Genomic DNA, 66,181 nt, shown 5'->3' on the forward strand with positions numbered 1-66,181 from the left:
TAGTGGAGAGGCTATCTTGGAAAAGTCCTCCACGAATTTTCTGTAATATCTAGCTAGACCAAGGAAGCTTCTGATCTCCCTGACGTTCTTGGGTCTATGCCAATCGTTGACTTCTTCTATCTTGGTAGGATCCACTTGGATACCTTCCTTAGAAATGATGTGGCCCAAAAACGCCATTTGATTTAACCAGAACTCGCACTTTGAGAATTTAGCATAAAGCTGTTTCTGCTGTAGGGTCTGCAGTACTATTCTTAAGTGCGTGTCATGCTCCTCTGGGGTCCTTGAGTAGACTAGAATGTCGTCGATGAATACGATGACAAATTTGTCAAGGTATTCTCTGAACACTCTGTTCATTAAGTCCATGAAGATTGCTGGTGCATTAGTCACACCAAAAGGCATGACTACAAACTCGTAGTGTCCGTATCTGGTCCTGAAAGTCGTTCTGGGTATATCCCTATCTTTCACTTTCAGCTGATGGTGCCCAGAGCGCAGGTCTATCTTTGAGAATACTATTGCCCCTCTCAACTAATCAAATAAGTCGTCGATCCGGGGAAGGGGGTACTTGTTCTTGATTGTCACTTGATTCAGAGCTCTATAATCTATGCACATCCGCATAGATCGATCCTTCTTCTTGACAAACAACACAGGAGCTCCCCAAGGTGAGTTACTAGGGCGGATGAAGCCTTTGTCAAGTAGCTACTAAAGTTGCTCTTGCAACTCTTTCAGCTCTGCTGGAGACATGCGATACGGAGCTTTTGAAATTGGACCGGTACCAGGAACCAATTCAATCTCAAACTCGACTTCTCTGTTGGGAGGCAGTCTAGGTAGCTCTTCTGGATACTCGCATACTACCCGAACATCCTCCTGCTTTAGTCCTTTCTGTTCTTCTGCATTTACTATGTATGCAAGAAAACCAGCACACCCTTTAGCTAACATCTGGTGAGCTGCTAGAGAAGAGAGAAGTTTCTGGGTCTTCTTCCTTGGCACTCCCGTGAATTCAAAAGGTGGTTCACCCTCTGGACTGAAGATTATTTTCCTTCTGCGGCAGTCTACTGAAGCACTATATTTGCTGAGGAAATCCATACCCAAAATGATATCGAAATCTTGCATGGCGAGGACTACCAGGCTAACATATAGTTCTCGGTCTGTAATTCTGACCGGTACAGCTCGAAGCCACTGATTGGACTCCATGACTTCCCCAGAAGGTAGGTTCGCCAAGAACTTGGAGTTCATACTCTCTGTAGGCACCTGTAATTTACCGGCAAAGGGTACTGATACGAAAGAATGGGTCGCCCTAGTATCAAATAGTACAGTAGCTAAATGCTGAAAAATAACTACTTGACCTGTTACAACCGTGGAGGCACTAGCAGCTTCCTCTTTGGTGAGGGAGAATACTCTGGCACTATCAAAGGCTGGAACTGGTGGAGCTTCCAACCTTCCCTGACTGATATAGGGTCCCTCTAGTGTTGCTTCCATGTGATATAACTGTGCAGGCTTGCCTCCATATTGCACTGGCTGTGGATGAGGTGCTTTGAGCTTGTTAGGACATTCTTTAGCCATGTGTCCTTCCTGACCATAGGAATAACATCCAGTCTTACCCAAAAGACAGGCTCCTGGATGTATTCTCCCACATTTGGGACAGGGAGGGAACTTGGTCTGCTTGTTTGTTGGTCCTCCCTTCTGGTTACTTCTTGAGTTCCACTGCTTTCTTTTACTACCCTTGCCTTTCCAGTTCTGTTTACTTGACTGGGATTTCTGGCTCCCCACTGTCTTGTCCTTTATCTTCACTGGCTTGTGCTGCGCTCATTGTGCTTTGATGCCGTTCAGGTAGTGCTCAACAATTAATGCCCTACTGATCAACTCTTCACCAGTCTGAGGCTGGTGAGCTCCACTGCTCACATTCAGTGCTATCTGTGGTCTCAGCATTCTAAGCATCAGTCTGACTTGCTCCTTCTCTGTACTTACCAGCCCTGGGTAGAGACGAGCTAGTCTATTGAACTTCTTGGCTGCTTCTTCCACTAACAGGTCACCTTGTTTGAACTCAATAAATTCCTCATAGTGCTTGTTGGTGATCTGTAGGTGGAAGAACTCTTCATAAAACTCTGACTAAAAATCAGCCCAGCTCATCTGATTGGCTGCCCTCTTGGTCTTTATCCTCTCCCACCACATACGAGCATCTCTTGACAGGCAGAAAGAAGCGCACTTGACCTTCTCGACTTCTGGCTAGTCAAGAAGCTCCATTGTACTCTCCAGTGTTTTGAACCAAGCCTGGGCATCCCAGGGCTCAGTCGTGCCTGAGAAGCTCTCTGGTTTCAATTTCAGCCACTGTATGAGGTAAGCTTCTTATCTCTGAGGTACTGTGATGACTCTCTGGGCAGCTGGTGGAACCTCAGTTACCACTGGAATCTCCGCAGTGACAGCTGGGGGAGGGGGAGGAATTGATTGCTGATTTGCCATCAGATTGGCAATTACTTGCTGCTGCTCCGCTACTTGTTTCTGGAGTTGAGAAACAACTTCAGAGAGATCGGGCTCAGTTGAGCCTGGGCCTTCGTTCTCTTGATCCTGGTCCTCAGTACGAGCGGTACGGGGACGCCCTCTTCTTGCCATCTAATTATGCAAGGAAAAAGGCTAGATATCTTCTCTATCCTTTCTAAACAAACATATGTATGAATAAAGAAAACTAAACTTCTATCTTACTAAAGCGCATATATATAAGCAATTACTCTCTACTGTAAATAATAAAGAAAGCATAAAAGGAAAAACTTAAATACTTTCTTACTTGAAGACGGCAAGGCTGAAGCTGATGTGTGTGTGATGCTGGAGAATGGGAACTGCTCTGATACCAACTGTAACGACCACCCTTCTTATCTATACTACTACTTTCTAAGGGCGACCGTTACTTATCTATTACTCTACTTACTAGTGTTACTTATGCTATTATTAGCAGCACTTAAATTTATCACGGCCCCAGAGAAGTTCCGACCGAAAAATTTTGACAGAGTCTCCCTTGTACCGGTGAAAATAATCATCAATACATGCAAAATAAACCATCAGCCACATGCGGATGATATATATATTTCACAACCACGCAGTAATAAGACACAACAACTTAAAAAAACTATTCTAGCAATAGAAAATGAATAAAGCTCCAACAGTGGGAAACAACCAAACTAACAATGCAGAATAGACTCAATTACCAACATAAGAAAAAGGAAACAACTCTTTAACAATTTCAACTTCTCTAATAACATTAAAGAAGGACTCTAAACAACTTCTTAGCCAAGTCCCGAGGCTTCCATTATTCAACATCACACACCATCCATCACGCATCCTCCTTGTCGCCTTCCTCTTTATACTTTAGCTTTTTCTTTATCTGCAGTAGGAGGAAAATAAATCTATAAGAGAAACGCTTAGTAAGTACTAAACTATCTCACAAAAACTCGAAGTGCATAAGATACAAAGGATGCTAAAACTGAAATGCTAAAAAGAAAAACTACACATGCTCATCTATAGCAAAGCACTAAAATAATCTGCATACTCATGTTATACAAGAATAAATCTGCATGCTGGAAATAAAGCTAATCATGCTCAATAAACTCATAATGAAAGCAAATAAAAACCAATACTGTATGCTTAGAATTATAAAAGCTAAACTTTGCTAGTTCTAACCATAGGTGATACTTGTTTCATTTACTTATAGCCTTATACTTGAGATTAATATTTAACTTTCTTTTTCTCTTTCTTGAGCCCAGGCTTAGTACCAAATGCACGCTCTCTAATAGAGATTGAGGTAGCGAGCCTCTAGTCCTATGAGGGTAAAGACCTAAGTCTTACCGGGGCCAAGACCTCGGAATTGGTCACCTGGATTTGTTTAACGACAACCTCGGAAGTCGAGTACTAACCTCTTACTTTAATTTACTTGTTATCTTTTCTAACTAGACCTTGGTCTTCTTCTTACTTGTAGCTACTCATAATCCTCAAAAGGTTTAATAGGGCACATAATCATTCCACTAAAATACATGGCTATTCATCTTATTAAAATAGCAAAGACAACTAACTATATGCTTTAGATTAAAGAGCTATTAAAAGTTAACTAACACATATATGCATATGTATCAAAACAAGAAACTAGAAACTGAATTAAAAATCAATACTGCTCATGCTATTCTAATACTGCAAGTGAAAAAGAATTAAGAACTAATACTACTCGTGAATTTCTCATGCTTGTAAACAGCAAGGAAGAGGAAACAACAAAGGAAGATTATAAAGCTACTAATTTCTCATGCTTGTAAACAGCAAAACAAAGGAAACTGTTCATGCTCATCTAATGGCAAGGGAAATCTACTCGTGCTCAACTAATAGCAATGTAAATTGTACATGCTCAAATAATAACAATGAAAGCTACTGGTACTCAACTAATAGTAATGAGGACTGTGCATGCCCAATTAAATAGCAAATAAGAGCTACTGGTGCTTAACTAATAGCAATGAGAGCTGTACTGGAATGCTAAGTTCAAACTCAATAGTTCTAAAATTGCATGGGGGCAGATGTAAACTAGCTTGGGAAACAAACAGTATAATAGCATCACTACCAACTTATAGAAAGCAGTAATTGAACTAGTTTATGTTAGCCTTGAGAACTTAATACTAACATAGTTTATTCCTCACACTTATACTGATTTGTTAAGTTTATTCATGTCAACTAGTCTGACAATCTAGTTTACAAGTATTAAACTAGATTTATTCCTTGATGTTTATTTATAGGTGATGTTTTATTAATTAGATGTGCTTGATCAGTAGTAAGGTTCACGGTGAAAGGAGAAACTTGCTGTACAGTGAAGAAACAATTCTAGGGTTCATGTGTGCTTCGGAAGCAAAGAGAGGAACCAAAGAAATTCGGAGCTATCATACTGCAGGTGAGTAGCAACTTACCTAGCGTTCTTGGACTTACAACCGAGAAGGTGACGACTTAGGGTTCGAAGGAACTTGAACTTCCCGGCCTCTTCCTCGTTCCTACGAGTTCTCCTCGACGAGAGGATCAAAATCAGCAAGGTTCGCCGGAAGGAAGCCTTCGTCGGCCGTCGGAGGGAGGAAACCTAGCTCCGTCGCCTTTTTCGCCCGAGAGCAGAAAATCGCCGCGCCGCGCGTGCGTGAGAGGAGAAGAGGTTAGGGTTCGGGTAAAAATAAAATCCCAAACGCTATTAACTCATCCTTTAATACCTAGGTTCTATTTCTGTTCTCCACTATAACTTAAATATATTTCATTTACTATCTTTCACAAAACGTTTGCGGAACAGTTGGCTAGCTGGGTTCGGGTAAGGTTTGGTTTGGGTCTGAGGTCTTCGGTTCGAACCTTGGCTTGGACATTTTTTTTGTCGAAAATACCAAACGACCTCCAAAAATTGCGTAAAAATACTCTAAAAATCTCTAAAATATTTCTAAAGCATTTCCAAATATTTTTAAGAACTTTTGGAACTTAAAACAAGGAAATTTGGATCATTACAATCCCCCATACCTTATAACTATTTTGCCCTGATATATATGACTTAAATAATGTGTACGTAAAATTTTATGATTTTTGGAAAATCGTAGAGTTATTTAGGCATTTTTGAAATTTGGCCTAAAGCTTATTTCAAAAAAATCAGAAGCCCAATCGATCAGCCGATCGATTGAGGAAGTTCAATTGATCAGCTGATTGATTGAACTGGGTTTTTCGTGAACAGAAGCTCGCAGAATTAATCAGTTGATCGATTGAATAGCTTTGATCGATTGAGTTCTAACCTCAATCGATTAGAAAAGCTGATTTTGACTGTAAATGTTTGATTTCATTCATTTAAGCTACATTTAGTCATGTTAACCATCCTTAACCCTATTAAACTCATTTATGAACATTTAAGGGTAATTTTCATGATGAAAACAAGAAAGAACTGATTAAAGTAGACTAAGTTAAAGTTTTAGGATGAGATTTAATTTCAAAATTGAGTTTTGAACCTCATGTAGGATCGAAAAGAATGCTAGAGGGGGGGGGGCATGAATAGCGATCATCGAAAATTTGATTTAAAACAGATACGCATCGGAAGATTAAGAAGCAATGCTAACATGACCAAGTTTTTACTTGGTTCGGAACCTTCGATGACTCCTACTCCAAGGCCCGCACTCATCCAGTGCTTTCGTTGGGCAATCCACTAATAGTTCAAAATGGTTACAAATTTCAAGTATAAAAACTATAAAACAGTGTTACTGACAACGAAAAAAGAAAGATCTTGATCGCCTGTTGTTGGAGGAGCTTCACTACGTCATAGGAGATTTTTTAGAGCACCAAGCAGAAGAGAAAGTCGTTGCAGTTCTCCTCCTGAAGCTCTGAGTTGAAGGCCTTGAAATAGGTAAATTCCGAGCACTTGGAACCCCTCCGGGCGCCTAGACCATGTGGCTCGGCCAATCGACGCACTCCTCATAAGCTTGTGGATCAATTTTAGGGTCCGGGCGCCTGGACTGAATCCGGGCACCCGGACCGCCTGGACACCCACGACCCTACCCAGGCGAGCCTGGTCTGAGCACCCAGACCAATTCTGGGCGCCCAAACCATCTCCGGGCGGCCGAACTCCTTTTCTTCAACCTTTCCACCTGTAAGAAAAGGGTTAGTCCAGACAATCAAAAAACATATTTTACCATGCAAAACAGAGTTAGCACAACATAATAGATTATGAGTAGTAATTAGATCACATCTCCTCAAGACCAAGATCTAGTCAAGGTCTCAGCTTAGGTTTTTCAAATGGACCTAAGCTGGACCGACGCCTACAGTTCCCTCAACGGGGAACACGCCCTCACTAGATCTCTCCTCCAGTTGCTTACCTTTACTTACCACTTGCAGTCACTCAACTTACCTCTAACCCACCAGGTCTTCCTGTCAGTTGTCAAGTCCGCAGACCCAACTGGACTTCAGCCAATTTTCAGGTCCCGCATGCCCAACAAGACTTCCCGCCAGATATCGGGCCCCGCGGACCTATCTGGACTTCGCACTAGCTATCAGACCCCGCAGACCTAGCTGAATTTCCCACCAACTATCGGACCCCGTGGACCTAGTTGGATTTCAACCTAGTGTCAGGTCCTTCAGACCAATCAACTCCTACCCATTTGGTAGAAGCGTTAGACAAACAACTCATCTAACTTTAACCTATTTGTCATATATCAAAACTAGATTGTTAGTGCAATCTGTACCAATAGTCTTCTAAAAATATTTTTCAAAATATTTTACTGAAGTTTTTCAAAGTAATTTTGTCAAGAATTTTTAAATAAATAAATTACATTTTTCTTCAAAAATCAAAAGTACTTTGAAAAATATAACTATGTAAGGCAAATTTCTAAAATACTTCCAAGAAATGAGAAATTTTTTAAAGCAAGAGAGATGTTTTAAAGGAAAAAAACATAGAGAGATCATTTTTAACTTATATAAATAATCCCTCCCCCCTTAATCGGTTAATATAGTGAGATCAATCATGATGTAATAAGCAATAGCAAGTCAAATCGCTAAAGAGAAATGGAATACTAGTAACTGAAATGAAAGTAAAGTCACATCAAGTTAACATATTTTCAAAATAATCCTTTCTCCTCCTTAAGTTAACACTCTCCCATAAATTGTACTAGGGTTTGGACATATTAAGTTAAACACATTTTCAAGGCTCTTGCTCTCCCTTAACTTAGCACCTTCTAGTTATCTTTGTTAACAACAAAGATTTCTATCTTAGTGCCTAGGGAATTTATTATTCGTAATACAAATGTTCATCAAATATATTATTTACACCTTATTATGATTATTCACTTAAGTTTGATTAAAAAATAACCTTAGATCTAGGTGTATTAAGTTAAAATTAAGTTTTAGGTTAAATGAAATAATTTGTTATTAATTCAATAATAGTTAATCATCATCAATGGTTTATTTATTAACTCAATTCAATAATTTGATATTTATTTGATTAAAATAATTAATATTTAACTGATTGAGTTAATTGACTAATGAATGAAAATATTAGTTTTAATTTTAAATTTTGATTAGGTTTAACGTAAACAAATTATTGATTAAATTAAGTTAGGATTAACTAAGTTGTAAGCTTAAATTAATTCAGAGTTAAATTTGTTAAAGTTAGTAAATAAGTTAGGGTTCAATTTGAGTCAATCTTTAATTAATATAAATTATGATTTAATTAAAGTAAAAAAATTATGATTTTTTTTATTAACATTGAAATTAAAGTTGACTAAGTTAAATAAAGGTTAAGCATTAATTAACTTGTAAATTCAAGTTTGATTTAAAGTGCATTAGAGTAAAGTTAATGTTTTAATTTGATTAAATTAGGATACTAATCAAGTTAAGTTAAATCTTAAATAAAGTTAGACTAAATAATTAAATTTTAATTATTTACTTAATAATTTCTTAATTGAATTTAAAGTTTAAGTTAATTGAAATTTGATCGTTTGTTAATTAAGATTTAAGTTTTAAGTTAAGTATTTTTTTAAAAGGATTTTTTTAAAAGAAAATTAAAGGATTTTTTTAAAATAAAATTAAAGGATTTTTTTAAGGGTATTTAAAGGATTTTTTAGAATAATTTTTTAAAGGATTTTTAACAGTATTTTTAGAAGAATTTTTAAAAATATTTAAAAAAATATTTTTAAAAGAATTTTTAAAAATATTTTAAAAAATATTTTTAAAAGAATTTTTAAAACGATTTTTAAAAGTATAAGAAAAAATAAATTTTTAAAAGAACTTTTAAAAGATTAAGAGGATTTTTAAAAGAATTTTTAAAATAATTTTTTAAAAGGATTTTTAAAATATTTTTTTAAAGGATTTTTAAAATAATTTTTTAAAAGGATTTTTAAATAATTTTTAAAAGATTTTTACAATAATAATTTTTTAAAGATTTTTTTTATAATAATTTATATGTGATACATTAGTTAAAATATGTTTAATTCAATTTTGATTTTGGTGTTTAATTAAATTACTATTAGTATTTAATTTAATTTTAATTGTAATTTAATTTAATTGAAATTTAAATTAATTTAAATTTAATTTAATTGAAATTGAAATTGAAATTAATTTTAATTTAATTTAATTTTAAATCGTTAATCATCTCACCTGATCTATGTTTTTAATCAGGGAATCCTATAGTTTTGTGAGATGAGTTAAGTTTAATTTCAGAGTAGGGTTTAACTTTATATTAGATTCAAGTTTAGTTTTGGGTTCAATAAGTAGTCATTCTTTAGATAAACTTCTGGACTATGGTGAGTCACCTGGACATCATTAGAGTAACCATTCCTTCGAGGTTTTCCAAATAGTCCTATCCACTAAACTTAGTACAAAACTTTGGTCTAACTAGTTAGGATTTGTAAAGGGTAGCTTTAGTTAGTTTCACTAAGCTAAATACACCAGGTCGAAGTCATATCTTCCTAGACATGCATAGACAAAGTTTCCATAACCTACTATCATCCAAAACTTCACTAGTACTATTGATCAAGTTAACTTTTGTCCCTTGTTGACTAATCCTAATTACCCAGTCGGGTAAACTATTATGTTGAAGGTGCAGTTAATTTGAAGTCTCCCCCTGAATTATTGACCTTTTAGTTTTATATGGATTTGGTTTGGTTCTTCTTGCTTGGTTAGACAAGTTTTAGGAACCCTTTCTTTAAATTTAATTTAATTAAGTTTTAGTTAAGGTTTAATTAATTATAGTTTAGGTTGAATTTTCATTTTTTATTTTGAATTAATTAAATTGGTTACATTGTCATTCTTTAAAGGAGTGTACTTAATATTTAAATTTTCTTTCAATTTTAATTTTATTAAGTTACTTGAATTATCTTTCTTTAAGAGACCATTTTTAATACTGAAATTTTTATTAATTATTAATTTTGAATTTGCTATATTATCTTTGTTTAAGATGTTATCTTTGATATTTAATTTAGAGTTTGTTAAATTTAGTTTTGATTGATTTTATCCTTATATTTTCTTTATCTTTTAAGTTTATATTATTAGTTAAATTATTAGATTAGTTTTATCTATATTCTTATCTTTAAGATTTAATTTTTTATTAATTAAATTACTTTGGTTTTGGATAGAATTTTCTAGATTGGTATTATCTAGATTATTAAATAATTTATTAAGGTATTTATTGATTTTATCTAAATCTATTTTCTCATTTTTAGTTTTAAATTTGAATTTATTTTAATGTTTAAATTAATTATTTCTGAATTTTTATTTAAGTCAATTAATTTATTTAAATTGATTTGGTCAATGTTCTGTTTAACCAAGTCAAGGTTAATGTCGATTTGATCAAAGTCTTGATTGACTTGATCAGACTCTAGATTATTTTGTAGTTCTGAATTTGAATTATGTAAATATAGATTATCATGGACCATATTTAGGATAATTTTATATTTATCTAAATTATCATGCAGATTATTTAAACTATTACTGACAGAGGTATTTTGGTAAATCATACTAACCTTAAACACATCCTCTAATTCAGTAGGCTTCTCCGTGGGATTTGATTCGAGTCTAGATTCACTTTTGATTTGCTCCTCTACCTTCACTGGCTCCTTATGAAGTTTGGTCAGGCGGGTCCAAAACTCGCAGACATATTTGACCTTTCCTATCCTGCTTGTAATTTTGTTAGGTAATAAGTCTGAAATTAATTTTATTACCTTTTGGTTTACTTCTGTGTTTTGGGTTGATCGCCTCAGTGCCATGCCACCATCAAAGTCGTTCATAAGGATGAAATTTCCATCTGCATCCTCCACATATTGAATTCATGTCTCTTGTACATCTCATATGGTGGTGGTTCGTGGATGCTCCGTCTTTCTTGATGAGACATTGGTATACTGCAAAAAACATAGACGAGAAGCAATTTCTAAGACTTTGTCTTGGAGTAAGTAGTGTGGGAGATAAAAAAAAAAAATAAAGGTGTTTCACTAATTTTGAAAAAAATAATAAAATAATAAAAAATATTATGACAAATTTTATCAAAAGGGTTATTTTACCAATTATAACTAATGGTGAAAAAATGATAGTGAATTTTTTTTAAAAAAATGGAGGGAAAAAATGAAAGGCGAAAAATAATTTTTAATCAAACATAATAGATTATGAGTAGTAATTAGATCCTATCTCCCCGAGACCAGGATCTAGTCAAGGTCTTAGCTTAGGTTTTTCAAATGGACCTAAGCTGGATCGATGCCTACAGTTCCCTCAACGGGGAACACGCCCTCACTGGATCTCTCCTCCAGTTGCTTACCTTTACTTACCACTTGCAGTCACTCAACTTGCCTTTGACCCACCAGGTCTTCTTACCAGATGTCAAGTCTACAAACCCAACTGGACTTCGGCCGGTTCTCAGGTCCCGCGAACCCAACCGGACTTCCCGCCAGATATCGGGCCTCGCGGACCTATCTGGACTTCACACCAGTTATCGGGCCCCTCAGACCTAGCTGGATTTCCCACCATCTATTGGGCCCCATGGACCTAGGTAGATTTCAGCCTAGTGTCAGGTCCTTCAGACCACTCAACTCCTGCACACTTGGTAGAAGCGTTAGACAAACAACCCATCTAATTTTAACTTATTTTTCATACATCAAACCCAAACTATTAGTGCAACCTGCACCAACACCTTAAAACTTTAAATTTTAGGTTTCCTAAAGGTTTAGGAAGTCATTATTGGTGTAATGATAGAAATTTAGATCATGTTTTAAGGGGGAGCTACTCCTTAAAGATATGAATTTTTTTTTTTTAATGAAACAATGGAAGATTGGAAATCTTCATTGCGTTAAATGTATGCTCTAGAATGAGCATTTGGATACAATGAAGAGTATGTGACATTCATTGTGATGTTGTGAACAACAAGTGAGGTTGTGAACAATATGTGGATAAATCTTCAGGGAAGAGTTTTTGATGTATACCAAAAGGGGAGAATATAGGGTTTAAGTTAGGAAATTCTCAATATTCACATGGGGAGATTGTGAAACCCTTATGTTAAAGGGGAGAATGAAGGAAACCCTCATTAATGCTTTAGCATGAAGAAGGAGTTGAGACTATGATATTAGCTTAACTTAAATGTATTGTCAAATATTAAAAAGGGGGAAATTATTAGTGCAATTTTCCTAGGTCAAGGTTGACCAGTTTGACTAAGCTTGAGTTTTGATGTTTTGACAATATATGAAAATTGCAAATGCAACTGTCCGTTTGGGGAGATTGTTAGTGTAATTCTCCTCTAATCAAAGTTTGATCAGATTGATGTGAAGGAGGGCCAAGTAGGTCAAGGTTGACCGGATACTTGACTGAAAAGTCCTAATTGGAGGTTGAGCAAGGGCAAGTCCAACGAAAAAGTTGGTAGAAGATGAAAATCCAAGTGAGTCAGTGTTGACTAGACACTTGGTGTGAAAAATCCTAGTGAGTGAAGTTAGACAGTTGGAAAATCCTGGTGAGTGAAGCAAGGTAGATGGAAAATCCTGGTGAGTGAAACCAGGTAAGAGTCCTAGTGAGTGAAGCTAGGCAGTGAGGAAGTCCTGCTGAGTGAAGTCAGACGTGTGGAAATGTAGGTGGGTCAACGTTCATCGGACACCTAGTGTTTAGAAGTCCAAGTGGGTCATAGAGGACCTGAATCTTAGTATGCGATGGTAAGTCCAAGTGGATTAAGGTTGACTAAACACTTGGCACGAGAAGAAAAATCTAAGTGGGTCAAAAAATTGACCAGACATTTAGTGACGAAGTCTCAACAGATTAAGGTTGACCAAATGCTAGGCATAAGGGAGTCTAAATAGGTCACGGTTGATCAAATGTTGGGATTTGGAACCCTAGACTTGAGTTATTCAAGTTAGGGTTGGTAAATCAATCAGCCAATTGATTAAACCAGAACTCAATCGATCAGTTAATCGATTGAGAGAGTTTTTGCGAGCAATGATAGACCAATCGATCAGCTGATCGATTGAGACTACACCAATCGATGGTCGTCCGTGCAAGAGCACGGTATGCTCCCTAATCGATCAGTCGATCGATTGGGATACTCCAATAGATTAGTTAATCGATTGGAGCAGGTTTTCTCGCGATGACGCGAGGAAAGCCGAAATTGATTGGTCAATTGATTTTGGGGTCTTCTATGAAAGCACAAAAGGTTGCTCGATCGATCCAACTGCTCCAGTCGATCATCCGATAGATTGAGAGATGACAGTTGCACAGGTTATGACTTTTGGACGATTGGGATTGTTCAAATCTTACGTGACAATCGATTGAGAGTAAGTTCAATTGATTAGACCTAGATGCGAGGTTCAAACACAACAACTCTTCACTCAATCTTCTTCGCCAGTTCTTAGAAGCTTAGGGCTAAGGTGTTGCTACACTTCCATGCTTACAAGAGGCGTTCACAAGCAATAAAAGATCAAGCAAGAAAATTTTTCATTTTTATTTGTGTATTTACTTCTTGTTTCAAGTTGTATTACTTGTGTGAGTTGCAAGAGGTTTCTCCACCTCTGGATTATTTCCAAGAAAGAGTGTTTTTGATAATAATGAGAGTACTCTATGTGGATCCTTGGATTAGTAACCTCTTCTTAAAGTGGATACTAAGTAAATCCTAGTGTTTGTATTGTGGAGTTTATCGCTTCGAGTTTATTCACTGCAACAACATCTACGAAGCGAGCAAGTAAGCTAGACGAGCTATTCACCCCTAGCTCTGAAGTGTCCTAATAATTGGGAAGATAGGATCTAATTACTAAAATACTTATTTTTATTATGCTAACTTTGTCTTGCGAGGTATATTTTATTTGTGTTAGACTAACACATTTTGCAGGATAAAAAAGTACAAAATGCCTCGGGTGAACAGTACCCAAGGCACCTTTAAGCCATTGGAAGGTGCCTTGTGTGATGTTCATGGAAGACGCTTAGTTGGATAATGCATAAGACTTCGGTGATGATAAGATGCTAAAATTGTCGTATAACTTTTGGGGTTGAAGGCACCTTCTGTGCTATGGAAGGCGCCTTCAACGCTTAATAAAAGGGCATCTACACCAACATCTCAGAGACAACTCTTCTACTAGCTTATACGCATCTGTTTGACATTCCGACTACTCTGACTTCACGTTGCTATTATGCTACAACACTACTGTGCCTGAGTACTGCTAGGAGCTGTCCAACACTGAGCCTAATTCGATCATCTTCGAGGGTGTTGGGTAACGAAGTTCATTTTTTTACTTAATTTCTCTATGGAAGGAAATTGTAGCATCTTACACTTGTCCTAATTTTTTATTGTATTTGATCCCCTCTTTTGATGATTCTAGAAGAGGTTATTAGTGGATTGTCCATCAATAGATCCGCGTGACCTGGATTTTGGAATAGGAGTCGTCGAAGGCTCCGAACTAAATAAAACTGACTGAGTTCGAGTTTTTATTTTGCTTTTGTGTTTAATTTTTTTTACTGCATACTTATTTCAAAATCGAAAAATAAAGTTTTCTAAAACCATGTGATTCTTCCCTCTCACGTACATCTCGATCCAACACTCTATACACCAGAAATTCGATGAAATCTAGTATCTGCTGTTGTTTTTTTAAGATTAGGATTCAGTTTGAACTTTAGTAGTAATTTGGTTCGTATCTACTATAGCAATAAGTATTATGGTTGTCGATAACTTAGGAGTGATTTTATTGTGTTAGATTGTGTAAAAAAATGTTTAACTATTATGTTGATCATTATGTTTCATTAAATGTTTGTTCATCTAGTAATATAAATGTGGATGATTATACTTGGCATGCTAGATTAGGTAACATTAGGCAAGGCAGGATGAATTGACTAATAAAAGTATGACTATTAGGTTCTCTTTCTAAAGTTGATTTGTCGAATTGTGGGCACTGTCTTGCTGGTAAAATGACATGAAAACCATTTGGAAAAATAATTAGGGAAGAATTTCTATTGCAATTGATTCATTCAGATATATGTAGTCCAATGAGTGTGAAGGCTAGATGGAGTTGTTGGAGTAATTTCCTTAAGTTAAGGTTGACCAAGTTAACGAAGCTTGAGTTGGCTTAAACTTGAGTCTTGATGTTTGAGTTTTGATATTTGACAATATATGGAGATTACAGGTGCCATTGTCCATTTGGGAAGATTATTGGTGTAATTCCCCTCTGATCAAGGGTTGACCAGTTTAATGTGAAGAAAAGTTAAGTAGGTCAAGATTGACCAGATACTTGACTGGAAAATTTTAACTAGAGGTTAGGCAAGAGCAAGTCCAACGGGAAGGTTGGCAGAAGATGAAAACCCAAGTGGGTTAGTGTTGATCAAGCACTTGGTGGGGAAGTCATGGTGAGTGAAGCTAGGCAGATGAAAAGCCCTAGTGAGTAAAGCTAGGCAGTTGGAAAATCTTGGCGTGAAGTCAGGTGAAAATCCCTAGTGAGTGAAGCTAGGTAGTGAAAAGCCCGAGTGAAGCTAGGCAGAAGGAAAATCCTGTTAGGTGAAGTCAGGTAAAAGTCTTAATGAGTGAAGCTAGGCAGTTGAAAAATCATGGTGAGTGAAGCCAGACATGTGGAAATAGAGGTGGCTCAATGTTGACCGGGCACCTGGTGATTAGAAGTCCAAGTAGGTCAAAGAATTGATCGGATACTTAGCACAAGGAAAAAAGTCCAAGTGAGTCAAAGAATTGATCGGAAACTTGGTGAAGAAGTCTCAATAGGTCAAGGTTGGACAGATGTTAGGCAATGAGGAGTCCCAACAGGTCACGGTTGACCGAATGTTGGGAAAGGGAACCCTAAACTTTGGTTTGTAAGTTAGGACTTGGTAATCGACTAGGTTAATCGATTACCAAAACTTAATCGATTAAGGTAATAGATTAAGCAGTTTTCGCGAAGTGCACAGAGAGCTTCGTAATCGATTAGGTCAATCGATTACGAATGCTTAATCGATTACGGTAATCGATTACGAATGCTTAATCGATTACGGTAATCGATTAAGCCTGGATTTTGCGAATGTACAGAGAATTTGGTAAGCAATTAAGTAGAGAAGCTTAATCGATTACGGCTTGTTCTCGTGCGAACAGAAAGCTTCTTAATCGATTGGGCTAATCGATTAAGAAGGCTTAATCGATTAGGATAGTCGATTAAGCTTTAAAAACTAGTCGTTATCAACCCAATAAAAGGTGTTCAAGTGCACTGTTCTAGAAATAAACTACTAGGTTTTCTCTCCACAGAGTTCATTGACACACACCAGATCTTAGAAACTTAAAGAGAAGTGTTATTGCACTTTCAAGTATCTCAAAATATAGACTTCAAGACCTTTAGTAAATGATCATGTGGTCAAGGTCTTGAGCTACTTATGGAGACAATGATAGTTGAGTATTTAGAAGGATGAGATTTAACATACTTTTTGGACATTTTTAGATAGGATTAGTAGAGTTTGTATACTTATATCTTTGGATTGATCGTATCTCTACCACTTGGAGAGTTATTGATTATTTATCAGGAAGTCAAGGGATATCCCTTAGACTTCAATAGTCATACATTATAGGTAGGATGATGATATATTTCTACATCTTGATAGTACACCATAATGAGAATTAGTCACTAGGAAATTATCAAGTTTGATTGATGTCGTGAATGGTTTGAGATTGATGGATATTATGAGATCAAATATTATGATATGTTGATTTCTGATGATTTATTGGTGGATATCCTTTTACACAATATATAAATGTTGTGATATCTGGTGTTCTGATACTCTATTAGTGGATGTTTGACTTGGTGATCTATTATTTGGTGCTTGATGTTGATAGTGTTATGAGGAGTAGAATGTCTTGATATTTATGGAGTTGGTGATTTGTAGTTGGTGATCAGATTACAGACTTGTTGCTAGTGATCTTACGGTTGAGTGCACCTGTTGTACGGGCATTATGCATCCTTGGTATTGCCATTTAGGTTTACTAGTGCCCTAGATCTTTTCATGGACTCGAAGAAACTGATATTCCTAGGGATTTTGGATCAGTTGTAATTGTCTTCATTGACAATATTGTGATATATTCTTGATCCGAGGTGAATCACAAACGCTATCTTCGCATAGTTTTGGAGATGTTTCGACGAGAACATCTTTATGCATAGTTCAATAGTGTGCATTTCGATTGTCTTCTGTGGAATTTTTGGGACATATTGTCTTTAGCAGGGGTATATCAGTGGATCCATAGAAGATAGAAGTTGTTACCAGTTGGGAGTAGTTGAAGTCTGTACAGGAAACTCGCAGCTTCCTTGGTCTGGCTGGATATTACCGGAGATTTGTTGAGGGTTTCTCCAGCATTGTTATGTCGTTAACTTGACTGTCTAGGAAGGGTGTGGAATTTTCCTGGACATATGCTTTTGAGACCAGTTTCAGGTGTTGAAACGAAAACTAATAATTGCACTCGTCCTAGTTGTACCTTCTAATGTAGACGGATTTGTATTCTACACAGATGTATCGTACCAGAGGTTAGGTGCAATTTTGTAGTAGCACGATCCAGTAGTTTCATATGCTTCTCGACGACTGTAAGATCATGAGAAGAATTATCTGACTCATGATTTTGGAATCAGTTCTAGTGTAGCATGAGCGGAATAGTCTCATGCCAGTAGACGGAATTCTCGTGTAATGTGAATGAGATTCTTTATTTGCATGTGAGATGTGTATTCCTGATTCACTTCCTGCCCGAAAAGAGTTACTGCAAGAAGCCCATCATTCAGGATTTGCGATACATTCGGATGGTGTCCATTGTATAGAGACTTGGAGTGTTCCTATTCATGGAACGACATAAAGAAAGATATCACGGATTTTGTACCTTGATGTCAAGTATATCAAGAAGTGGAGGGTAAACAACAGATACCAACAGGAGTTTTTCAATAGATACATATTCTAGAATGGAATTGGGAGCATGTTATGATGAACTTTGTTGTGAGGTTATCCAAGGTACGGAGAGGTTATGATGTGATGTGAGTAAATGTTGTTTGGTTGACTAATTTGCTTCCATTCTATCAATCAGTAGGACGAATTCTTTGGATTGACTAGCAGGGTTATATTTTAGAGAGATTACTAGATCTCATGGTATGTCTTTGAGTATTATATCAAATGGAGATCCATGATTCATATTATGATTTTGATAGATTTTATAGCAGGCCATGAGTATAGAGCACTATTTCAGTACAACTTTTTACCCTCAGACAGATAGACACTTTGAGCGCGCTATACAGATGTTGGAGGATTTGTTGATAATGTGTGTTATGGATTTATGGGGTAGTTGTGAGGATCATTTATGACTAGTAGATTTTACTCACAGTTGGCTTCACAGCAATGTGGAAGTAGCAGAAGCAGGGTAAGCTCATAACACACAAAGTCATCCTTTACGGTTAGAGATTTGTGGGGAAATACATTAGTATGTCCTTATTGTTTCTGAGTTTTCCCATTTATATCCCTAAAATGTTTTCGTTCCCATTTATATCCCTCATATGTCATTTTCGTTCCCACTTATGTCCCTGCCGTTAACTGGTCCGTGAATATGAGACGGAATCGACACGTGATCTACACGTGCTTGTAAAAATCCCCTAAAAATCCTGATTCCTCATTCATTCGACGCAAACCCTAACGCTTCTCTCCAAATCTATTTTTCCCCTTCGTTAAACCCTAGATCTCCTATCGCACTAGATTCTGGCCCCATAGCTTAGTCGAGCCAATGACTATAAGATAGATTTACAGCATGCAGCTTGAGTCGAATCCCAACGAAATAGGTGAAAAGTTCCCTCTCTCCCTCCGCTGGAGCAATGGGGCCTTTTGCCATTTGCCTTTTGCAACGTGATCACAGTAGATTCTGAGAAGTGCTGCTTCAGGGTCTTCTGGATGGCACTGTCTGTTGCTTCGTCAAGAACCAAAATCTTGCTTTTTTTTTTCAGGATCGCCCTACCCAAACAGAGAAGCTGGCGCTGGCCACGCTCCAGTTTTCTCCATTTTCAGCGACTGCATCAGAATGAGTTTTAAGATCACGAGGCAAAGGCAAGAAATGAGGCTATTTACCTTCAGAGTCGATGGAGCAAAGCGACAAGTGGTCACCTTCCATATATCTTCGGCTTTCTACTCCTCAAGTGGGCCAATGTTGCCACAAATGATTCCCTCAAACATGGTCGGGTCTTGTGGGATCATGCTCAATCTCGGTCTTAGATCGTGAAGTCCTAAAGTCTAGATGTCTATGCCTTCAATAACTATCCGGCCGACTGTTGGATCGATTACGCGGAAGAGTGCTTGCATTAGAGTGGACTTTCCACGGCCAGTTCTTCCCACAATCCCAGTTTTCAATTCTCCAAGAAAGGTGCAAGTCAGCCCTCTCAACATGAAAGGCATGCTTTCTCCATATCGAACCTGCACCATCATCGAATCATCACTGTAGTTATTGATTGTCTAAAATTCACAAGAAAGATTGGTGTCACCTGTAGTCCATGCAGTTTTATTTCTCCAGGGGATGGCCAACTGGTATCTAGTTTGCTCTATGTTATTGAGAGAGGTGGTCCACTGAATGTGGTGTACTGCAGTATCCTCTCCACGGATATGACGGCAGAAATTCAAAATCACGCTGAGTAGCAATATATCTAGCTAGACTAAGTCCGTACATTACAGCAACACCAGAAATGCTTGAAAGGGAAGAACGCCAAATGGAAATGGTCACAATCCTGAATTAAATGCGATATATAATATCACAAAATTGAGGCATTTACAAGAAGATGATTTAATTGGAGAGGAGAGCTAGGGTTTAACGAAGGGGAAGAATAGATTTGGAAAGGAGCGTTAGGGTTTGCGTCGAATGAATGAGGAATCAGGATTTTTAGGAGATTTTTACAAGCACGTGCAAATCACATGCCGATTCCGTCTCATATTCACGGACCAGTTAATGGCAGGGACATAAGTGGGAACGAAAACGATTTATGAGAGATATAAATGGGAACGAAAATATTTTAGGGATATAAATGGGAAAACTCAGAAACAATAAGGACATAATAATGTATTTCCCCGAGATTTGTTCATGATACTTGGATTGGGTGGTCTATGAGTATGTTGCTTGGTTGTTATCTTTCGATGAGGATCCCTGAGTTGAGTAGTAAATTTAGGAATCAAATTTTTATTAGTGGAAGAGAATGTAAGATACGACAAATTCAATATTAAGTGTTATTGGAGAAATAGTCTTATTGGATTTTTTAAAAATTTTTAGAAATTTTTTCATGATTTAAATGGAGTTCGTATGACTCCATTAAGGGGACAAAACTATCGGATTTAGTGAAAGTCTAGAGTTCGTCAGCGTCGCACCTATCAAGACAGCTACCACTCTGAGAATGAGTATTTTGATAATGGATATATAAATTAGATCAAATCCTTAAATTAATCATCTTGTTATAAGGGATAATGAGAATGAATTCTTGTCCCCTCGGGGCGGTGCGATGGTTAAGACATGGGGTGTTGCCACATGAGGTCTTGGGGTTGAAACTCGGCGTGACCGAGTATAACCTCCCCCATGTCTTGGCCATTTGCACTAATGGCTAGTAGTCACCCGTAATTTACCTCCTTCGTGTTGACCTGGGGACGGGTTGGTGGGGGCGAGCGATTTCACATTTCATCTTTTGCCACATAATGAGAATGAATTCTTAAATTAGTCATCTTGTTATAAGGGATAACCAGAAAATAAAATAAAGGTAAATACCAATTCCTAGTAGGGGTAAAAAACATAAATTGAAACAAATAGCTCTTGTTAGGCATACAATCAAACCTATTTCATTATTTCAATCTAAAATTAACACAACCAAGGTCCTACCGGGATTTGAACCCAGGTCGCTGGATTCAAAGTCCAGAGTGCTAACCACTACACCATAGAACCACTTTGTAGTACCGAGATTCAAAAATCCTTAAGTAAAATTAACTCAAACACATATTTCATCTCCTTTTTCTTAAATTTTATGAGAGATGCAGATTATGATCTTAATTTAAATCTTGGGCGTTATAAATTTATTTTAAGGTGTTATTGTAATTAGGTATAGGGCTTCAATTAAATATCTGCAAACCCCATATTTGTCTTGTTTTAACTTGTTTGAAAAGTTATGTAGATTTTCAATTAAACTATTGCTTTTAATTTAAAAGAAAATAAATGTTTCTTCATTTATCTAGAGATGAATCTGTGTTCGAATATCGATCCTCCTCAAATTCTTTCCCATTCGTTTAATCAAAAACACTCTTCCCATTTAATTCCTTTGGCTATCATTAAATAAATAAATTTTGAGTCTATCGAATACCTATTTTCAAGCAATAATTCGAATAGTTCACGAACATATTTGAATCTTTCGAGCCGAACTCGAACCCGAGCCCTAATTCGAACAAAACTCAAACACAAAATTTTGAATTTTTTGAGCTTCGAATCGAACTCGAACTCGAATATACCTATTTCGAGCTGAAATAGGTATAACCATGTCACCCGATCGAGAAGGTGTTATCCCTAGGTTGACCATTCGATCTTCTCTTTGGCTAGAGAGGATCGTAGTAGGGTCATAACTCATAACCATGTCACATTATTTTTCATTGTGTGTATGTGATGCATGTTATTGTAGGGTAATTAGTGCCTTGATGCGTATATGATACACATTAACGATTAGATTATATCTTAATCGAGTCAACTCGAAATGTCTATCATATTTTGATACCCATCACTATCTCGATCATTTGTTGTTGTTGAATCTGTCAAAGCAGAGCAACGCATATTATCTTGGTAGGGTGCAGAGAGATAATCTTGGTCCCGCTCCCGCCTATCAAAGCTTGGGATAGTACAAACTCAATTAGATTGAGTATAACTAGTTAACTCTATTTGATCGGGTATAACTATAGGCATTTTCCAACGGTTGGAAGATAGGATAAAAATCATATTTATACTAAATCTTGGGCGATTTAGCCAAAGCTAACTCAAGCTTTAGTATAAATGAGGATCTTGATCCTATAAACAGGAGTTGCATAGACATGTAATTGATAATTAGTTATCTACCGATTATACTAAGTCTTGGGCGATTTAGCCAAAGCTAACTCAAGGCGTAGTATGATGTGGATCTTGTCCTGCGTGAATTATAGCCCATTAGTATGAATCTAGTAGTGTGGTTTGACCACATCCATGAGTTGATTCTACAAAAGCTCTATAATTCAGTGGGAGTATCATTTAGTTAAAGGCCTAATTAAATGATAAATGAGATATGATATTTACTTTCTGCATTATTTTTGTTGTAGATTGTCATGTCGACAAATACGAACACCTTCTCCCTATGTTCTGTCCTTGACAAGGACAAGTTCAATGGAGCTAATTTCCTGGACTGGTACAAGAATCTGAGAATCGTTCTCACACAAGAAAGAAAATTGTACGTCCTGGAACAGCCCATTCCTGAGGCACCTCCTGCCACTGCCACGCGAGCTGACCGAGATGCTTATAAGAAGCATCAAGATGATGCATTAGATGTGTCATGCCTCATGCTCGTGACCATGAACTCTGAGCTTCAAAAGCAATACGAGTTGATGTCTGCTTATGATATGGTTGAACATCTTCGTCAACTATATCAAGGACAAGCGAGACACGAGAAATTTGAGATCTCCAAGGCACTGTTTCAATGCAAGATGCAAGATGGGACTCCCGTAGGTTCATATGTGCTCAAGATGATTGGGTACATAGAAAACCTACAGAGGCTAGGATTCCCACTTTGCTAAGAACTGGCCACTGACTTGATCTTGCAATCATTGCCAGAGAGCCATAGATAATTTGTAATGAATTACAACATGAACGAAATTAACAAGCCACTGCCTGAGCTTCTAAGCATGTTGCGAACTGTTGAGCTCAACCTTAAGAAGGTAAAGCCCAACTCCATTTTGATGGTGTAAAAGCATAAAGGCAAGGGCAAGTCTAAAGGTAAGGGAAAGTCTCAAGCCAAGGGCAAAGGCAAGGTAATGGAACCTAAAGGAGGGGTTGCCAAGGATGCTACCTGCTTCCACTGCGGTCAGACCGGGCACTGGAAGAGGAACTGCAAAGTATATCCGGAAGATCTTAAGAAGAAGAGAAGTGAGACTTCTACTTCAGGCATATATGTTATAGAAGTTAATCTATCTATTTCTGCATCATGGGTATTGGATACCGGATGTGCTTCTCACATTTGTACTAATGTGCATGCGCTGAGAAATAGCAGGGCATTGACGAAGGGCGAGGTGTACCTACGAGTAGGCAATGGAGCACAGGTTGCTACTGTTACTGTAGGAACTTACTATCTATCTCTGTCCTTTGGGCTTGTACTAGAATTAGATGAATGTTGTTATGTGCCTGCTCTCACAAAGAACATCATTTCAGTTTCTTGTTTAGACAAGAAAGACTTTTCATTTATAATAAAGAACAAATGTTGTTCCGTTTATTTAAATGATATATTTTATTGTAGTGCACCTTTGATGAACGGACTCTACATTCTAGACTTAGAGAACCCCATCTATAACATAAGTACCAAAAGGTTCAAGTCAAATGAAATGAACCGAACCTATCTCTGGCATTGTCGCTTAGGTCATATAAATGAGAATCGCTTATCCCAGCTCCATAAAGATGGTTTGCTGGACTCATTTGATTTTGAATCATATGAGACATGCGAGTCATGCCTACTGGGAAAGATGACCAAGACTCCCTTTAGTGGACACAGCGAAAGAGCAACTGATTTGTTAGGACTTATACATAGTGATGTATATGGCCCTTTCACTGTCACTGCTAGAGGTGGTTATAGGTACTTCATTACATTTACTGATTACTTCAGTAGATATGGTTATGTGTATCTGATGACACATAAATCACAATCTTTTGAAAAGTTCAAAGAATTCAAAAATGAAGTACAAAACCAGCTAGGCAAGATTATTAAAAATACTTCGATCAGATCGAGGTGGTGAATACCTTAGCCATGAGTTTCGTGACTATCTAGCTGAGTGTGAGATTCTATCCCAACTCACTCCTCCTGGAACACCACAGTGGAATGGTGTATCCGAAAGGAGGAATCGTACCCTATTAGATATGGTACGATCTATGATGAGTCACACAGATCTTCCTATATCCTTTTGGGGATATGCTCTAGACACAGCAGCCTTCACACTTAACCGTGTTCCATCCAAAGTTGTGATAAATACACCATATAGGATATGGACTGGGAGAGATGCCCAGGTGTCTTTTATGAGGATTTGGGGTTGTGAGGCTTACGTTCGACGTCAAGTCTCGGACAAACTGGGACCCAAATTCGACAAGTGCTATTTTATTGGATATTCCAAGGAAACGAAGGGATATTACTTCTACATTCCCAGTCAACACAAAGTATTTGTGGCTAAGACTGGGGTATTTCTAGAAAGGGACTTTGTTTTTAGAAAAACTAGTGGGAGTAAGTTCGATCTTGAAGAAGTTCAAGATATGGACCATAGCACTGAGGCCTTGATGGAAGTTGAACTGGAACCACAAAATGTTCTGGATGATGAGATTGTTCCATAAAGAGTTGAGGAACAACAACCAGTTCAAGTAGACCTACCTCTTCGCAGGTCTGATAGGGTACGTCGTCAGCCTGAGAGATACTCATTTCTCTTGTCTGACCATGATGACGTTATGCTCGTTGAGAATGAGTCTACCTCCTATCAGGAAGCTGTGATGAGACCAGATTCTGAGTCATGGCTAGAGGTCATGAGATCCGAGATGGAATCCATGTACACCAAGTATGGACTTTGGTTGATCCACCTGAAGGCGTCAAACCCATTGGGTGTAAGTGGGTCTTTAAGAGAAAGACTGCCATGGATGGACTTATTACCTATAAAGGTCTTTTGGTAGCTAAAGGTTTCAAGCAAATTCATGGTATTGATTATGATGAAACCTTTTCTCCAGTAGCGATGTTTAAGTCCATTCGGATCATGCTTGCTATTACAGCATACCACGATTATGAGATCTGGTAGATGGATGTCAAAACCGTGTTTCTGAATGGTAACTTGCTCGAGAATGTGTACATGACACAACCTGAGGGTTTTGTAGATCCATAGCATACTGGAAGAGTATGCAAGCTGCATAAGTCCATTTATGGACTAAAGCAAGCTTTTCGAAGCTGGAATTTTCGATTCGATGATACGATCAAGCAGTTTAGTTTCATCAAGAATGAAGATGAACCCTGTGTCTACAAGAAGGTTGTTGGGAACACAGTTGTCTTCCTTGTATTGTATGTGGATGACATACTACTCATTGGAAATGACATCCCTTTGCTGCAGTCTGTAAAGACTTGGCTGGGGAATTGTTTCTCAATGAAGGACTTAGGTGAATCAGCCTGCATTCTAGGCATAAAGATCTATAGAGATAGATCTAAGAGATTACTTGGCCTAAGTCAAAGTACATATATTGACACGGTATTACTACGATTTTCCATGCAAAATTCTAAGAAAGGATTTCTGCCGATGTCACATGGTGTGAGTCTTTCGAAGACTCAAAGTCCCTCTTCTAGGGAGGAGAGAGACCACATGGATAAGATCTCTTATGTTTCAGCCATAGGATCTATCATATACGTCATGCTATATACTCGTCCTGATGTTTCGTATGCTTTGAGCATGACGAGTAGATACCAGTCAGATCCAGGTGAATATCACTGGATAGCGATCAAGAATATTCTTAAGTACCTGATAAGGACTAAAGACTATTTCTTGATATTTGGAGGCGATGACGAGCTAGCTGTAAAGGGTTACAGTGATGCCAGCTTCCAAACTGACTAGGATGATTATAGATCGTAGTTTGGGTTCGTGTTTTGCTTGAATGGTGGTGTTGTGAGCTGGAAGAGTTCGAAGTAGGACACAGTTGTTGATTCTACAACAGAGGCCGAGTATATTGCTGCATCAGAAGCAGCAAAGGAGGCAGTTTGGATCGCAAGTTCATTACTGAGCTTGGGGTAGTTCCTAGCATAGCAGATCCTATAAAGCTTTATTGTGACAACAATTGAGCAATTGCGCAGGCTAAGGAACTTCGCTCACACCAGCGGACCAAACACATACTACGGCGCTTCCATCTCATTCGAGAGATCATCGATAGAGGAGATGTGAAGATTTGCAGAGTACCCACAGAGGCTAACGTCGTTGATCCCTTGACCAAGGCTTTAGCATAGAGAAAGCATGATGGTCACACTAGGTCATTAGGCCTTAGAGCCTACACTGATTGGCACTAGTGCTAGTTGTTGGTGCAACCTTAGGTCAAGGTTGACCTGGGTGACCCGACTCGAGTTGACCTAACTCGAGGTATATTTTGATGTTTGACAAGAATAGAGAAGTTGTATTTTGATGTTTTACAAAAATAGGAACTTGGGGGATTGTGGGTGCAACCTTTGGTCAAGGTTGATCTGGTTGACCCGACTTGAGTTGACCTGATTCGAGAAAAGTCCAAGTATGGAGACTTGGCACGGAAAAGTCCAAGCAGGGAGCTTGGCACGGGAAAAGTCCAAGCAGGGAGCTTGGCACGCGGAAAAATCCAAGTATGGAGACTTGGCACGGAAAAGTCCAAGCATAGAGCTTGGCACGGGAAAAGTCAAAGCAGGGAGCTTGGCACGGGAAAAGTCCAAGTATGGAGACTTGGCACGGAAAAGTCCAAGCAGGGAGCTTGGCACGGGAAAAGTCCAAGCAGGGAGCTTGGCACGGAGAAAAGTACAAGTATGGAAGCTTGGCATGGGAGGTCGGAGAGGGCTCGGTAGCTCGTTCTCTGGACCGGACGAAGTCGGAGAGGGCTCGGTAGCTCGTTCTCCGGACTAGGTCAGAGAGGGCTCGGTAGCTCGTTACCTGGACCGGACGAAGTCAGAGAGGGCTCGGCAGCTCGTTCTCCAAACTAGGTCAGAGAGGGCTCGGTAGCTCGTTCTCTGACCCGGACGATGGAGTCGGAGAGGGATCGGTAGCTCGTTCTCCGGACTAGGTCAGAGAGGGTTCGGTAGCTCGTTCTCTAGACTAGGAAGACGTTAGGGTTTAGGGCTAGGAAGCTCTAAAACCAACAGAGGCATTGGATCGGGCCGACCGATCCGGAAACTGATCGTTCGATCGCGTGGACCGACAAGAACCACACGTAAACTTTCAGGAGTTATCTCGATCGGCCCGTGACCGATCGAAGAAGGCGATATGATTCGCACCTATAGGTGACGGTCGTGGACCGATCCACCTATAGGTCCACCTATAGGCTGATCGGGATGCAACAACTCTCCGTGAGAGTTGGGATCGGTCTGGGACCGATCAGCCCCGATCGGTCCCATGACCGATCGGACCTATCCATCCCGAAAGTGAGCTCCATCGGTTGTCTAGCCGTTGAGACACAACGGCTAGATTTCTGTCTTCTTCGCAGGTTCAAGTTATATAACGAGGTGGAGGACCTCTACAGAAAAAAAGCTTCCTCTTCCTCCTTGCGATCTGAGCTTTGCTGAGCTCTCCATTACTGAAGCTTCATGTGAGCTTCCCTCGGCTGGGTCTCCAACTGAACAGTTGCTGCTGTGGTTGGCATCCGTGAAGTTGCAGCTTCATCAACAGTCGACGAGAAGGCAAGCAAACTAGTGTTTTTACATTCATATTGTTCTTGGCTTCTTGCTGTATTTCTTGTACTCTGATCTTGCTGTTGCAAGAGATTGTAGTGAGGTTTCTCCACCCAGAATGAGTTTTTATTAGCCAGTTTTCCGGGGTCTCATCCATCGACGGATTGATAGGATTCGTCCACCTTACGGACATGCCGAGGAGTAGGAGTATCATCTCCGAACCTCGTTAGATCGTCGCGTTTGAGGAAGAAACGTGCATTTGGGGTCGGCTATTCACACCCCCCCCTCTCTAGCCGCCATCCGAAGGTCCTAACAAGTGGTATCAGAGCGAGGTCGCTCTTCGTCGGATTAACACCCGGGGGAGCACGAGCTAGAGAATGGATCAACTTGGAGAAGACGTCACGATTCCACCCTTCTACGATCGTGACGACTTCGTGTTTTGGAAGGTAAGAATGAAGTATTTTCTTATGACTAACCTAGTAAATTGGAATTGTGTACAAGTAGGTTTTATTCCTCCGGTGGATAAAGAAGGAGAACCTCTCGAAAAGAAGAAGTGGACGAAGGAACAAATCCACCAATCCATAATCAACGACGAGGTAACGAAAATCTTTGAATTTTCATTACCTAATGATATCTTGTGTAAGATAGGTAGATACAACAATGCCAAGGAGTTGTGGAACAACTTGGCTAAGTTCCATGAGGAGAGCTCCAATTCAAGTCATGAAGAGGAGTCAAGTGAGCCAAGTAGCTCACATCATGGAGGTATGGAATTAGAAGTTGAGGGCTACTCAACATCTAAGGAAGAAGAGGAGGAGAGTTCTTCTTCAAGACTGGAGCAAGAAGAAGAAGCCTCTACCTCCGGAAGGGATGAAGGAGAGAGCTTATATCCATCCTCAACCTTAGGTAACTCAAGCAACTTAATTTCAAGTAAATTACATATAATGTGCTTTGAGTGTAGGGAATATAGGTATTACAAAAGTAAATGTCCAAAGAGGATTAGAAAGACTCCACCGGCACCAAAAGTCAAGGAAGTCGGAGTCCCGATACGCAAAGGCAAGGAGCACGTGGTGTGCTTCCAATGCAAGCAAAGGGGGCATTATAGGAGTCAATGTCCAAGGGGGAGGCAACCTCACAAGGAAAAGAGACCGAGCACATCTATGGGGGGAGCTAAGGCAAACCCTAAGGTATCCTTTAAGGCACATTCTTGCAATTCTAATAAGACACATGCTAGTAGTTTTATTGCAATTGTCAATAATGATAAACATGATAACCATAGACACCGATACATGTGCTTAGGTGCCAAACATGTTAGCCTAGATAAGGACAATGCTAGAAATGCCAACCCTAGAGTTAACTCATCTAAGGTTAAGGAAAACCTAGATAGGAATCCCAAAACAACTAGACATATGCCTAGGAATACCTCAAAGAAAAATGGAAAATTAAAGCTTGAGGTATTAAAGAAAGAAAATCAAGTCTTGAGGTCAAGACTTGACACCTTAGAAAAGGCTTTTAAGAATTTGGAGAAGTCAACTCTAGGGTCTAAGGGTCAAAAATCAAAGCCCAAGGACATGAGAGGTTTGGGTCACAAACCTAAGTCTCAAGTGGTCAAGCCCGCTTATCATAATGTTCCATTCGATTATGGAACAAGACCTAGGGCTAAGAAGACCATCACCAAGGTCACAAGGGGAGTCACCCCTAGAGTTGATCTTGATGAGTCCCAAATGACCAAGGCTTTAAAGCCTAGGAGGGTTGCTAGGGAAGTCATCTCTAGTGAATATTTAGTGAACCCAATGAGCTCAAATAGGTATTGGGTTCCTAGGAGCGTGATTCATTCACGCTAGATGGTTTAGGGTGTGCCAACCTTAATTGGATAGGTAGTTAACCTACTCATGGCAAAAGGTGGCATTTTAGGAATTTTCAAGGTGTAATCAAGCCTTGAAAATGGAATTAAAAATTATTCCTAAGGTGATTAGGATGTGCCAACCACATTTGAGGAGTTTTCTAGGGTCAATCTAATTGGCACATAGTGATCTAAAAATCTTTAGTATATGACTTTAGGTCTATTATACTTAGGAATATAGAATTTATGACAAAATGATCAAAATTATCAAAAATTACAATTAAGGCTAGAATTAGGTATTTTCTATACCTTTATATGTTATTTGTCATACATTGTTTGTCATATGCCATGTCATGACATCATATTTATTTTATTATCATTTGAAATGTCATGATAATGCTTAGTTTAGTTATATGTCATGCCTTATTTAAGTTTCATACTTGATGACATGACATCATGACATTGGCACATGTTTCCACTTATGATATTATTTTATGCTATGTCATCATCTCTTGCATTCATGATCAACTAAATTGATTTAAGGATAGAAACACAATTTGATATGGAGATCAAATTGTTGTTTAGAAAAAGCATGAGAACTTAGCTTAAGATGACCTAAACTCATATCTCACATCAAAATTGACTTGGATGTGTTTGATACACCTTAGATGTGTGTGAGATATTAGGATGATGAGTTAGGATCAAGGTGCATAGTTTTTGTACCTAGATGAGCCTAATTCGAAATTGAGGATCATAGGGAAAACTTGTGTACAAGTCATGTACATTTAGTCCTAAGATTGTGGTCCTAAATTGAATGGTTTAAAATCATTTCAAAATTGATTTGAAAAACCTTGATGAAGCTTTTCTAGTGATAGCATTCATCATTGAGCAAGTTGATACAAAGATGGATTAACCTTGAGCTATTTCAAAGTCTTTCGAACTTTGTATCAAGATTAAAAAATGGAAGTTATTTTTATAGAAAACTATTTTTCCAAGATAATATATGTTATGAGGAATGTATCCTCAAAATTTTATAATTTTTGGAATTTTCTGTAATTTTTTAGGGGTTTCTGAATTTCGGGAGAAAAATCAGAAATTCTTATCAGAGAGTTGTGGACCGATCAGAGAAGAGTCTGATCGGTCCAGGGAAGTCTGGATCGGTCACTGGACCGATCCAGGGCAGTGTGGATCGGTCTGGTGATCGATCCAGTGGAGTCCTGATCGGTCTGGTGACCGATCAGAGCGTGCCAAAATGCTGATTTTCGACTGTTGTCTGAAATTTCAGCTATGGAAGTTGGTGCTTTAGATTTCTAAAGGGTTGAAACTCTCCAAGACATTGTTGGTGCAATGGTCAAGGAGGAGTTGACCTTTAGGGGGAGTTTTTACTCGTCAAGATTTCTGAGGATGAGTGATATGGGATTATCACTAAGTTGACTGTGGATTTTAGTATCAAGGGAGAAATTAAGGGTTTCAATGAAAGGTATAGGATTTTCATTAGGAAGAAACTCTTGACCTTGATTCACTCTTTTTGATGTGTGTCCAAAGGGGGAGAATGCCCAGAGAATGTTCAAGGAAGAACATTGGAGTTTGGGGAGAATGTTCAGAGAATGTTCAAGGAAGAACATTGGAGAACTATTCGAAAACCTAAGTTAGGTTATCGGGTTAACCTAACTTGATTATGATTTTTATCAAACATCAAAAAGGGGAAGATTGTTGGTGCAACCTTAGGTCAAGGTTGACCTGGGTGACCCGACTCGAGTTGACCTGACTTGAGGTATATTTTGATGTTTGACAAAAATAGAGAAGTTGTATTTTGATGTTTGACAAGAATAGGAACTTGGGGGATTGTGGGTGCAACCTTTGGTCAAGGTTGATCTGGTTGACCCGACTTGAGTTGACCTGATTCGGGAAAAGTCCAAGTATGGAGACTTGGCACGGAAAAGTCCAAGCAGGGAGCTTGGCACGGGAAAAGTCCAAGCAGGGAGCTTGGCACGCGGAAAAGTCCAAGTATGGAGACTTGGCACGGAAAAGTCCAAGCAGGGAGCTTGGCACGGGAAAAGTCAAAGCAGGGAGCTTGGCACGGGAAAAGTCCAAGTATGGAGACTTGGCACGGAAAAGTCCAAGCAGGGAGCTTGGCACGGGAAAAGTCCAAGCAGGGAGCTTGGCACGAGGAAAAGTCCAAGTATGGAAGCTTGGCATGGGAGGTTGGAGAGGGCTCGGTAGCTCGTTCTCCGGACTAGGTCAGAGAGGGCTCGGTAGCTCGTTCTCTGGACCGGACGAAGTCGGAGAGGGCTCGGCAGCTCGTTCTCCGGACTAGGTCAGAGAGGGCTCGATAGCTCGTTCTCTGGACCGGACGAAGTCGGAGAGGGCTCGGCAGCTCGTTCTCCAGACTAGGTCAGAGAGGGCTCGGTAGCTCGTTCTCTAACCCGGACGATGGAGTCGGAGAGGGCTCGGTAGCTCGTTCTCCGGACTAGGTCAGAGAGGGCTCGGTAGCTCGTTCTCTAGACCAGGAAGACGTTAGGGTTTAGGGCTAGGAAGCTCTAAAACCAACAGAGGCATTGGATCGGTCTGTTGACCGATCCAGTGAAACTTTGACTGTCTGGATCAGTCTGTGGACCGATCAGTAACCACACAGAAACTTTCTGTGAGTTATCTGATCGGTCTGGTGACCGATCAGTAAGAAGGCGATATGATTCAGACCTATAGGCTGATCGGTCTGTGGACCGATCCACCTATAGGCTGATCGGTCCACAGACCGATCAGGGATCGGCAACAACTCTCTGTGAGAGTTGGGATCGGTCTGGGGACCGATCAGCCTAGGCCCTGATCGGTCCCATGATCGATCAGACCCATCCTGGACCGATCAGGGTGGAGCCTGATCGGTCCAGGCCTAGCCGTTGAGACACAACGGCTAGATTTCTGTCTTCTTCGCAGGTTCAAGTTATATAACGAGGTGGAGGACCTCTACAGAAAAAAAAAAAGCTTCTTCTTCCTCCTTGTGATCTGAGCTTTGCTGAGCTCTCCATTACTGAAGCTTCGTGTGAGCTTCCCTCGGCTGGGTCTCCAACTGAACAGTTGCTGCTGTGGTTGGCATCCGTGAAGTTGCAGCTTCATCAACAGTCGACGAGAAGGCAAGCAAACTAGTGTTTTTACATTCATATTGTTCTTGGCTTCTTGCTGTATTTCTTGTACTCTGATCTTGCTGTTGCAAGAGATTGTGGCGAGGTTTCTCCACCCAGAAGGAGTTTTTATTAGCCGGTTTTCCGGGGTCTCATCCACCGACGGATTGATAGGATTCGTCCACCTTACGGACACGCCGAGGAGTAGGAGTATCATCTCCGAACCTCGTTATATCGTCGCGTTTAAGGAAGAAACGTGCATTTGGGGTCGTCTATTCACACCCCCCTCTCTAGCCGCCATCCGAAAGTCCTAACACTAGTGAGAGATTGTTAGTTAGAACCCTAGAGTCAATCATATGATAATTGTTGTATGGACTCGATGTATCATATTCCTATATACTTATAAAGGTATTTCTTTATGGTTATTATACTTACTTGTATTGGTGCCAAATAACTAAGTATAATAGTGTCCTTGAGTAAAAGGTTCTTATCTATATCAATCGATTGGTTGAATTGATAGTGAGATGATATAGAGAACACTACTCTTAATCATTCCTAGTCAAGTATTAACATTCAGGGACAATGTTAATGCGTTGAGACTAGCATGTAGGTCAACTGGATGACTTGATCTCACAAGTCATGGATATAGAAATATCAAGTTGACACATGGGTATGCATTGAAGAATGTATACTAAATGATCCGCCATGAGAAAGTATCATGGATCGTTATATGAGTGTCATATACTTTCTCATGTGACTATTAGTATGACTATCAGTTCTTGGACCTGAAGTCACCATGGTTCCCTACATAAGGAGTTACATACTTTGGCTTCGTCAAATGTCACCCGTAACTAGGTGGACTATAAAGGTGATTACTGGGTATGTAACAAATTATGCGGAGGGATGTGAGTGATGTAGATGAGATTTATCCCTCATATATGATGGGAGTAACATCATGATTCTTGATAGAGTGAGACCACTAAGTGCATGGCCATGCCCAAATGAGTCAATATGAGATATTGAGTTCATTTGTTTAGAATGAGTCTACTTGGAGTTCAAGATATAGATTGATTAGAGGATGACACGGTCTATGCCTCAATCGATCAATCTAGATGTCAATGATAGAAGGACATTGTCACATATTGTGAGAGCCACAATTAGTAGTCACAAAGGTGATGTTGGATCTCAACATTCTTGTAACTTGGGTAGTAATGATGTGTTGCTAGATACCGCTCATTACTTATGTTTCTAAATGAGTTTAGGAGCATTGTCAACGTTACAAGAAACTATGGGGTTACACATAAAGGGCAATTAGATGGAGATTAGGTGCATATGATGGACCAAGAGGATTAGGTTCATATGATGAACCAAATTGGATTAAGAGTAATCCAAATTAGACTAATTGAGTTGAACTCAATTTGATTCATGTGTTGAATGAGTCTAATTTAGATTATGATTCATTGAGTCAATTTAAATCAATGAATAGAAATTTATTAAATCAAATTGACTTGAATCGATGGTTAGATTTGATCAACCATGGGAGATAAATGGGTCAAGTTTGACTTGACTTGAGAGGGAAGATGAAGGGTCAAGTTTGACTTGACCAAATGCCACCTCATTGTGACTTGACATGGGGTTGGCCAATGATGGTGTTCCACATCATCATGGCCACATAATTGTGTGCCACCTCATGAGAGAGACCAAGAGTCATGACTCTTGGTATTACATGGAGGTTTAAAAACCCCTCCATTAAGTGGTCGGCCACATAAGTGAGACATTAAGCAATTTGTGTGCTAATTCAAGTCTTCTTCTTCCTCTCTACATTCTCTTCTCCCTCTCATCCTCCATTGCCGAGACCACCAAGAGTGCTAGCACACTCTAAGTGGTTTTTCTCCATCTTTTGTCCGTGTGGATACATATAGAGGGGTGTACACTTGACACCCTACGAGATCCGGCAACTTTTGGACGAGCGGGATAAGCGAAGGGCTTCGCTACAAAGGTATAATCTCTGCCATGTAGATCTAGTGTAGATCTAGGAGAAAACTATGTATATGTTAATTTTATCTTCGCACGGATCCGTGGCAAGAACTTCGGGGTTTCCACAACGCAAAAAATGATTTTTGCGGCTCGAAAGTTCCTACATATATCAGTGGATCCATAGAAGATAGAAGCTGTTACCAGTTAAGAGTAGTCGAAGTCTGTACAGGAAACTCGCAGCTTCCTTGGTCTAGCTGGATATTACCGGAGATTGGTTGAGGGTTTCTCCAGCATTGTTATGTCATTGACTTGACTATCTAGGAAGGGTGTGGAATTTTCCTGGACATATGCTTTTGAGACCAGTTTCAAGTGTTGAAACGAAGACTAATAATTACACTCATCCTAGTTGTACCTTCTAATGTAGATGGATTTGTACTCTACACAGATGTATCATACCAGAGGTTAGGTGCAGTTTTGTAGTAGCACGGTCGAGTAGTTTCATATGCTTCTCGACGATTGTAAGATCATGAGAAGAATTATCCGACTCATGATTTTAGAATTAGTTCTAGTGTAGCATGAGCGGAGTAGTCTTATGCCAGTAGACGGAATTCTCATGTAATGTGAATGAAATTCTTTATTTGCATGTGAGATGTGTATTCCTGATTCACTTCCTGCACGAAAAGAGTTACTGTAAGAAGCACATCATTCAGGATTTGCGATACATTCGGATGGTGTCCATTGTATAGAGACTTGGAGTGTTCCTATTCATGGAACGACATAAAGAAAGATATCGCAGATTTTGTACCTTGATGTCAAGTATATCAAGAAGTGGAGAGTAAATATCAGAGACCAACAGGAGTGTTTCAGTAGATACATATTCTAGAATGGAATTAGGAGCATGTTATTGTGAACTTTGTTGTGAGATAATCCAGGGTACGGAGAGGTTATGATGTGATGTGAGTAAATGTTGTTTAGTTGACTAATTTGCTTCCATTCTATCAATCAGTATGACAAATTCTTTGGATTGATTAGCAGAGTTATATTTTAGAGAGATTACTAGATCTCATGGTATATGTTTGAGTATTATATCGAATGGAGATCCATGATTCATATTATGATTTTGATAGATTTTATAGCAAACCATGAGTATAGAGCACTATTTTAGTACAACTTTTTACCCTCAGACAGATAGACACTTTGAGCGCACTATACAGATGTTGGAGGATTTGTTGATAATGTGTGTTATGGATTTCTGGGGTAGTTGTGAGGATCATTCATGACTAGTAGATTTTACCCACAGTTGGCTTCACAGCAATGTGGAAGTAGCGGAAGCAGAGTGAGATCATAACTCACAAAGTCATCCTTTACGGTTAGAGATTTGTTCATGATACTTGGATTAGGTTGTCTATGAGTATGTTGCTTGGTTGTACCTTTCGATGAGGATCTCTGAGTTGAGCAGTAAATTTGGGAACTAAATTTTTATTAGTGGGGGAGAATGTAAGATACGATAAATTCAATATTAAGTGTTATTGGAGAAATAGCCTTATTGGATTTTTCAAAAAAATTTAGAAATTTTTTTGTAATTTAAATGGAGTTCGTATGACTCGATTAAGGGGATAAAACTATCGGATTTAGTGAAAATCTATTTGGAATACCCATTTAATTGGGAGTTGATTGGTTTAATTAACATAAAGTTGAGATTTAATTAAATTAAGTTACAGCAGCACCTACCAAGGCAGCTACCACTCTGAGAATGAATATTTTTGATAGTGGATATGTAAATGAAGATTAAATCCTTAAATAGTATCTTGTTATAAGGGATAACGAGAAAATAAAATAGAGATAAATACAAATTCCTAGTCTGGGTAAAAAATATAAATTGAAACATAATTTGGGAACTAAATTTTTATTAGTGGGTGACAATGTAAGATACGATAAATTTAATATTAAGTGTTATTGGATAAATAACCTTATTGGACTTTTCAAAAAAATTTAGAAATTTTTTTGTAATTTAAATGGAGTTCGTATGACTCGATTAAGGAGATAAAACTATCGCATTTAGTGAAAATTTATTTGGAATACCTATTTAGTTGGGAGTTGATTGTTTTAATTAACATAAAGTTGAGATTTAATTAAATTAAGTTATAGTAGCACTTACAAGGTAGCTATAACTGAGAATGAGTATTTTTAATAGTAGATATGTAAATGAAAATTGAATCCTTAAATTAGTATCTTGTTATAAGGGATAATGAGAAAATAAAATAAAGATAAATACCAATTCCTAGTATGGGTAAAAAAATATAAATTGAAACAAATAGCTCTAGTTAGGCATACAATTAAACCTATTTCATTATTTCAATCTAAAATTAAATACAAAGGTCCTACCGGGATTTGAACCCAGGTCGCTGGATTCAAAGTCCAGAGTGCTAACCACTACACCATAGAACCACTTTGTAGTACCGAGATTCAAAAATCCTTAAGTAAAATTAACTCAAACACATATTTCATCTCCTTTTTTTTAAATTTTATGAGAGATACAGATTATGATCTTAATTTAAATCTTGGGCGTTATAAATTTATTTTAAGGTGTTATTGTAATTAGGTATAGGGCTTCAATTAAATATCTGCAAACCCCATATTTGTTTTGAAATAGTTTTAACTTGTTTGAAAAGTTAGGTAGACTTTCAATTAAACTATTGCTTTTAATTCAAAGGAAAATAAATGTTTCTTCATTTATCTAGAGATGAATCTGTGTTCGAATATCGATCCTCCTCAAATTCTTTCCCATTCATTTAATCAAAAACCCTCTTCCCATTTAATTCCTTTGGCTATCATAAAATACGTGCAGAAGAAGTGATTAATTGTTTTTCCACTTCCCATATTAACTGATTATACAGTCAAAAGCGTATCACGTATATCTCGCAAACCAGAGCATCAGAACAATTAAATTCATGAATTTACATCTCTGAAGTCAATTTTTTCCCCCAAAATTATTAATTTTGTTTGCAAAATCAATATCTCTGATAAGGACTGAAAAGCATGGTCATATCAAACTTTCATTTTCATGAATTGATACCCGTCATTTTAGTTTAGATTTCCTGTATCATCAAAGACGTTGACTTCCACCTGCCGTTTCTGCAGTTAGATTTCTTCTTTTAAATTTCTTGTTCATGAGGATAAACACAGCTTATCATTCATAGATTTATACAGCCAGTTAAGTTATTATGATCCTTCCTTCCTCAAGGCAGGCCAATGGCTACAAGGGTCAACTTCTCGATGGAAGCCAGATTCCATAGAAAGAAGCAAAAAAGGAAAAAAGCTGGTAACTCTTCTGATAACATGATCGAATATATCATGCAAACAAGAAAAAGAAAACGATCGATCGATCGAGAGGTGATCGATCCAGCCTTAATCTTCTCTACGATCGATCATCGCCTCATTTGAATTGTCTGAATACTGAATTCAACCTCTTCACCACATCCTTAGCCGACATCGAAAATTCCTCCTCCATCTGTTCATCACCGGACGTCCGTTCGTAATTATATCAGATAAGTCGATTTCCGATCGAAGCAAAACAAGAGAAAAAATAATTAACTTGCCTGAGAGGCGACCGTGATGTCGAGAGAATTGCTAGTGAATGGCATCACGCTCGTGTTCATTACTGAGAGGTGCAGCTTTTCGATCTCCGAGAGCGCTTGCACCACCACGCCTTTGCGGTTCTCGCACTGGATCTTGATCAAGACGGACTTGTTGCAGATTCGGGCCTCGATCTCGGGGAGCAAGGAGCCGCCGCTGCTGAGCCGCCGTTGATCCTCTTCGGAGTTGCCATCGCTCGAGGAGGTATCGTCGTCGTCGTCGTTGTCGTCGTCGTCACCGTCACCGTCACCGTCGACGAGTAGCTGAGTCTTCTTCACCAGAACCGCCGACTCGATGCTCCTCTTGGCGACCTGGTCTTCGAGGTTCACAACCTTGTCCTGGAGTTGCTTTAAATACTTGATCGCATCGCCGAGAACGGAAGCTTTGTCCATCTTCAATTCAAATTCAGAAAGAAAGAAATTAAAGGCACAAAGAAACTGAATAAAACAGCTAGCTAGCTGCTACCTTTTTCAGACCTGGGACAATGGCCGAAAGCTCGATGAATCGCTGGCTCAGCTTCTCCCTCCGCTTCCTCTCCGCCATGATGTGTTCGTGGTTTTGCCCGGACATCCTCTTCGCCGCGGAGCTCGTCTTGGAGGCAATATTAATGCTGACAGAGCCCTCCGCCGCCTCCTCCGCCTTCTTCACCATGCTACCGTAAAAACTCGACCGGCAGACCGGCGAGTCGGGATCGCCGAACGACAGAATTCTCGGAGCCGAGGCTGAGTTCTGGTCGGCGGTGGTGGTGCAGGAGCTCCAGCTGCTGCTCTTGAGTTGCTTCTTGGGCCTCTCGGTACGGCTCTCGGAGGAAGGACTCTGCTCGAAGTGATCTCGTCCCAGAACCACCTCCAGCTGCTGCAAATCCCACTGGTTGAAGAATCCCTGATCCACTCCCTGCACGATCCCATACTGATTTCATTTAAAATTTGAAGAAGCATTCGTCTTGAGGTGTTGATGATCATACCATATCCGAGTAGCATGGAGATGCCATGGCTTCCATGGTTGAGAAACAGAGAAGCTGACAGAGCAGTCTTTCCAAATATCTCGAAGAAGACGCTATTTTTAATTTCAATCTAAAGCTTTTTGGTGGATTAAATAGGGGGAGTTGAGATCCTCTGTCCCCAAAATGGGGTGTCCCCATGTCCCCTCGCCGATCGGACGGGTTAAATCATATCTCAAAGATGCAGTGCACATCACGAGGCCATCAAACTGAGTTGAGATCCTCTGTCCCCAAAATGGGATGTCCCCATGTTCCCTCGCCGATCGGACGGATTAAATCATATCTCAAAGATGCAGTGCACAACACGAGGCACGTCTCTCCTTCTCCATCTCCATTTGTTTATCTCTCTCCACTTGATTGTTTTGTTATTTATTACAACTCTGATTCAGCAGGAAGCAACAGAGCTTATAACTTGTCTTTTGTCAACTTGATCATCAAATCATTGATTTTTCCTATGAAATTGCTGTGGATTTCTGTTGCGACCCCAAGATTCTTTCTTTAACAAAAAAAAAAAAAACATCTAAAGCATTAAATTTACCAAACAAGGTTTTGTTAGACCTAATTTAATCATTTATATAAAACTTTAACCACTTGATTCGATTTAAATGGTTTGTAAAAGTATTGATTAAATATTCACTTTTTACCACACATTTAGATGACAAATGAGAAAGTAGAATCAAATACTTAAACCCGAGAACAAAATGAACAAAAGGGAGATATATTGCAATTTGAATTTATTTAGTGTGTTATCTGATGAACTACAGCTAAGAAAGAGAGTAATGAAGGCCCTGTTCCACCTTCCATTGCCTGGAGTGTCAGCTACCCATCAAGCTATCAACAGCTACTCTCATTTATTGCTACATAAATGCCAAACAAATTATTGGAATTGTTCCATTCTCTGTTTTTTTTTACAAAAGAAAAATGTTTATCGATCACAAATCTTATGAATTATTCAATGATCTAATCGAGCTCCTTCCTAATTAAACATAAAACAAGATTATCTTAATGGTATTATTCATACAAGGCAACCACATAGTTATTGAACTAGTTGAACTTGAACAACTCAATGAAGCCTAATTAAAGCTGTGTCGTCTGATTGTTTGCAGGAATGGCACAAAAATCTCGGGCATCACATCCAATCGAACATATGAACCCACCACATAATAAACTAGACACGTCTAATTAAGAAAGGGATTTGAGATTTAATTATTGGAGATCAAAATAGTGAGAAACAGGGGGATAATCTTGACCCAACCATGCGTTAAGATTAATAAAAATTAATTAAGTAAAAATACTAAAATAAAATTAAGTAAAAATAATAGTTTCGATGATTATAAAATGTAACTTGGAAAGGCATTTGGGGAACGGTGTTAAAAGGAAAATAATTTAAAATTTTATAGCTATTTTGATTATTTAGGAACCCACAGAAGACATTTTAAAAATAAAAATTTCTCTCAATATATATAATAATGGAATTATTAAATTGCCTATCGCTTAATTAAAAAAATAATTATTAAGATGGAATTAATTATGCAAGTAAAATAATGTTAAAATTTGCCAACTTGATTAATTAACCAGCGAACTTTATCTCTCTGCCACCTTATGGCTTTTGCCCATAATGGGCACATTTTTTTTATCGAAATATTTAGAAATTAATATTTTACTCCGATCAATTATTTAAATTTTTTCTCCAAGGAAAAATGAAGCCATACCAAAATAATAATTAACTTAAACACTAGAAATATCTAGAGATCGATGAATTCCATATCACTTGTTGAACACTAAACCCATAAATTCTTTATTATTCTTTTTTTTTAAAAGAAAAAAAATGTGTAGAGACAGCATGGCATTATTAAAAGAAACCATTAAAATATAGATATGATGACCTGTCATCTGTGCCATCAACTACAAGATCCGATTAAATTTTAAAAACAAATATTTAAAAATTAAGCAGTTGTTCAAGTGCATGTCGAGACTCGAGGCATTATTATCATCATTATTATAATTCATATTATCATATATCCTCGTGTCATCAAGATCTACAAAAAGTTAATTTGATCTGCATCTAGTTGGGAATCTAAGAAAATGGAAGCAGATTTTAATTAAGTTTTTTTTGTTTTAATAATAATAATAGAATAAAAAATAATTTTCAGGGAAAAATCAAAAGGCGCTGAATTATGTAAAACAATCAATCAATTGGGGCAAATTAATTCCAATTAATCCTAGAGTTATCGACACAACAAATTTTTTAATTGCAACAAATTAATTCGTTTTATTTAAAATACGATACAGCAATTGCATAATTAAATTAAATACAAAACATATTTTAGTCCTTAAAATACTAGGATTTGAAGATCTAATGGGATTTGATCTTTGGAATTCAAACGCTCTATGAGATCAAAACAACTAGTAAATTAAGAAAACTGGTAAAGATTCCCTTTCGATTAAATATGATAATAATGTTATCACTAACCTTAATTAATTAGCTTAAACTGCTCTTCCAGATGGCACAACAGATTAATTACGCAAAGCACATTAATTAATTAAGCAAAAACAATTGTTAAACACAAAGTCGAGGGATTATTCTGTACTCGATTCCCCCAAGCAATTGGGAGATCGAGCCACATGGGGAGGGGAAATCGTTTCTGACATTTTTTATATTTAAAAAACACCAACGCAAGATCCGATCCCTCTCTTACTAGCTAGCTAGGTTGGATGATTCGTGTATTAGCAAAGTAATTAAAAATAATTAGAAATTAAATTAGTACAAGATGCTCCATGTGTTGGCTAGTGTATTCCTTGTGTTTCAGGTGTTCTCGAGCTCAAAATTCCTTGTACTAAATATTAGCCTTGAATTTAAAAATATAATTAATTAATAATTATTTGATATGATTTTATTTTGTTCAATATCAAATCATACTCACCCGTACCATCCACTATACTGACATCTATTTTATATGCTGAGTTTGTATTCTTCTACTTCAAAATGCCAAACTATCTCCCCTCTCAAGTCTCATCCACTATACTGACATTATCTGTTTTTGAGTTTTGACTATCAATTTATCTCATCAAACAGGTTGGCAAACAATATTTTGCATAAAAATGCACTAAAACACTCAAACCTAGCTAGATGATACTAATAACTCAAGCACGAGAACAAACACAAAATTGATTAAAACAAAAGGCTACTGTAGGTAGGTTGCCGTGGTGCAGGTTAACTTATTACTTCACTTGCATGTCACAGGCAGGCTGCTGGGATCAGCCAGTGTCTCTTCATTAGGGTTGGGTCCGCAGACCCATCCATCATCACTGTCACTCTGCAGCAGGACAGTAATTGAGAAAGGAAGGGATCCATCCCCTAGCTCTATTGTCTGTGCTTGCAGGGGACTGTCCAACCCCATCACTCCACTTCATGGTGCTGCAGGTAAGGATGGAGGTCACTCACAAAGATGACAACTGCATTTCTGTGTTGTTCTGTTCTGTGCTGTGCCATGTTTAATAACCTGTGCTCTCTCACCATTATTTTTATCAATTAATTTCCTCACGGGAGAAGTATCTTTGTTAACTGCTCGAGATTCAGATTGGCACAATTTAAACACACACACATCTTCCTCTCTCTTTTTGCCTGTGTTGACAGACGAAATTAGAGAATGAGACATGTATCGACAACTAAGATGATATATTTTAGGAGTGCTGCCGCATATCAGTTGGTACATGAAACAACGATCACAGTGCTTCAACTACTTCACTAGCAAAATCATCAATGACAACAAAAGAAATGTATACGATTGCAAGTCAGCTTGGAACCAAGGGAAGGATAGGCAAGCAACCTATCAGCTGAGCAGGTGTAATTCCAATCATTGTTGGATTTTCAGATATAATAGCCAAATCCTAATGCTTATGATAACCACCCATAACTAGCCCCGGACGTGAATTATATCCTTAACTCTGCCACGTTAATTAGCTCAAACAAACAGTGGGGGATTCATTTCCATCGTATACAAATGAAGAAAATACTAGCTAGCAAATCAACTCATGGCGTACAAAGGAATCAGATTCAACGAATTTAATCCATTAAAACCATACAATTAACGTGTTCTGACTCTTTTCAGGATCGAACATTTACACGGACATAAGGCAGCCAATATCAACAAAACAGATCATAAGATCACACGGCCTTATTTTGCATTGCAAGAGACTATTCTACGACTTGAACTCATGACTATAAGGTCACATGACAATAATTTAACAGTTGCATCAAGACTCCCATTCACTATATAACATATAAACAAAAAAAAAACAAACTGCTAGCTTTTGAATGAAATCTTTTTAAAATCACAAAGTTAGGGGACATGAAGGAGGCTAATAGATTAAGAGAAATACAAAGGGTTCCAAGACAAAAAAAATGGGTGCTAGACAACTAGAAGACAATTATACGAAATAAACAAAGTGTAGATTCCTGGCAGTGTTCATTGTCAGTTGTTTTAGCATACGTTGATTAAGCAATTACTTCAGCCAAAGATATAAATATCAAGAAAAAACAAGAAGAAACTTTAGAATATGTGCTAGCCATAATATGTTATTCAGTAAATAAAGTAGAATTAGAAGCACACTCCACAAACAAAGCTGCTTACGTGCCTTATGAGGTAATTTAACAAAACACGTGAAAACAATGTAGAAGTGACTAGTCAACACAATAGTTATGACCCTGCTTAAATCGACTCTTTTAATACGCACATTTCTAAGAGACAGGAGGCTTATGGGTTGATAGGTTTAAGGGGGAATCTGAAATAAATGGCTAATTTCTTTAGTTAGAGTAGCCTCTGGTAACAGAAAGAAGGCCCATTTCTTCATCAACCGCCCAGCCAACGCTAAGCTTGATTGTGATGTGCTGAAAACCTACCAGTTTGGTTGAACAGGCAAAATATAGATATCCAAAAATAATATGATAATTATGTGTACCCAAAAAACCCACTAACAAAATTAACACCAAAGCATTGATAATTCACCTTGGATAGAACAAAAAGAGCAATGAAATAGGCCCACAAAGAATTAGACATGCATTATTTAGCATTTACTGGAAAACATGGTACATGGCTACCAATTTTAGAGAAACGTCAAACGTGCAACAGAAAATCCACCTAAACTTAAGATGTAGTTTCAAGTATATATTTTTTTTTTGTTTGATGAAAGTTTCTAGTATCTTTTATGGAGGAGTGTAGGGGGCGAAGAGGATCCATGCGCATTTATTCAGATGTACCCCAAAGATCAAATGTTTTCCAAAAGGACAAAGTCATTATTTGCAGAAACTACCCTTTCATTCATTTTAATATTACGAACAGATTCTTATCCACAAGGTATTCAGAAGCAATATTAAATATTAAAACACAAATTTCGATGCAACTCCTAACAAAATTTCTTCAAAATGAACTTGTCCTTTTCTGTAAAAAGTTAGACAACAGAGTTGTGCAGATAACAAGGAAAGATAGAGAAAAGGCTCAATATTTCAACATCTATAAGTTAACACCTCCAGAATCAACAATATTATTATTTTTATTCAACATTGGTGTGTAAGCAGTTGGAAAATTAGTTTTTGTGATCAATAAATTAATAGGGATAAGACGACTATTTCATAAGTAAACAATTGTAAATTAATTTTTTGATAAGGTAGGAGGGTTCGATTAAGTTGTCGGCCAACATTAAAACTATGACAAATATTCAATAAATTGATCCATTAAATTATTGTGTTAATGCTAGGTTGTTCCCCGGAAGGAACGTGTTGCAGGGTCCGACTGTAACGTCTCGGCAAGGATCGCTACATCTCCAAAACTCGGATGTAGTGCTAAATATGCAAGAGTTCGTATTACAGGGTCCGACTGTAACGTATTGGCAAGGACGTTATATCTCCATGAGAACTTGGGTATAGTGTTAAATAGGCAAAAGTTCTCACATCATATATTGGATAAGAATAAATATGATAGGAAAACTAATATTCTAAGATTTGGAACATAGAACATAGGAACCTTATTGGTAAATCAATAGAGGTAGTCGATACCAATGATTAGGAGAAGAATTAGTATTTGTGCGTACAAGAGACAAAATGGATAGAGAAGACAAAAATAATAGAGAACTCGGGCTTTAAGTTATGGTATATAGGAAAGAGTAAAGCAAGAAATGGAGTAGATATTGTTATAATTAGTCCGTTAAAGGATGAAGTTGTAGGAGTAGTTAGACAAGAGGATAGAATTATAACTCTTAAGATAATAGTGGCGAAAAAAACTATGAACATAATTAACGTATATGCACTGTAAGTAGGATTAGATAAAGCTACAAAATCAAGGTTTTGGGACGATTTAGATGAAATATTACAAAACATTCCGCCAAATGAAATGATTTTAATAAGAGGTGGTCTTTGGCATGTCGGAGTGAAAAATAAGGAATATGAGAGGGTACGTGGGAGTTAAAATGAGGAAGGGAAAATTATATTAGATTTTGCGATAGCATGTGACCTTATATTAGCTAATACGTTTTTTAAGAAAAAAGAACACTTAGTTACGTTCAAAAATGGGAATAATAAATCGCAAATTGACTTTCTTATAGTTAGGAAGAATGATAGAAAGTTTTGTAAAGATTGCAAAGTCATCCTAGAAAAAGCTTAACTATCCAACATAGGTTAGTAGTGTTGAATATACGTCTCAAACATAGTATCAATAGAAAGAAAATATATACGTCTCCTAGAATTAAGTGGTGGAAGTTAAAGGATGGGAAACAAAATATATTTAAGGAGAAGGTAGAAGTACAAGCATTAGGTGAAATATACGGTGACTCTAATACGACATGGGATAAGATGGTATCAAAATTGAAAATAATAGCTAAGAGTGTACTCGATGAGTCAAAGGGATATGCACCACTAAAAAAAGGAATCTTGATGGTGAAATGAGAAAGTGAAGAAAAACGAATAGCTTATAAGGAATTATATATTTATAAGAACGAGGACAACTTTAAAAAAATATACAATAGCAAAGAAGCTAAGAAAGTAGCGAATGAAGCAAAGAATGAAACTTTTGAACGATTATATCAAAAATTGGATATCAAAGAAGGGAAAAGAGACATTTATAGAATAGCTAAAGTGAGAGAAAGGAAGACAGAGATTTTATCCAAATAAAATATATTAAAGATGAATGTAATAAGATACTAATAAACGATGAAAAAATAAAAATACAGTGGAAGAGGTATTTTTATCAACTTTTTAATGAAATTTTAGGTGACCAACTTAACTTAGGTAATTTAAGTAGGTCAAATAAGTATAAAAATTTAAATTTTTATCATAGAATTCAAACTTCAGAAGTTGAATAAGTTTTAAATAGGATGCACAATGAAAAAGTCATTGGCAAATAATATTCCAATAGAGGTATGGAAGTGTCTAGGAAAACAGAGTATTGAATGACTTACAAAATTATTTAACATGATATTGAAAACGAAAAAAATGTCTGATCAAGTAAGTACTCTAGTTCCCTTATATAAGAATAAGGGAGACGTACAAAATTATGCAAACTATAGGGGTATTAAACTAATGAGTCATACCATGAAACTTTGGGAAAAGGTGATAAAAAAGATTAAGGAAGGAAACCATGGTGACCAAAAATCAATTTGGGTTCATGCCTGAAAGGTCGACAATAAAAGTTATAGATCTTTTTAGACAACTAATTGAAAAATATCATGAGCAAAAATAAGATCTACACATGGTATTCATTGACTTAGAAAAAACTTATAATAAAGTCCCAAGAGAAATTATATGGAAAATTCTAGAAAAGAGAGGTGTTAGCGTAACATATATTGAACTAATTAAGGATATGTACGAGAATGTTACGACCAGAGAAAAGACTTCGACGGAGTAACTGAAGCATTTTCAATAAAAATAAGTTACATCAAGGATCCGCTTGAAGTCTCTATCTTTTTACACTAATTATGGACGAACTCACTACACATTTAAGATACAGTACTGGGGTACATGTTGTTTGCAGATGATATTGTTTTAATAGATGAAACACATGAAGGAGTAAATGTTAAACTAGAATCTTGGCAGGAAACACTAAAAGGGAAAGGTTTTAGGCTTAGTAAAATAAAGACAAAATATATGAAATTTAAGTTTTGCAATATTAGACGTAATGAGACAATTGTTGCGATAAGAGATGACGAGTTGCCCAGAACTAAGAGTTTTAAATATTTAGGATCATTTTTACAAAACAATGGAGGGATTAAAAGGGATGTCTTACATAAAATACAAGCAGGATGGTTAAAATGGAGGAGAGCGTCAGGTGTTTTATATAACGGTAAAGTACTTCTCAAACATAAAGGAAAGTTCTATAAAATAGTAATTAGATCTGTTATGTTATATGGAGTTGAATGTTGAGTTATAACTTGAGCACATGAGCAGAAGATGAGAGTTGCAGTGATGAGAATGTTGAGGTGGATGTGTGGACATACGAAGATAGACAAAATAAGAAATAAAAGCATTAAAAAGAAAGTCGGAGTTACATCTATTAAGGGAAAACTCCGAAAGACACGGTACGAGCATGTACTTAGACGACGAATAAATGCTTCAGTTAGGCGATGTGAAACTATGACAAACACACATATTAAACGAAGAAGAGGAAGACCAAAAAAACTTGGTTAGCAACAATAAAACAAAATAAAATTTATTTAAGTATAGATGATGATATAGAAGGGGAGCCTTGGCACAACGGTAAAGTTGTTGCTTTATGACCTAAAGGTCACGGGTTTGAATCCTAAAAACAGTCTCTTGCAAAAAGCAAGGTAAGACGGTGTACAATGGATCCTTCCCCGGACCCCACATGGCGGGAGTTTCGTGCACCGGGCTGTCCTTTTATAGATGATGATATAATAGGAGATAGAACTCAACGGTATAAAAGGATCCATATAACCGACCCCACCTAGTGGGATAAGGCTTGGTTGTTGTTGTATATCTATCCTCTCTTTTAAGGTTTTCTCATTCATTCTACACCACAATCAAGATTATAGTGGATGAATGAGAAAGGCAGCGAAAAGGAAGGACAAATCCAAAACTAGAGACATTGATGACATGGAATTCAATAATAGGTGGCAAAAAATGGACAAATTGCAAAGACAGTGAATTGAGATGAAAAAGCACGAGATGACAATGAAGGAGTATGAAATATTTATGAAAGATACTAGTGGGATGATAGAAGTTCAACTTAAGTTACATTCTAAATTTTGTGAATGTATTAAAAAGAGATATGGTATATAGTGAATGTTTTTAAGATGATCTTTATAAAATTTATTATTTTTTATTTCATTTATGTAATTCATTTTTATCTATATTAATGTTATTTGTATTGAAATGAGTTTACTAAAATGAGGAGAAATAATTTGGTTTACTAAAGATGATCAATTTTTTTTTTTGAAACCATTGGCTGGGTTCAAAATATCAAACCCAGGTTTTTTTTGTCAAATGGTGGGCCATAGTTAAAAAAAATATTTTTTTTATAATTTAGCCTTTTTTTTACCTTTTTTTATCGGTTTTAAAATAACTGTTACAAATTAGTCGTTATAAAACTAATCGTTACAAATATTTCTATATATTCATGTATAGAAGCTAGAATCCTCCATTCTACTAACATTGTCTTCTCAAACCACATTGATAGTATTTCAAATGTCTCACAATCCCAATCGCTCTAGGTGTTCTATTCTCCACGATTGAGAAATTTTTTGGCCGATTCAAATGATGACTTGGATCAAATGACGTTGATGCTACTTGAGCATGAGGAAATGAAAGTTCTAGCAACTCAAAGTTCTTCTGACAGAATTCATAGAAGGTATTTAAATCGAGATCGTGAAACCGGACATGATCGCCTCTTGAATGATTACTTCTCTGATCAGCCGGCAAATCCTGATGAAGTATTTCGACAATAATTTCAGATGTGAAGAGGGTTATTCCTTTGTCTTGCGAAATCATTTAGAATATTTTGAATAGAGGGTTGATGCAGTGGGGAGATGTGATTTGTCACCCCTTCAGAAATGCACGGCCGCTATTTGTCAATTGGCGTATGGATCCTTCTCGACATTTGTGATGAATACCTATAAATGGGTGAAACACCTGCTCTACATTACTTGGTCAACTTCTGTCGGTGTGTGATTGAAGTATTTGGACCACAATATTTAAGAAGGCCTAATGTTTCCAACATCCAACATCTGCTTGAAATGCATGAACAGAGACACGACTTCCCTGGCATGTTGGATAGCCTTGATTGTATGCATTGGGAATGGAGAAATTGCCCCGTTGCTTGGAAAGGCTAGTTTACTCAAGGCGATCATGGGGTCCAACAATTGTGATTGAAGCGGTTGCATCTACAAACTTGTGGATATGCCATGTTTTTTTTTAGAATCGCATTATCACGTAATGATACCGTGTTTAACAAATCACCTTTATTCAACAACGTTCTACAAGGAAATGCATCGAAAGTTAATTTTACAGCAAATAATACACAATATACAAAAGGGTATTATTTAATTGATGGAATTTACCCGGAATGAGCTATTTTCATCAAGAGCTTTCTGTGCCCCAAAATTCCAAGAGAGTTTTTCAAGCAAAAAAATAAGAAACTGCAAGAAAGGACGTCAAGCGAGCATTTGGGGTGCTCTAATCTCGTTGGGCAATGATCAGAGGTCCAGGATGATTTTGGTACAAGAATAATTTAAAGGATATTATGTATATGTGTATTATTTTGCATAGTGCGATTATTGAAGATAAAGGGATGCAGTAATCAATTAGTCGAACGATGAAAAAGATCCTCCGACACGGATCTGCCCAAGAGTTTCAAGAATGCATTCGGAGAAACTGTGAGCTATGTGATAATCAAGTACATCATTAGCTTCGCACCAACTTGGTTTAGCATATTTGGACACGCTATGAGTGCGATCAGTAAAATATAAATTTTTATAAATTATTTATAATAATTTATTATTTAATGTTGTACTTCTTTGTAAATTTATAAATTTTTAATATTATTTTTAACAAATTCGGTGATATAAGAGTGATCATTAACAAATAATCAAGGTTTTTTTTAAATATACATGAATTATTGAGCGTGGGGCCCATTAAAAAGTTACAAGGAGGGAGGTTTCTTTTATTGTGGAGAGAAGAGTGAAGTTTTTTACTTTTGATGTGACAATGATGTGGCACATAAAAATAAACATAGGAGAATTTCTATTTTTGATGTGGCAATAATAGTATCATATTTTTTACTTTTGAGGTTTTTCCATTGGAGATGCCCTTAGTTCTGCAATTGTTTTGATATGTCATACATTAACATGGTGAAATAAACATTGAAATTCCAACCTGTAAAAAACTCCGACCAGGAAGGCATTTGTCAAGAGTTAGGAACTTTGTTACAGAACCATCCATCCTCCTTGCTTTTAACAACAGCTGAAAATTTGAAGTGAAGATGAGATGAAAACCAATACTGAGGTTTCAGTTGGCTCAGAAGCTCAGCAGCAGGCATACTACCAAGAGTTCGATTCTGGATCTGAGGAAAAACAATAACAGTCAGATTATTTGCATGAATAGCAATAGAATCAATGCAATCATATAGATCGTATCAAAATCTCAATAATTTTACAAATTACTAAGTTACTATGTGAAGAAGAAAAAAGAAAAAAATAAATCTTCAAGTTGATTGATTTATTCATGTTGCATAAAGCAAATATGAAAGTTGTGAGATAATTCCTGGATACCTAGTGTATGTTAGCTGAAAATGCTTTGATGTGGTAGATAGAATGCATGTAAGATGATTCTTGGATAATAGTTGGATTCTTGCAGGAAACATCCTTCCTGAGAGAGAATTTTTTGAAAAAATTACAATTCTGGGAAGTGTACTTTATATAGATTTTTTCAAAAATAATTTTGATGATAAATAATATGCAGATATGAATATCTGACTGGAACTTTAATTCAGCCTAATCTAGATGATTGCAGTTGAACCACTGAAATGAGTTTTAATGGTCCTGATTTTGACTTCCAGTACGAACCATAGGCATATGGCACTATCTTTTGATGGCAACCAACCAGAAAGCAATTTATATATGTTACATAGAAGCAGTAACTAATACAAATGACCAGATGCCAAGATGTGTACAAGCTATCTTCATTTATAGATTAGCAAATCATAGAAAAAATATGCATGAAAACTATAATTATAAATATACCTCTTCTTTAGAAAATGGTTTATCTTGAACAAGACTCTACAGATTTCCATATTCATAGATACCAACAGGCCAGTCATGTGATGTGATATGAAAATATCTATTGGGTCCCTAATTTGCTTGCACTACATTACATCATATTCACGAATATGGTACGCAGACCGAAGATCACTATCATTATATGTAGATCTGTCAAAATGTCCTGCTCTGAAGGTACACAATAAGAACACACAAGTCATGAGCAATTGTCACATTTTGCCTCGTGTAAAGTAATCAAATAACTGATAATAAATTCAGAAAGGCACAAGATTGAATGGGCAAGCAAAACAAGTGATGGGAGAATGCTTACATATAGAGTGGCATGTAAAAAACTGCATTGTACAGTCAACTATCAAAGAAATGGTATAATGAAAAAGAGTTTGTAGTAATATAACTTTCTGCCAAATATCAGGACTTCAAATCTGTATAACAGCACTATCAGAGATTTAATCTTGGGTTTAAGAACATTTATTATGGTTTGGAGACAACACATGCTCAAAGACCAAGATAGAAAAGGTTGTTAACTGTAGGATCGAGATGCGCTGGGGGGGTGAATAGCACTCGTTTTGGAAAGCACATAGTACACTCGTTTCGGAAAGCACAGAGTAATGCAACGGAAATACGAAATAAAGCGGAAGCAAAACAAGCGCTAATACTTTTCTTTACTTGGTTCGGAGCATGTGGCGACTCCTACTCCAAGATCTGCGATCGTCGATCGCTTTCGTTGGGCAATCACTATAGATTCGAAGAATTACAACTTGAAGTATAATTAATTAAGTGCAACAATTAAACATATACTGACAACTTTTGAGGATCTTAGAAGGTCGTGCTTTCGATCGTCGGAGTCGCATCGCTCGGTCGCCGGAGTTGCGTCACAGAGTCGCAAAATCGTCTTTTAGAGGAGTGTGTCGTAGAATGATCGCAAAAGTCAGTGTTATAGAGGCTCGGCTCGAGACTACCCTATATAGGTTGTTGAAGGCGCCTTCAAGCTCCATGGAAGGCGCCTCCAGCTAAGCACTTATCCCCGCAGATTCTGTCGTCGATAAATTCCGCTTTCTGCGAATTGTATCTGTCTGAAGGCGCCTTCAAGCTCCATAGAAGGCGCCTTCCACCAGCATCCAAGGCACCTTCGCACCTTGCTGCACAAGGCCTTCGACTAAGGCACCCGAGGCGCCTCCAACAGCCCTGGAGGGGCCTCGGACAATGTTCATCCGAGCTTTTCCTTGTACAACTCCCTTCCTGCAAGGCATATTAGTCCACAAACAAAGTATACCTGCAAAACAAAGTTAGCACAATAAAATATGAATAATATAAGTGATTGATAGTTTTCGAACTGTTCGGTTCTGACTTTTTGGATTTCCCGAAAATCCTAGGTCGAACCGACGTCTACTATTCCCTCAACGGGGAACGCGTCCTCACCTACTCCTCTAAGGAGAAATTACCTCTTGTCAGACCGACTAGACTTTTGCTCAACGCCTGAGACTTCAGGACTTTCCCGCTGGACATCTGATCTTCGACCCGTCCAGTCTTTCACCTAGTTCGCGACCACCAGGATTTTCACCTAGAGTCCCCGACTCTAGGATTTCGTCCAAAGTGCTCGACCCGCCAAGACTTTCCACCTAGGGTTACCACCCCCAAGACTTAGGGTTACCTCCCCTAAGATTTTTCCACCTGCCTAGAATCCACTAGGACTTTTGCCTAAGAACACTTAGGACATTCCTGTAGGCTCATTCACACTTATTAGATAACAAGATATCTTAACTTTGAACCATTTGCCATAATCAAAACTTAGGTTCAATTGTATGGTGCTCCTTGCACCAACAGTTAACAAGCATTGAAACAACTTCTTTTGCACAAAGTACTAAATAAAAGAAAGCATGAACACAGATAAATAAGCACATATATTGATTGAAAAATATAGTTGCCCAGATGATAATGTCCAAGCTTATAAATCCCGGATAGTCCAATTCTTATGTTGCCAAATTAATCACTTCAGAGAAGCCCAAGAAATAAATATTAGGTGCAGCCCATCCACTGTAATATCTAGCAAACAGATACCAATAAACCAATAAATAGATGTTATCAACATTCATATGATGCCAAAAAACAACGAAAATTATAAGCCTGAAGGCTGAAGGTAATCACATGGTAAACTATTGCGACATTAAGAAGTTACAAAGCAACAATATGCACTCCTAGAAAATTAAAGCCTCGGCTACACTTTTCTATCCCTTCACTCATCTTTCCCATCACTCCAAGTAAGAACCGCCATAATTATAACAAATTGGCACATAACGATTCTTTTAAATTTCTTAATTTTAATAAACATGATAAAATGAAAGTTGATCATTTCAATTGACCTAAACTATGCCCAAATTATTTGTAGTAACGCCCTTTGCAAGATAATTACTTGTATGAAACATAAAATGTAATACCAAAATGATATCAAAACCTGATCTGAAGTTTAGTTTACATGCAACTTCAAGTGTTGTGGCATTTGAGAGTTTTTCTTATCTGATTATAGACAATCATAGTTTCTGTCAACCAATCTAAGGATGCCGTAGATGATAAAATTATGGGTCCTATAAGATGTGAAATTTAACTAAATATCAAACTTTAAACAGTGTGGGGTGTCAAAGATAAGTGGAGCACTTGAGCATTGGGACAGAAATATAACTAAAATGTCTCACTTTGAAAGGTCAAAAACATCTTTCAAACTTCAAAATGGTACATATGCAAAAGCCCTTATAAGTTAGATTATAATTAAAAGTATCTAAATGTAACTATAAACCATTCCACATACTCTTTTATGCTACAATCAAAGCAAAAGTTCAAAATAAAAAATAAATAAATACATCCTATGCCTATATGAGGGAAAAGAGACTCACAATTTCCATAAGTAGTTTGACGCTTCATGGTTCCCACCAACGAATAAAGTTGGAACAGGTGCTACTGCTTGTCCAGAATAATACTTCCATAATGAATTCATATTTTGATACTTTGGGGGCAACTTAAGCTGTCAAGATCATTTTCATTTCTGACTGCCTACACAGATTAAAGAGTCAAAAAGAAGTGAATTGAGGCATACAAGAGGAAAATGTAATTTTCTTGTTGATATTAGGTAAATCCACTTGCTTGCAAGATTTGTTTTATATTGCATACACCAGTTATACGGGGTTGCTAGATTTTGTTAGAATGATTCAAGGTACACTGTTGCAAATTATTTCCTTCTATAGCAGATTACTGTAATTCAACAGAAGAATTGCCAAATATCTCAATGGTTAAGAAACGAGGCTGAATTTGATGGATAACAAGTAAACATTATTTAAAACAAGAGTAGTACGTGGAATTTCACAATTGTGAAGACAAAGTTAGGATGAGATCCATTATTCCTAGAATATTGTCCCAAGAAGAAGGTGCATTTAACCATTCAGTAAAAAACAAAAGGGGAAGGAAAATACTATACATCAAAGTCTTGTTCGATATCATTTGGACTGACAGTAGTAAGGTAATGATATCCTGAATCAGTTTAGCTTATAACTTCCCTCCTAGGTAAGTGAGTCGGGGTGGGGAAGTGTTAATTTCATAAAAATTGATGGCCTCTACAATTTTTATTATTGTCCTAAAAAATGAGATATATTTGTTGTTTGTTAAGACATTAGATACATTGACTCTACGTTCGGCTATCCAAGTCAAATAGAATGTGTCCAAAATTAATTAAAGGTCATATTCAGGTGAAACTGGAAATCATACTACAGAATTTTGGGCTTTTCGCAAGAGATTATATGAAAGCCATCACGCTAATGTTTTATAGAGACCATTCATCTGCATTTTAGCCATCTTTAACCTCAATTTCTCTCCTTTTCTTCATTTTCCTCTCAATCACGATCACCATTAATCTACCTGGTCCCCATCCCTCAGCTCCCAAAATAAATTATTCTTAGGTTAGATCATTTTAGCAGAATCATATTGGCTTGTAAGCTTATAAAAAAAAATCATAAAGAAAATGGTTGATTCGAATACCTGAAAGTCGCCGCAACAAAAAAGGAGGTCAATCTTCGTGTTCTCCACCTGCTCGTTATGCTGAATCGAGGCGTAAACCTTATTCAACTCCCCGTGCAAGCATCCTTCCACCGCTATCTGTTTCCGCACCAGTGCGAACACGCGAATCGATGCGATATAAATATTGCGCAAATCAGAAAGTGCGACTGACCTTCATTGCTAATCGTAGCCTAGACTGGGAGCGTGTGCTATTTGACGATCGAAGTTCAGCGGTCGCAAGGACGAAGAGTGGTCAGATCCGCGTTGCCTAGGGAGAAGATTCAAGATATAGTTCGTGGAGTTGGGAGATCGGGCGATTGCGATTGAACCTGATTCTTCTACCGGCCCGATTTTACCAGAATGGACCAAACCGATTTCTTTGGCAACTATGTATTCGATCTTTCTTTTTAATCATAAATTTTTTTATTCAAGTATTAAAATTGAAAATATTTTTCTCATGACCCAAACAAATAGCACCACCGATTGTCGTAGATAATCCATTTTGAATGCGTTGGTTAGTAGGTTGCACGTATAAATTAACACTTCCTGTGAATTCAAATTAGGTATCAAGATCCGCACAAGTAAACGAAAGAGCTTATATTTACATTTCACATCGAGATCATACAGACACACGTGTATAAATATTCATCCATGGATTGATGCTTAATCATAGGGACCAGCAGCTGAGCTGAACCGCCTCCTGAAACTCGTCCTCCATCTCCGTCGCCGTCGTTTCCTTGCCGTCCAGCTTCGCTGACGGAGGCCTTTCACACAGCGAGGGACGAGAAAACTTCATGAAAAAAGAAGTAGAAAGAACAGGAGGAGGAGGAGGAGGAGATTGGTGGGGGTTCTTCAACTGGTGATAGCTGAGGAAGAGCATGGCAGCAGAGGGAGCCATTGCTGATCGATCGACACAGATTTTGATTGTTTACATTGAGTGTCGTGTTGTTTGTTTACTTATAATGTTTGGTGGAAAGGAATTTAAATAATTAATTGACAAAACGGTGGGTTTGTGTCTTCTGAAACCGACGGCGATGCGATAAGACAGTGGGCCGGGCCTGGCGTGTGCTGGCTCGGGTTGGGCGACGGGCGGACGGTGTCGGTGGCGGGTTTTTGCTGTGACCCGCTCTCTCGCGACACGCGCTTTGCTTTGCAATTGGTTGGACGTACGAACTCTACAGACATGGACAAGATTCGATCTCATCGTTTGCTTGCATTTCATAGGATCAAATTTAATAGATTGGACAGAGATTTGGATCGGAAATTATGTTGCCGGTAAGTTCGATCCTATCATTGCTAATACTATCAGAATCGAGCAATTTTTTTTAGATTATATCAATAAAATTTTATTTTTAGAGTTTGAGAGAGGTATTAAAAAAATTAAATTGAAATTTTTATTTGGATGTGTATGGTGTGTGCAGCGCAAAGGTAGATCCGAGGGGTGGCATTGGCAGTTAGCCCCTTGGCCGGCGGTGTAATACATAGTATTATGGAATTTCACTGATGGAGAGAATATCATCCCTTGTTTCATATAAAAATTAGTCACACTTAGCTCATATCACAATCGTTGCTTCATACTTAAATTCCTGAATCCGTCACTAAACTGCAGCATAAGATTTTTAGGGTATCATTTCTCATATAAATATTTTTACGATATACTTTTTTTTACTTAATACTATAAATTAACCTCTAAATCCTAAAGTTAAAATTCTATTGGCATAATTGGAAGTAAAAAAAAAAAAATGAAAACTGCATGGTTCATGCACTATTCGTAAGGATAGGATCAAACTTACCTATTTTGTTTGTTGTTTCAGCCAAATACTATGATGATCAAGTCATCTTGATGGATAATCTGACATACGCACTTCGAAAATTGTCAGTGAAGAGGATGAGTAGGATCTAAAATGCATTTCAATAAAAAGTTAGACTGACACTAGAGAGATTCCGACAAATCACGTTGACGCTAAGTTAAGGTTGCTTGAGATATGAAAAGTAGAGCAGAAAGAAGAAACAAATAAAAGTTTGATGGAGCTGAAAAAAAGGAGTGTGTAAGAGTTATCAAAAAGAGATCATCTTGCATTTATCTTCGCTAGAGTTTATACAACTGACAAAAAAGCATCTCCATGTTAGCGCCATTGAAGGAACTAGATCCGATAGTCATTGGTTATTTATTCATCCACTAAGCATCACGTATTTGCAAGAGGGTATCTAGGAGACAAGATATAACAATCATATAATCGCTTTTCCATTTACCTGGTGTCATGTGTTCTAAAAGATGTCGACAATTGAGACCGAAACATGGACGATGTCGGAGAAGATGTCAGGATCTAAGGCTAAGATAAGGGAGATGTCGACAGTCTGGGCTGAGACATGGAGGATGCGGGGGAGATGTCTGGATCTAGGGTTGAGGCAGGGGAGATGTCAGCAGCTAAGGCTGAGACATGAAGGATGCTGGGGAGATGATTGGATATGAGGCAAAGGAGATGTCGGCGGTTGAGGCCTAGACATGCAAGATGTCAGGGGAGACGTCCAGATCTGAGATTGAGGCAAATGAAATATCAACAACTGAGGTCAAGACATGAAAAATGTCGGGGGAGACGTCTGGATCTAAGGCCAAGTTCGGGGAGATGTCAATAGTTGGGGCCGAGACATGATAGCTGACTTATCCAATCATACCCAAGTCTCATCGGAGTTGGGTCTGATAGCCTTTTAGTCACATTTAACCCACGCCTTGAGTTTGTCCAATAGCTTAGCATGACTTTGGACCATATGAGCCACATCGAGGCTACAAGATTCCGCCACATTATAAGTATTGGGACCGTTGGCCGACTAGAAGGGGGTTGAATAGCCCCTGCACAAAAACAGAACAAACATTTCTCGAACTTAAAAGAACACTTGCATAAACAAAATAAGAAATGAACTGAAAGACAGCGGTACCGAAGTTTTACTTGGTTATAATCGGGGAGGTTGTTAATCCAAGGAAGTGGAACGCACTAATATCTCGTTCAGGCGGAGAAGCCTCTTTACAGCAGTGAAAGCTCAAAAAAGAAGAAGCTAAATGAAAACTGAAAGCATACAAGTGTTGTTACTCAAGATGCTTGTTATTATTTAGCTTCTGGACCAAGGCTATATTTATAGCCTTGGTAGGGGCGCCTAGAGTGAGATAGAATTCTATCTCTAACGCATCAGTCAACGTCCACGTCGAACATGATAAACTTTGGGTTCCGGGCACCCGGAAGACTCACAAAGTCAACTTTATTGACTTTTTCAGTCTGAGCCCTCTACTCCGGCTCTGCACGCCTCGATCCAGAACTCCCACTCCGGCTCCACTCGCTTCGGTGATTTCGGCCATCCGGAATAGGGCTCACCCGAACTCAACTTCCGGCCTTCGAGCAAACTTCTGCTCCGGCTTCTCGTTCCTCGGAAACATCGCGCACCTTCTTCTCGTCCGCCTACGTGCTCTTCCGCAGCAACTTGTCCCTCAGACGCACCGAGCCCGTCGGCTCTTTCCCGTGTCATCCTTCTCACTAGCTGCGTCTTTTGCTCGGCTTCTTGTGCTCCTAAGCTCCTGTACACTTAGACACAAGGTTAAACACAACATGACCTAACTTAACTTGTTTGATCACATCAAAATAATCTTAGAGTATCAACAATCTCCCCCTTTTTAATGTGACCAATTCAGGTTAAGTTAGGGTAAACAAATATAAAATAAAAGTAATAAATTTTCAATTTAAGTACAAAAATAAAAAAAAAATAATTCACCTCCTCTTAGACTTAATCTTCTCTTCTCCCTCTTTGATCACATAAAAAAAATAGGGTACCATAAAATCTAAGGGTAACTTTTATAAAACTCTGATTTTCAAATAATTTTGAAAACTTTATCAAGATTGAAAATAATTTTGATAGAATTAACAATGCAATTATTTTTAGAAAAAATTTCTAAGTAAAAAATTTTTGAGAAACAATCAACAATTTCCTTAGTTAAAATTTTCAAAGACTAACTTTGTAGAAAATTTGGTAGAGTAAATCTGATACCAAAAAAAACTTTAAGTCTTAAAAAAAATTCTAAGAGAAAGCAAAAAAAAATTCAAGCAGAAAAAATTTACTAAGTTTTTTTAAAAAAATGTGTACAATATATAAAATACATTTTGGTAAAGCAAAGTTTATAAAATAACTTAAAAACTTTAAGTTAAACAGATTAAAAAAATGAGAAAATTTTTCTAAGTTAAACAAGTTTGCATAGAAAAATTTATGAATTTTCAAAAAAAAATGAGTAACTATTCAAAACATTATCTAATTTCAATTTTAATGTTCTATCAGTTAGTCAATTAAATATTTTATTTAATATTTGGCTTCCAGGTTGTGGCAAAGCACTAGACCTTCTTGGTTATTGGAGCAACAACCACCTTCTAGACAAAGCCTCATAAGGAAATTAAACGTCTAATTTTCTCACTGAAAGTGCTAAGTCTAATTAAAGTTTAAGTTAAACAAAACTTTGGAACCCAATATAGGTTCCAACCAACTGGATTAATTAAGAATTTTTTAGGAACATATTTTTTTTTTGAAATTTTCCTAATTTGTCCTTTGTGATATTTAAAATACCAGTTCAAATTATATCTTCTAATACTTGTACTATATGTGCATGTATGATTTTTCAAGTTTTTTATTTTTTTTTTGTAAATTGTCATTTTCTAGTTTTAATTTATCAAAATCTTCTAATGGACAAGATTTTGCTAGAATTACTTTTAATTCTTTAATTTCTTTTTCTAATTTGTAACAATCTTTTGATAATAATTTAACGAGTTTAAACATTTTATCGAGAGGAAAAAATCGTACCTGACTTATCTTATCGATCTCGTTGTTCGTGGCTCCCCCTGAACTACTGCTTTCTTCTGATATCGCCCCCCCTTCATCGATGCTCTCGATGCTCATTTCGAAAGAGCTTTCTTCTTGTTCGTCTTGATGACTTGCCATCAACGTAAACCCGGAGAAAGCCTCAACTTCCGATTCGGATAATGTTTCATCTCACGTCGCCTTTAAAGTCTTGTACTTGTTGGTTTGGACAGGCTTCTTTCCTTTATCCTTATCCTTATTCCTTAACTTAGGGTAGTTGTCTTTAACGTGTCCTTCTTCTTTGCAGTTGTAGCATTTGATTGTCCTTTTCTTTCTACCATGCGGATGGTTAGTTTTTCTTGATTTAAATAACTTTTTAAAATGTCTTACCATCATTACCATTTCTTCGTCGTCGAGAGAGGATTTTGACTCATGTTCGTCTCTCGTTACCTTAAAGGCGATGTTGTGCTTTGGCTCCTTCATACCTGCACATCTCGATTCATGCACTTCAAAAGTTGAAAATAATTCTTCTAAGATAATGGATTCTAAGTCCTTAGACATATAGAAGGTATTTACTAGTGATGCCCATTTTGTATTTCTAGGGAATGCATTAAGAGCGTACCTTAGCGAATCTCGGTTGCTTACCTTTTCTCCGAGATTAGAAAGTCCAGTGATGAGCTCCTTAATCTTCGAGTGAAGTTGTGCAATCGTTTCGTCTTCTTCAAATCATAGGTTGGTGAGCTGGTTGCGAGGTAAGTCCTGTCTAGCGAGCTTGGCTTCGGACGCCGATTCATGTAGCTCAAGGAACTTCTCCCAAAGCTCCTTTACTGAGTCGTAGGTGCCGATTCGATTGACTTCTTGTGGCAAAATGACACTCAGCAGACGGAACTCTGCATTGTCGTTTGCCACGTAGTCGGCCTGCTCCTTCTTCGTCCACTGGTATTCCTCCTTACCCTCGGGTGCTACAAAACCGAACTTCATTATTAAAAGCAATTCAAAGTCGGTTTTAAATAATACCTGCATTCACTTTTTCCAGCTAGCGAACTCCCCCTCGAACTTCGGTGGGTATATGCTTGGTTCGACCATTGATTTGGTATTTCGATCGGCGGTTAATCCTCCTGAAGTGTCCTGGCTCTGATACCACTTGTTAGGACCGTTGGCTGGCTAGAAGGGGGGTTGAATAGCCCCTGCACAAAAACAGAACAAACCTTTCTCGAACTTAAAGAACACTTGCATAAACAAAATAAGAATTGAACTGAAAGATAGAGGCATCGAAGTTTTACTTGGTTACAACCGGGGAGGTTGTTAATCTAAGGAAGTGGAACTCACTAATATCTCCTTCAGGCGGAGAAGCCTCTTTACAGCAGTGAAAGCTTAGAAAAGAAGAAGCTAAATGAAAACTAAAAGCGTACAAGTGTTGTTACTCAAGATGCTTGTTGTTATTTAGCTTTTGGACCAACGCTATATTTATAGCCTTGATCAGGGCGCCTGGAAGGATTCCAAGCACCTGGAGTGGGATATAATTCTATCTCCGATGCGTCGGTCAACGTCCACGTCGAACATGATAAATTTTGAGTTCCGGGCACCCGAAAGGGTTCCGAGCGCCCGGACTCACAAAGTCAACTTTGTTGACTTTTTCAGTCCAAGCCCTCTGCTCCGGCTCTGCTCGCCTCGGTCTGGGACTCCGGCTCCGGCTTCGCTCGCTTGGGTGATTTCAATCAACCGGAATAGGGCTCACTCAAACTCAACTTCCAGCCTTCGAGCAAACTTCCGCTCCGACTTCTCGTCCCTCGGAAACGTCGCGCGCCTCCTTCTCATCTGCCCGCGTACTCTTTCGCAGCACCTTGTCCCTCAGACGCACTGAGCCCGTCGGCTCTCTCCCGTGTCGTCCTTCTCGCTAGCTGCGTCTTTTGCTCGACTTCTTGTGCTTCGAAGCTCCTGCACACTTAGATACAAGGTTAAACACAACAGGACCTAACTTAACTTATTTGATCACATCAAAACAACCTTGGGGTACCAATAATAAGTCTCTCCTTTAAGTCTAGTCGAAGAACTGTGCTGATTTATCATTTTCCTTATGAGCTTATCTTCTTGAAATGTTGAGTTGAGGTGTCAACATTTCATCGGGATAGCTGTCCAGGCCTTGGTTGTCAGGGAGATAAAGTTTTACATTTAATCAACACAATACGTGAAATCACATATCTCCCTTATGATTAGCGCACTATTTCGTCGATTAATAAGTGACAAGCGATATCCGCCTCAAGTCACAAGAGCACCTTACCTTATTAATTACAAAGGTGTGCGGCAGCGTTGCTGTTACACAACCCTAGATCCGACGATGGTAGTGTGTTGCCGCCTATTTGACCTCAGCATCCGACGAGTATATTAGTCACAAAGATCAATATGTCACTTCTTAACTTGCCACTATTTTGCTTTAATGGGGAGAGATGATGCAAGGATTGTGACTATTCAGCCAAGCGATCTGAGGGCTGAGATGAGATCTCACCATTCTTTACCAGACATCCAATGACTCGGAGGACTGATGTGGCAACCCACCTCTGCCACCGCTAAAGTATATTAGGCTTTCAGAAAGTGACTCCACCTTCATTCGCTTTCATCTGCTCTAGCATCTTTGTTTTCCTACATCCCCCGGTGATTTAGTAAGTTTGTCTTTGTCGGTTCTTTCACTCCCCATTTTTGTAAAATACCGAAAATAGGAAAATATTAATAAGGGAATTTTCCAGAGTTTTTGGAAATTTTTCGGGAATTTTTCGGAGCTCATACGGACGAGTTAATAGGGATAAAAATGAGGCCCGGGAAAAGCCTGTTTAGGCTACCCATTTAAGCGAGGAAATATTTATTTTTATATTTCCTTTTTCTTTTTCTTTTTTTTCTTTATTTTCTCTCTTCCTCGCTGTTTCTTCCGCCCCGCGCGCCCGACAACCGTGCCCTAACCGGGTCACGGCAGTTTCTCCCCTCTCCGCGTACAAAACCACTCGGCCAAGGGTTTTGCATCTTCCCTCTCACGCCGCTGTCTTCCTCCTTTGACAACCTTCTCGCCACTACCGAAGCCCTCCTCTGCCGCCACCACAGCGACGTCGTCCCTGCGCCCTAGCCGCCGGCGACGCACGGAGTAGCGCCGCACCCCCCGGTGCCCTAGCATCGGTCACCGCGCAACGCCCTTTCTTCCTCTTCCCTAGTTTGTGTTCACGACCGATTCTCTATGCTGGCACCCGAGCCTAGCGCCAACGCCGCCTCCCGATTCCTCTCCCCTCCTCTTGTCCGACGAGACATCGCCGACCCTTCCTCTGTGCTTGTGCCCTAGCGAGCCCGACGCCACTTCCTTGCCACTGCCGCTACATCCTTTGCCCCAGTGCGGAACTGACCCTTTCTTCTGCCCTAGCCGAGCCTCACACTTGTGTGAGTTGCTGCCCTGGGTTCCACCGAGCCTTGGGTTTAGGGTAAGCTGTTGGTTTAAAACTGTGGAGGTAATGTTAGGGTTTAATTCACAAAGGTGGATGTATTGACTACAAATTTTGGGTGTTTGATGTGTAGGTCAGTGGCTCACTCTAGCTACGGCTACAATTCCGGCAGCAGGTGCTCCATCGACAAATTTACGACGAAGTATACGAATTTGGGTGAGTTTGGATTGAGGTAAATGCATTGTTGTGAGTATAATTGATTTAGGTTTGAATTATTAATCTAATGGGTTGATTAGGGATTAGGTAACTAACCCTAATTAACCGTTGGATTTAATTAATGTAGGTTGAGGTTTAGGGTTTAGGGGTTTGCCCTAAATTATTCATAAGGATTTTATTTAGCTATTTAAGGGAGTGTAGCTAAATAAAATGTATATATATATTCGTGACTCAGGGTTTTGACGTGAGACGAGCATCTTGACGTCAGATTTGGACCAGATTGGATCATTTCTTATTGGAGGCGGGTACTTTTGACTTTATGTCTTTGATATGCATAGTATGAAGTTAACAAATAGCAATAATTATGTTTCTTATTTGCTTCAGTTAATCACTACCTGATACCTGTTACATGCTTGGTTGATTTCTTGTTTTGCATCTCATTTTATTACTTACCTGGTTATACGTGCTTATAGGGGTAGTGATACAACCATACTTCATGTTCAGGACCTAGGTGTGATACCTTATCTGATCTGTGTACCCTTGATATGATTTATTGACTATGGTGCACATCATATATGTATGTAGATTGGTTCAGTATATTACCATGCTTAGTGTCATGCATCATTCGCATGATTGCATGCTGTGCGATTGTCGGCTCCATTATTGTTGAGCACATCGCCAGTTACATGTAACTGCACACACGACCACTCATGGGTTAGTGGTATATTCAGGCAGGGTGTGTTGCAGTAGTTGCTCTGTCAAGGGCTCCGTTGGTCCACTTATGGGTTAGTATGACGCAGCGTTATAGTAGGACAGGGATCCCTCCCCGTCATCGTGTACCGGGAGATGAGAGCATTGAGCTCCCCCATTTATGATTTGGGGTAGGAGGATAGGTGTACTCCGACAGCATCTCGTTCACTCGATCACTCATCAGGAGTAGTGATGACAGAGTGCACGGTTGTCACAACCCTACCCACTCGGTCTCACTATCGTGTGTGAGACGACTGATTGGAGAGTAGGGGTGACCAGGACATGTCATGGGCATCATATGCATTTATTGGTTGTGTTTGTGTTTGCTGCATTTTATTTGTTGCAGTTGGATGGATGCATATGCTTGACATGCATACAGGATATTGATACTTCTTGGTCGGGCGACTCTGTGATATTTATACCTGGTCCTGGTTAGTACAGTTATGCTCATATTTATCTTAGTTTGCATTTATCCTTATTATGTCAGGAGCTGTACGTATGATTAGTGCTAGATGTTATTTCCTTACTATGTATATCAGTTATACCTGCTGAGTGTTGGACTCACACCCTCCTCTGTTGCTATTTCAGGTTGATGCTGTCAGGAGAGAGTTCCAGTCGCTAGTCCCCTGCAGTCCACGAGGATGGTTATTTGTCTTTTGGTGTTCTTTTCTAGACTATGTTCGGACTTGTTCCATTTTAGATACTTTGGGCCTTGTATGGATTGTTTTACTTGTGGATGACTTTTATTTGGATTTGTTTTTACTACATGCCCGCCTAGAGGGCAGAAGAGGTAAGTTCATTGTGATTTGAGCTTTATGAGTGTAGTGGAGTAGGATATCGATTTTGAGCTTTACGAGTGTAGTTGAGTAGGGTTGTTTTTGAGTCATATTATCCCTGTTCTAGTTTGTTATCTATTTAATTGCGTGGATGGTTGTGTGATGTATTTTTATTATTGTTATTATTCCAACCGCATATGGCTGAGGTATATGGTGGTGTAGAAAGTTTCAGATTGTCCGCCGTACAGGGGAGATGCTGCCGAAATTTCTTCGGACAGAGACTCCTCCGGGGCGTGACAATTTATTTGGTATCAGAGCCAAGTTTTACGATCTTTATTTTCGTATTTTGGATATTTGGGATAACCTGATACCAATTTATTTGGTATCAGAGCGCCAAAGTTTGGCGATACTTGTTTGATTTCCGTGTGTTACGGATTTTCAAGATTTATCTGATACCAATTTATTGGTATCAGAGCGAGTTATGATACCTGCTTTTGGTGTTCTGGATATTTGGATATTTACTTCGGTTTGTACGAATTTCTGTTATGGTTATATTTCAGACTTCCGTTTCGGATTGGTATAGATTCCCGACGATTTACTCGTTCAGAATTCCGAGGTCAGTATGGGGACTGGACAGCGACGGAACATCTCCAGACAGCAATTAGGTATGATGTTATTTTGTAATTGTTTATACTTGTAGTAATATCTTTTTTT

General features: G+C 38.1%; 1 protein-coding gene, 1 long non-coding RNA gene, 2 other non-coding genes and 1 pseudogene across 4 annotated transcripts; all 5 read right to left on the reverse strand.

The window, feature by feature from the left end:
* Positions 1-20,812: 20,812 nt before the first annotated feature.
* TRNAQ-UUG lies at positions 20,813-20,884 on the reverse strand. The gene has a single exon. It is a non-coding gene; the product is annotated as a tRNA-Gln (tRNA).
* Positions 20,885-36,887: 16,003 nt separating this feature from the next.
* Positions 36,888-36,959, reverse strand: TRNAQ-UUG. The gene has a single exon. It is a non-coding gene; the product is annotated as a tRNA-Gln (tRNA).
* A 766-nt stretch (positions 36,960-37,725) lies between these two features.
* LOC122047341 (transcription factor bHLH18-like) lies at positions 37,726-39,219 on the reverse strand. Its single transcript, XM_042608543.1, has 4 exons — positions 39,112-39,219; positions 38,613-39,041; positions 38,111-38,539; positions 37,726-38,022 (listed from the first exon to the last, which is right to left on the reverse strand). The coding sequence occupies exons 1-4, from the start codon at positions 39,145-39,147 to the stop codon at positions 37,948-37,950; spliced, it is 969 nt and encodes a 322-aa protein (XP_042464477.1). The 5' UTR covers positions 39,148-39,219; the 3' UTR covers positions 37,726-37,947.
* Positions 39,220-43,766: 4,547 nt separating this feature from the next.
* Positions 43,767-52,887, reverse strand: LOC122047344. Its single transcript, XR_006130526.1, has 3 exons — positions 51,394-52,887; positions 50,528-50,714; positions 43,767-44,046 (listed from the first exon to the last, which is right to left on the reverse strand). It is a non-coding gene; the product is annotated as an uncharacterized LOC122047344 (long non-coding RNA).
* Positions 52,888-53,018: 131 nt separating this feature from the next.
* LOC122047342 lies at positions 53,019-56,110 on the reverse strand (annotated as a pseudogene).
* Positions 56,111-66,181: the final 10,071 nt, after the last annotated feature.

The sequence above is a fragment of the Zingiber officinale genome, chromosome 2B, assembly GCF_018446385.1.
Source record: "Zingiber officinale cultivar Zhangliang chromosome 2B, Zo_v1.1, whole genome shotgun sequence".
NCBI classification, from domain to species: domain Eukaryota; kingdom Viridiplantae; phylum Streptophyta; class Magnoliopsida; order Zingiberales; family Zingiberaceae; genus Zingiber; species Zingiber officinale.

Excerpts from the sequence above, each read along its gene's own strand:
- LOC122047341 (XM_042608543.1), bottom strand. The coding sequence starts at position 39,147 with ATGGAAGCCATGGCATCTCCATGCTACTCGGATATG. Across the intron at positions 39,042-39,111 it reads CTCCATGCTACTCGGATATG|GGAGTGGATCAGGGATTCTT; the intron begins GTATGATCATCA and ends GGGATCGTGCAG. Across the intron at positions 38,540-38,612 it reads TTGTCCCAGGTCTGAAAAAG|ATGGACAAAGCTTCCGTTCT; the intron begins GTAGCAGCTAGC and ends TTTGAATTGAAG.